Source organism: Pipistrellus hanaki, assembly GCF_964339955.1.
Source record: "Pipistrellus hanaki genome assembly, chromosome: 5".
NCBI lineage: Eukaryota > Metazoa > Chordata > Mammalia > Chiroptera > Vespertilionidae > Pipistrellus > Pipistrellus hanaki.
The window spans coordinates 26,812,999-26,864,769 of record NC_140507.1 but is presented as its reverse complement, the minus strand read 5'-3'; the positions used below and the strand labels follow the sequence as shown (position 1 = coordinate 26,864,769).

The following is a 51,771-nucleotide window of genomic DNA, read 5'->3' as shown; positions in this document are numbered from 1 at the left end:
TTCATTGTTTTCCAGTTCTGAGAATCCTCTCTTCAGAAGACACTTGCTGAACACCTGTTCTGAAACAAGGGCCAGGTGCCTGAGACACAAAATTAATAAGACATGGTTCTTGTCCTCAGAGACCCACAGTCCAGCATGGAGACATGTGCCTACGGGACACTAACACTATGAGAGCAGTACTCTGTTGACAGGCTGGGCAAAGTGCTTTAAGAACACACAGGAAGGAGAGATTAACATGGGGGTGGGGCTGGGATGCATGATGGGTCAGCAAGGGCTTAGCAGCACTGTGACTGAAGAGCTAATTTTATCAGACACTTTTAGATGTTTAATAATACCCAGTACACGTTTTTAAAAATGAGAGCTTGTTTTTAAAAAATTAACCAAAGCCAAGTTTTATAATAAATAGTTATTAATGGTATAATAGTTATTAATGGTACTTGTGCATGTGTGTGTGAATTTGTGTGTATGTAGAATTCAAGTGGGATGAAAAGTGAACTTGGCTGAGAGACAGAGCTACTCTAGCTACCAGCACTCCCCATTAATACTCACTGAAATTAAAAAGCCAAGTGACAGACACTGTTACCCAAACTGTCTTCTCGAGGGAAACGGAGAGAAGGCCTTCTCAGACTCACCCATACTGACGGGGCAGACCCAGGGAGGGTCCCTTTTGTTCTCTGTAGCCTAAGCCGACACGAGGGGAAGGGAGGGGGCATGTGACTCAATGCCAACAGCCTGCAAACCTTTGATTTGGCTCAAAAAGTAGGCTGGACCTGGCCGAAGTTGTTAGGCATTGTCCCAGGCGCCAGGGGGTTTCAGATTCAAGGGCGCATGGCTGGGTTGTGGGCTCTATCTCTGGGGCATGCAGGAGACAGCCGATGGATGTTGCATTCTCACATAGATTCCCCCCCCCCCCCACCCCTTCCTTCCTCTCTCTTGAAAAATCAATAAACTATTCTTTAAAAAGAAAAATAAAGTTAGACTGGATCAGACAGATTTCCCTATAGGGATTGGGAATTAGGAAAGTGGACCAAACCAGGTAGCCAGGAGAACTTCCAGAGGAAGCTTGTGATGTAGAAAGGGGCCAATAACTGGGGTGGCTAGAGGAGTTGGAAGACTGACCATGGCAAGATAAGGTTATGAAGGAGGAGAGCTTGAGGAAGCAAAAGAGGGCAGTTGGTAGAGAGGAGAGAGGGGCAGATGGGCAGAGAGAAGTAGAGACTCGGAGGCAGAAAGACAAAAAAGCGACTAAGATTTCCAAGTCCTGGCTACATGTGTCCTGTCAATAAACTTCCCTTTTTTAGAGTATCCTGAATGGGCCTCTGTCCTCTCTCTGTTCATATAAGTATGTGCGACCCAAACAAGGAGAGGAGGGGTCAGGAAGCTGGGGATGCCTTTTGGAAGCATGGCCACCAGCTAAAGCTCCTTTTAGAGTCTCTTACTTTGTTGTTTCTCCTTCCAGCAGCTCGTCTGGATGTAATCGATGTAATCCTTCTCTATCGTCTTCTCCAGCTCACGCAGAGATGCTCCCCTGTAGACCTTATCAAAGTTTTTATCCACAAAGTAAGGCACCTGCAGGTTCTGGGTTTCTCTAGAAATGGTGTAGCCCATGGTCCTGAAACATGGAGAGAGGGGCTCAGGGAAGCTTGTTATGTTTGGCAATGTTACTCAGCACCGGCCGCACAGATCTCATGGTCACAGTTACCGCTTCAAAGGGCAGATGTGGATGTTGTTGTCTAATGCACCTAACATTTGTAACTTCCCTAGCACAGAAGTGATTGTAATGTTGTCATTATTGCTGTTCTATGAACATGTTCATACTGTGGATTCACTTCAGCATAGTTACTTTATTCTCTTAAAGAAGCCACCCCGCTTATATTGCTTTCGATGCTAAAAGTAGAATGCTAATGCTTAAAAAACAATTTGGATATTGTGTAGGATTAGCATGGTACCTGGCACAGAATAGGCTATTGGTAAATGTTGGTCGAATAAACTGATTGTTACAATACACTGTTTATAAATAGCCAGATAGCTTACACCTAGCATCAATCTTTAGGACAAAATAAAACCTACAAACATAGCTGCTCAGTGATAACTGCAAAAAATTAAGAAAAAAAAATTGAATGATGCTTCTGGGTTAACTCTCTGTGGTCTAAGATATCCAATGGTATGTCCGGTGAGAAACATTGGCAGGTCTGGGTTAACTAAATTCTAACCATAGAGTAGTTTAGAAGGGAACTCAAATTCCAGTGAAAACAATGTGACAGCAATGTGCACAATGCAAGGTGATTTTACTCAAACTGGACAAATTCTATCTCAAACGAGTTATAGTTGACCTTTTCCCAGCCTTCTCCTTTGCCCTCTCTACTTAAGGATCTTGCCGAATGTCTCAGAGCTCAGGCCATGACTGCTCTCACCTCCCTTTGGGAAGCTGTTAGCAGGTTTCTGACTGCCCCACTACCTGACAAGAAAGGAGGTAGCAGTAGCATATGGAAAAACTTGGGAAGTCAGGAAATGGAGGGAATCAGGCCAATGTAATCTAATAGTAATGACCTATCTCTGAGTCTCAGATTTCTTCTTTGTAAATGAAGATATTGACTTAAAATGATAGTTTTCAGCCTATAGTGATCATCAACAAAGACTGTTCCTATTGCCCTGGCTGGGCAGCTCAGTTGGTTGGAGTGTTGCCCCATACACCACAAGGTTACCGGTTAGATTTCTGGTCAGGCAAATACTTAGGTTTCGGATTTGATTCTGGGTCAGGGTGTGTACAGTAGGCAACCGATCAATTTTTCTCTCTCATATCGACGTTTCTCTCCCTCTCTCTCAAATCAATAAAAAACATATCATTGGGTGAGGACAAAAAAAAAGTCTTAAAAAAAAGATTCTTCCTATTATGTATTGCCTCACCGACTGCATTTTGTAAGGTTTTTGTCTGCTAAACTATAATAATAAATAATGACTAATTTATCATGATTAATTTTTTAAAATAATGATTCTTGAACCTTCATTTGGACCAGGATAATCTGGAAGGCTCATTGAAACTTAGGTCACTGCTCTGGCCAGTTTTGCTTAGTGGTTAGATTAGAATATCAGGATGCAGACTGAAAGGTTGCAAGTTTGATTTCTGGTCAAGGGCATGTGCTTCAGTTGCAGATTCCCCAGCCCCAGTAGGGGCTCGTGCGGGAGGCAACTAATCTATGTGTCTCTCTCACAATGGTGTTTCTCTCTCTCCCTCTCTTCTCCCCTCCTCGCCCCCCCCCCCCCCTTCCTCCTTTCTACTCTCTAGAAATCAATAGAAAAAATACCCAAATATCCTTGGGTGAGGATTAAAAGAAACGACACTGAGGTTCTCATCCTCAGAGTTTCTGATTCCATAGATAAGGAGTAAAACCTAAGAGTATGCATTTCTAATATATTTGTGTGTTTTTTAAAAATATATTTTTATTGATTTCAGACAGGAAAGAAGAAGGAGAGAGAGAAACATCCATGATGAGAGAGAATCATGGATCGCTGCCTCCTGCAAGACCCTCACTTGGGATCGAGCCCACAACATGGGCATGTGCCCTTGACTGGAATCGAGCCTGGGACCTTTCAGTTTGCAGGCCGATGCTCTATCCACTGAGCCAAACCAGCTAGGGCAAGAGTATGCATTTCTAACATGTTGCCAGTTGATGCTGATTATGCTCTGGGGACTAACTTTGAAAAATGAATTAATTGAAATAATGAATGGAAGAAATTAAAATATTCCTATGAGAGCTCATAATCTGCATGCAATACAAAATTACAATGGTTTTCTATATTTTCAGCAAAAGAATGTGATCCTATGGTTTTCTATGGAGCCTTATTATGAATAAATATACTATGTTTGTAATTTCTTAAATTTAAAATCACTGGATCTCAGTTACTGTGTTCCCAGACCCAGGAGGGAGAGGGCGGGGGAGTCCAGCAATCCTATCACAAGCTCAGTAGGCCCTTTCTAACATGGTGTAATAAGGATTTAATCTGAACTTGGAGTTATTTTATTAATCCTTCAGAAGCCAGTTGTTGCTGTCTTGCAACTGACCAGATGATGTCGCTGTACAACAAAACAATCCATATCCTGAGCACACTGGAAACTGCCTGCAGTATTTTTGGTAATCTTTGCACTATTACTATCCAACTGTTCCTTTAAGTTACAAAATCTGTGCTTTTATAACAAAAGGTGAAATGAAATGTTAGTTATGTATAGGAAAAACCTTCAAATCTTTTACCATTCAGATTGTTGTTAAGATTCATAAATATTTGACTTACGATTTGTAGAATAGACTGTATGGTGGATTAGTAGCTAGCAGCTGAGTAATTACAGATATAATCACAATCACAAGAACTGGAAGTAATTGAATAAATGCAGAATACGTATTCTGGAAAAGAAAATATATTTGGTGTAAGTGTTCTTCATCAATATAAAGCTTATAGAAAATAAGATTCTTTTCCCAAAGAAAATGCAAATTAGCTGAAACCGGTTTGGCTCAGTGGATAGAGCGTCAGCCTATGGACTGAGAGGTCCCAGGTTCAATTCCTGTCAAGGGCATGTACATTGGTTGCGGGCACATCCCTGGTGGGGCATGTACAGGAGGTGGCTGGTCGATGTTTCTCTCTCATCGATGTTTCTAGCTCTCTATCCCTCTCCCTTCCTCTCTGTAAAATATCAATAATATATATATATATATATATATATATATATATATATATAGAAGAAAATACAAATTACCAGTGCACCGCCCAAAGCGCAAGGCTTTTTTGGGAAGGCTATTCTTTGCAGAGAAGTATCAAACAACTCTGTTCTTTCTGCTGAGAAATTTGAAGGAGGCCCACCTACAACCTGATTGACACCCAGTAATTCTCCTGTATTCCCCTTTTCTAAAAAATATATTTTATTGATTTTGTACAGAGAGGAAGGGAGAGAGAGAGTTAGAAACATCGATGAGAGAGCGTCATCGATCAGCTGCCTCTTGCACACCCCATACTGGGGATATGCCCGCAACCAAGGTACATGCCCTTGACCGGAATCGAACCCGGGACCCTTCAGTCTCCAAGCCGACGCTCTATCCATTGAGCCAAACCGGTCTGGGAAGCAGACACTCTGGGTGAGTCTGCCCAGACTGTAACTCTCTGGGGTCATGTTAGTATTATATAACCTCGTTATCGGTCACAGCTGAACAGACTGGGGGACATCTAACCTGGCAAGGATAATCACCTTCCCCACCCTACAGGAGTCTGAGATTGAGATCTATCACCAGTGACTGCTAGATAGTCACTCTTAGGCACTGGGGATTGGCCATTTGCAAAGGGAATTATGACAAACCAGGCTGATTACAGAGAACAAAGCAGATGAAAAGAGGTGGGAAAACTGGAAATAATATGGCCCCAACTAGTCACGGAGAGCACAGTTGTGTGGGTGCCTGACAGCACCCTAGGGCCTGGTTTTCATCTATCATGAGACACAGCTGCACTTTCTGCCCTTGAGCTTCATGAGACCTCCTAGATCTCTTACCTTAAATTGGTAATTTGTATTTTCTGCATTCAGGAAAACCTCCATTGAAGCATCCCACAAGGGAAATAGTTTCCTGGGACAGCCACCAAAGATGGCTAGGTAAGAGAGTTACTATTCTGGCCTATTTGAGTCAGTTACCCAGTTCTTCTTACCATTCATTGCCTCTGCTTTTCTGAAGCACATTTCAGTAACATATTTTCAAGTTAAATTTCTAACACATGATCAGATACCATAAAGGCAGCTTAGTACAGTGTTTATGAGCAGCAGTTCTGTCCTCCCGACGTACCTGAGGCTTATCTTCTTCCTCCTCCTTCCGTGTCTGCATCCTCTCATGTCGGTGGCGCCGGCGGTAATAGTGGGTATCATCTGTCACGTTTGAAAACATATGAATGTTTCCTGGAAAAGAAAGAAAAACCTTTAGTATGTGATATGGCAAACCCTTCTTCCGCCTTTCCAAGGTCCTTCCTCCAATTAGGTTCTCTGTGGTTAGAATATTGTCCCATTTTACCCAGTAGAAAAATAGGGCAGTAGGTGAGCCAGGTGAACCAGCTGGAGATGGAAGGCGCTTAGCTCTCCTGCCTTTATTTAAATAGTCCTTTATAACCAGTGAGTGAGGAACCCCAAAAGGTGAGTAAAGAAAGAGCATCTGGGCCATGAGTCTTGTCTGCTTCCTTGCCCAGTATCAGAATCTTTAATAGCAACTCAAAAAATTCATCTTACTTCCTGGGCATTTAATTATCCCAATTTTCAACTCTCTGGTGGTGCTTTTCTAACTTTTATCTTTATATAGCTACTATTTTGCAACAACAACAATAATAATAACAACAAATGGAATTTGGTACTTATTTATAAAGCACTTAAAAATATCTAATCCTCACAGCAGCCCTGTGAGGTAGGTATGAATAACTCCATTTTTTCAGGTGATGAAACAGGATAAGAGAGACTGTGTGATTTGGTCAAAATCATGCACAGTTGGAGGCTAGAGACTTGCTTCAAATCCCAGTTCACCTGATTCCAAATTCCTGCTGTTTTCATCATACCATGTCCCTCTGTTCAGATCTTCAAACAAGAGCTTGCGGATACATAAATTTTTTCATGATAATTTTGGGATACTGACCTGTAGGAAATTGCCCTCCAAAGAAGACATTGAATAACTCTTCTGGAGTGATGTCAGCTTCAAAGTCTCTGTAATAATGATAAGGTCTGGCTCGAGGGGCAGTGAAAGTCACCTGTTGTTCATCTCCATATTCATCATAGCGGAGTCTCTTGTCCGGATTGCTAAGTACTGCAAAGGCATTTCCTATTGCTGCAACCAAAACAAAAGAGTTCCTGAGTACATAGTCTTTGCTATAGCTGAAATAGCTAAACTATTTCCCTTGTGGGATGCTGAGGGTGATCACAGTAGCCACAATGAAAAGCCCAGAGTTGATTGGTGCTGAATAACTTCACAGGGACCTAAGGGAAGTGTTTGGCCTAGAAAGTTCACCAAAGTGCTTGCCCTTAAAATTTTCCATGATCTAGTTTGAAAAGCCAGAAACAACATTGCACTCATGATGAACTAAGAACTATTGCTTTCATTCATCAAAAATGTTCTTATTTCATTTGAGAGCTATAGCTTATTATTGGAAACTAGAGGCCCAGTGCATGAAATTTGTGCATAGAAGAGGGGGGATGGTCCCTCAGCCCAGCCTGTACCCTCTCGCAATCCAGGACCCCTGGGGGGATGTCCCCCTACCCTGGGGATCAGGCCTAAACTGGCAGTAGGACATCCCTCTTGCAATCCAGAACTGCTGACTCCTAACAACTCACCTGCCTGCCTGATTGCCCCTAACCACTTTCCTGCCTGCATGATTGCCCCTAACTGTTCTCCTGCTTGCCTAATCACGCCTAACCATTCTACTGCCTGCCTGATTGTCCCTAACCAGTCTCCTGCCTGCCTGATAGCCCCTAACCACTCCTACGCCTGCCTGATCACCTCCAATTGCCTCTGCTTCGGCCTCTGTCATCAGGGCTTTTATCTGGAATGACATCCAGAAGGTTGTTCAGTTGTCTGGTCTAATTAGCATATTATGCTTTTATTATTACAGGTAGTTCATACATAAGTAGTAGTGTTCTACTTTAAGTATAGAAACAATCTCCTGAATGAAATAATCAGTAAAATTATTGTTTGGCTAAAAGCAAACTCCTTACTCTTATAATCTTATTCAGCTTCCTTTACAAAATGGTCTTTAGAAATTAATGAGAGATCAAAGACTGAATAAATTACATATGCTTATCATCACCTCTCCTCCCCATTTGTCCAATTTCATTTAAATAAATAATCCATACCTCTAATTAAAGAATGCCCCCAGAAAAGCCTTTTTGTTTGTTTGTTTTTGTTAATTCTCACCAGAGGATATTTTTCCATTGATTTTTATTTTTTTATTATTATTATTATTTTAAAAATATATTTTATTGATTTTCCAAAGAGAGGAAGGGAGAGGGATAGAAAGCTAGAAACATCGATGAGAGAGTAACATTGATCAGCTGCCTCCTGCACACCCCCTACTGGGGAGGCGCCCGCAACCCAGGTACATGCCCTCGACCGGAATCGAACCTGGGACCCTTGAGTCTGCAGGCCGATGCTCTATCTATTGAGCCAAACCGGTTTTGGCTTTCCATTGATTTTTAGAAGAGAGAAGGAAAGACAGAAACATCAGTGTAAGAGAGACACATCAACTGGTTGCCCCCTGCATGAGCCCCACCAGGGCCCAGGCTGGGGAGAAGTCAGCGACCAAGGTACGAGTCCCTGACTGGAGTCACACCTGGGTCCCTCTGGTCCACGAGCTAACGCTCTATTCACTGAGCCAAACTGGTTAGAGCAGGAGAACCTTTTAAAGCCTCCCTACCCCCTGCCTACCTCCGAGTCGGTTAACTCTATCAGAACACAGTCAGAAAGAGCATTTCTTTATGATTCTTTTACCTATGTGATTATTAAAAATTTACAGCAATAAAACAGCTAAATAGAAAAAAAAACACACACAAAAAAACCTAAATAAAGTTGCTTAAACATTAACATTTCTTGAAATGTGGCAGGTTTTTCAAAGACACAGCATTGGTCTGTGAGGCGCCTTACATGGAGGTGTAAAGAGAAGGTTGGTCACCTATTTGTTTCCTTGTGGAAACTGTGGGGAGAACTAGATTCACAATGGCACATAGTCTGAGGCAAATGGTGACTTAAATTTCTCTAGTCTATAATTTTTTAATTTTTCTTTTGAAAAATTTCAAATCTATAAACAAGTTGAAGAAGAGTACAATAAATACCTGTATACCCTTAACCTAAATTAATCAATTTTGCCACATTGCTTTCCTTAACTCTCTATCTATACGTACATACGTATTACATATACATTTCTTTTGCTGAGCCATGGGAAGTAGGCCACATTATAACACTTCACCCTAAATATTTCAACATATGTCTCCTAAAAAGAAAGACCTTCTCCTACATGATCACAATACCATTATCACAGCTAAGAAAGTAACATTATTACCCAATAAATCCATGCAAGGTTTATGTACTGCATTTGGCTTTACATCTCTTTAGTTTATTTTAATCCAGAACAGTCTCTCCAAATTACTTGCTTTTCATTATATTGAGCTTTTTGAAGAGTAGCTCAGTGTTCTTTGTAGAATGTCTCATATTTTGATTGTTTTCTCAATATTAAATTCAGGTTAAACATTTTGGCAAGAATACCACATAGGTGCTATACTACATAATGTTAGGTTGTTTTAGTACTAGTAATATTTGGTTAAAGTGGTGACAGTTAGATATCTCCATTATAAAGTAATTTCCCCCTTTTGTAATCAATATTCTGTGGGGTGATACTTTGACATCATATGAATATCCTATTCAACAACCACTTATCATCCATTGGTTTTAACATCCATTGATAATCCTTGCCTGAGTCAATGACTTCACTGCCAGTGAAGTAAGATTTTTATTTATGTATTGGGTCAAAAATATTTTTAAGAATGTTTCTTAAAGTATCATGGAAATCAATGGGGAAAAGTTTACACAGATTTTTCATATGAACATGTTAATAACAGGTTTCATGAACAAAGAGCTCCATGGCCAGAGAAGTTTAGGAATGCTGTCTGGGCCCTACTAGCAACCGGCCACCAGCCTATAAGTTCCACGAGAGGAATCATGTTTGTTTTATTCACCATGACATCTGGTACATATATATTCAATAAATATTGTGTAATCAATGGATATACAGTTCCAAAAAGTATTTAACAAAGAAACCAAATATTTTTCCAAAAGAAATTAAGGTGAAGTGAATGAAGACAGGAGGAAGCTATTTTGATAATCACTGTTTAAGAGGTGTGGCAGGGGGAAAGAACTCTGCTGTGGCTTTGTAAAGGAATTACAGGAAAGTCTGAAAACAACCTGTTATGAGAGAACATCACAGGAAGGGCAGAAGTAAGCCCTCATTCAGGACCAGACCTTTGAAAGCATCTGTTGCTCCAGGAGCACAGTTCTTGTCAGGGTGAAATTTCAGGGCAAGTTTTCGGTAAGCTTTCTTAAGCTCTTCATCATTGGCATCTCGAGAAACTCCCAGAATTTCATAGTAATTTCTGCATTTCTTGATCCTAAAAACACACATCAGAAACATATATGTCTACAAAGGCCTCTTTTTTTTTTTTTTTTAACAAGTAATTGCAAAATAATACACTGATCCTCCCTCCAACTGGTGAGCCCTAAAACAAATTTAAAAGAAAATTGCTGAACACATTAATGAAACATTCAAAGTCATTAACAATGTCCTCCCACTGAGAACTCAGTGCCTTTCATAGTATTTTTACATATAACATTTTATTCTTTCTATATTCCTGCAAGTGAATAGAACAACTGTGCTAACTCTTACTATCAAGGTGCAGGCTAGGGTCCTGAGAGTTGAGCCACAAGAGAAATGCTAGAAGAAACACCTAACCACCCTAATTTTTATGCATTTCTCTCTCTCTCCCTCTCTTTTTCTTATGGCTGTCTTTTTGAAAATATATATTTTATTGATTTTTTTACAGAGAGGAAGGGAGAGAAATAGAGTTAGAAACATCAATGAGAGAGAAAAATCGATCAGCTGCCTCCTGCACACCCCCTACTGGGGATGTGCCCACAACCAAGGTACATGCCCTTGACCAGAATTAAACCTGGGACCATTCAGTCCCCAAGCCGACGCTCTAAACATTGAGCCAAACCGGTTTCGGCAGTTTTTATTTAAAAAAATTTTTTAAAATATATATTTCAAAGAGAGATAGAAACATCAATGATTAGAGAGAATCATCAATCGGCTATCTTTTCCAGGCCCCCGATTGGGGATTGAGCCTGCAATCTAGGCATGTGCCCTGACCATGAATCGAACTGTAACCTCCTGGTTTATAGGTTGAAACTCAATCTCTGAGCCACACTGGCCAAGCAGGCCACTGTATGATTTTAATAATTTTAAATTTACTGAAGCTTGTTTTATGACTTAACATATTATCTATCCTGGAGAATATTCTAAATATATTTGGGAAGAATGTGTATTTTGCTGTTTTGGGGTAGAATGTTATATAGATGTCTGTTATATCTATCAATAGTTGATTTTTCCTGCCTCTCTTATAGAAGCAGGAAAGATACCTCAAATTACACTCCACTACTCCATTTCTACCTAGTTCTGCCCAAGGCCAAGAAGCTATTATGCTTCAATAATAATAATAATCTATAATAATAAAAGCATAATATGCTAATTAGACCGGACATCCTTCTGGACAAAGCCAAAGCTGCAAGGGAAGCCCAGGTCCCGGGTGCCAGAGGGAAGCCAGTGCCAGCAGTGAGGGGAAGGAAGGCCTACTCTAGCATGAATTTCATGCATCGGGCCTCTAGTAATAATAATAAATAATAAGCCGAAACCGGTTTGGCTCAGTGGTAGAGCGTCGGTCTGCGGACTGAAAGGTCCCGGGTTCGATTCCGGTCAAGGGCATGTACGTTGGCTGCGGGCACATCCCCGGGTAGGAGATGTGCAGGAGGTGGCTGATCGATGTTTCTCTCTCATCAACGTTTCTGGCTCTCTATCTCCCTCCCTTCCTCTCTGTAAAAAATAAAATATATTAAAAAAATAATAATAAATAATAACAATAGCAGTCAATACTAATAGTATAGCACATTGTGCCAGGCATTCTATGTAATAAAGATATTATGCAAATTGACCCTCACACCCTCAAACAAAGATGGCCACTCCCATGTGGTCAAAGATGGCTGCCACAAGATGGCCGGCAGGGGAGGGTAGTTGTGGGTAATCAGGGCAGTTGGGGGTTACCAGGCCAGCAGGGGAGGGCAGTTGGGGCAATCGGGCTGACAGGGGAGCATCCCCCCAGGGGTCTCTGATTGGAGAGGATGCAGGCTGGGCTGAGGGACACCCACATCCCTAGTGCACGAATGTTCTACAAAAAATCACTAAATTAATCCCATCACAGGCTCACCTTTGTACCCCAAGCAGCTGCTCCTTAGTATAAGTGGCACTCCCCTCACTCTGCCAGGTCTGATTCCACTCGTTCTCGGACTTCTTTTCCTTTTCCGCCTTCATGCAGTTACAGCAACCACAGGGATCATGACTTTCAGGAGGTCTGTCTTCTGGGTATTTGTTTCTTCTAACTGCATCAATGTAAGCTGCAAAGCAACAGCCCCTCCATTAGGTCTCAGTCTGACCTCCAAATCAACTTTGCTACCTGCCTTAGTCACCCAGGAGGCTGTTTGTAGGTATGAGCAGATGAGGGCTAGGCTACTGACATCGTGCTGACTTTTAAGCATCCATATAAAAACAAACATTTTCCTTGAGAAAACAATACAGAGAATATGGAGGCAACCATGAAAAAGTTATAGTAACAGAAACATAGAGCATAATAATGTCCACCATAACTACAGTGGTCAGTCAGCAAATAATTTTGACTCAGAACCAGAAAAGGTGCTCAAGAGTTGTCTGCCCAATACCTTGCCTTTAGTGCAATGCTGTGGGAAGCCGAATTCTCTGTGGTCCATGGTCAGAAGTGACATTGCTTATAAAAGAATAGTTTTTGTTGCAATTCCCCCCACCACTTTTAAAATAGAGATGAATTCAATTATTTTAAATTAATGTTTAAGACACTGTTTAAATAGATCAAGGATATGTACAGGTAAGATCTACTCCTGATCATAAAGACATCATAAAGGGAGAGAATTCAATTAATCATAACACCTGCAGAATGTAAAGAGAACCAGAGTAATCCAGTCAAAGAAGGCAAGTACTCACGTTCCATCTGGAGGATATGGGGAAGGTTTTAAAAACATCCTTCTGCTTAGCACCCCCTCGTGACTATGCACTGCTCCTTACCCAACTTTCTTATCCTGGGCTCAGGTGTCTCTCTAGCTTCATCTCTCACCACATGCTCGTTGCCAGTCTGTGTTCTAGCCACACCAAACTCCTTTCAGATCAGCAGTGCTTTCTCTCTTCTCTGTTCCTTCTGCCTGCAACTTTCTTCCACTAGGTCAGCCTGACTAACTCCAACCACTCGGGATGTCATCACATGTAACACTTTCTCCATAAGGCCCCCTCTGACACCAGGCCATGTTTGGTTCCTTGTCAGTGTGCTTCCCAGGACTGTGGATAGCCCAGGACTTACTGGCCCTGCTTTGTAATTGGCTGTGTACCTGTCATACTCCCTTAGTGAACTAAGAGTTCTGTGATCTCAGGGGCCCATGCCTGTCAAGTACCTGCTGCGGGATCAGCAAGCATAATGCAGGATTCAAAATAGGTATTGGATCAATACTCTTTGCTTGACTGTGGGATAGAAAAAGCCGGCCTGTCGGCCTTAATGCGGGCTGCAGAGACAAGAGCAAACTGAGACCAAGGATCCAGCAGCCCAGTTTGGTAGCGAGGATGAGGGCCGGGAAAGAAAGCTGCGGGAGACCTCATAGCCTGCGGGGCCTCCGGACACCCAGGTGCAGGCCGTCTGACCGCCGCGGGGCCTGGGCGGGGCCTGGCGGGGCGGGGCTGGGGGCTGGAGGCAACCAGTCCTCACGGATGACTCAGGCTGCGGGTCGGTTCCTCAGCCTGAGCCAGCGCTCTTGGTTTCTGCATCCTACCCTGGGCGGTCCACCACCTTATCCGGAACCCTATAGGCCTCCATTCTTCATCTCAGGCCCCAAATCACAGCCCTCGGACACCTTCAAGGTCCCCATCCCTGATCTCTGCCGAACCCTGCCCTGTCCCGCCCTAAGACAGTGTACCTTCCGTCCAGCGCTCCCCGCTGCCCAGAGTAGCTGCCATTTCTGGTTCCCAGTCAGCAGGTCAACCGAACCTCCCCGGCGCCTGAGGCTGAAAAAAGGGGGCGGGACAAGAAGCGCGGGGCATGCTGGTCATTGTAGTCCAATCCATGGAAGCTGCGGGACATTGGACTACAACTTCCGGCAGGCTCCAGGCAAGGGGCAGTCGGAGACGCTGAGGAGTAAGGGGTTCTTACTTTGCGAAAGCGAGGCCTGTAGGGTGCGTGGCTAGTGGCTCACAGCAGGAAACCATGGCGCAGATTTTCCTCATCTGCAGAGTAGGGGAGTGGCTTTGGCTCTGCCTAAAACTGGGGACATTCAAGGAGGCGCGATGAGATTCTGCCTGGAAAAGGCTTTGCAAACTATGAGCTACAGCGTGACAGTATGACTATTTTTCTCCTCAAGATGTCATTTTAAAATATACATAAATGCGCCTTGGCTGGTTAGCGCAGTTGGTTAGAGCATCATCGGGATATGCCAAGGTTGCAGGTTCCATCCCAGGTCAGGGCACATAAAAGAATAAAAATAGTGAATGCATAAAAAGCAAGTTTCTCTTCCTTCCTCCCTCCCTCTCTCTCTCTCTGAGATCAATAAATAAAAATTTAAAGAAACAAATATACATCAATGCCTGTTGGAGATTCAGAGACAGGTTTTGTGGATGCTGAACCCAACCCTGGGAACTTAAGAGCCACGAAAAGTAGAAAAGTGAAGTAGATTTTTGTGGTTAGAGAGCAGACTGGGCACAAGGTCATTAGAGGAACCACTAGAGGTCAGGAGTAGAGAAAGAAAAAAAAAAAGAGCAAGTACTTATTAGAGTCGGTCTTTGCTGTTCTTTATCCTTCATCCCCTCATATTCCTGGGCCCTTCTGAGGCTTTTCTTCTCTCTTTCACCCCAGTAGTTTCCTTGGCTCATTCCCTTTTCTCTGAAAGACCAGACCCTAAAAGATTAGCAAAAAGAAAAGAAAGAAATAGTCCTGTTTTCCCTCACTCAGATTTGCATGGAGACTTTTAGCAAAGAATAAAACCAGTGCTTCATAGGTAGATGGTAGTGTCCTTACTGACTTATGCCCCCAGGTGAGTTGGGATGGCCAGAGATCAGGTGTGCAAAAGTGAAAAATTATCATGGTCTTCTCCAAACAAAAAATTACCCGGAATTCATTGAGATCTTATCCAGGAAGACCAAATCAGTTATGTCAATTATGGCAGTGTTTCCCAACCTTCTCTCATGATGAGAATCACCTGGTGGAGTTGTTAAAACACAGATTCCTGAATCCCAACTAAGAAGTGCTAAACTAGAATTTTTGGGAACATATAGGTAAAATTGCATACCTAACTTAGTGCTCTGTATATAACATCTGTCTTAGAGCACTAGTTAAGTATACAATTTTACCTATATGTTCCCAAAAATTCTAGTTTAGCACTTCTTAGTTGGGATTCAGGAATCTGTGTTTTAACAACTCCACCAGGTGATTCTCATCATGAGAGAAGGTTGGGAAACACTGAATTATGGTATCAACCAGTATCTACTTAGACAATTGGAGTGGGTTGGGGAGATCACAGCCCTAGACATAAACTGAAAGGAACAAGCCTTCAGTATTATACATCCCTCTAGCCATGGCCCTGGAATACATAAGCATCAGCACACTCAGAAGGCTGGGTTCTGAAGGAGCCATCTGTGCTCTGAAGACGAGAGACCTGATCAGAGAGACCTGATGTAGTTTTGGGAAACTAGACAGATTGCTCTAGAAGATGGACAGGGAAAGATGGGGTGTGCCTTGTAGTCCAGGGGCACAGGGCTAAGGTCTAGAGGTACTCAGAGATATCATAGTAGCATGAAGTTAGAGATATCTGGTTGAGAGTGGCAATGCTAGAGCACTGTAGTGGGTGATTGGATTGAAAAGCCATGCTATGAATTACGGGGCTACTTAGGAGTAGAGTTCAGGTTTGAGAAAGCTGGACAAGCCTTGGCAGGTGTTCTTAGTGATTAGAGCATCTGCCAGCACACTGAAGGGTCTTGGGTTTGATTCCTAGTCAATAGCATGTACCTGGGTTGCAGGTTGGATCCCTGACCCCAGTCAGAGCATGTGGAGGAGGCAACCAATTAATGTGTCTTTCTCATATTGTTCTCTCTCTCTCTCTCTCTTTTCCTCCCTCTCTCCCTCCCTTTTTCCCTTCCATTCTCTCTAAAAATCAATGGGGGAAAATATCATCCGATGAGAATTAACAAACAAAAACAAAATGCCGGGCAAGATTTGGGAAACTGGAGCCTCTTGGACATGGTTGGTATCTCTACAGCCTTTCCTATCATTCTCTGAAACCTCAGTTCCCCCTTTTTATTCTTGCAACCTTCTCAGATTACCCTTCAGCTCATTTATACCTCAACAAACAATTCTAGATGAATTTTTCTGACTCGATCACCAACAATTTTTGACTCCAAACCCCAACATTTAGAACACAGTTCTGTGCCATGTTTTGTTTAAGCAGAACAACCACTCAACAAAATAATTCCCACTGTCAAATTCAGTCTCTGTGTTTGGTAAGCGGAAGCTGTGGACTCAAAGGGTTTATAATGGTGTTGTCAGGAGAGAGTAACAGCAGGAAGAGTGAGAGAGTGACTGGGAAGGATATAAGGGAAGGGAAATTGGGATCTCTAAGGCAGTTCACAAAGATAAGAAGGTATAGAAGTTCAAAGGAGTGAGAAAGGACATCCACAAATCCAATGGGATACACTGATCAGAGACACAGTTTTCCAGCAGATCAAATAGAATTAAGTAGTACTAGCATGGCTTTGGGAAATTGTGCACAGGAACTAGGCCAAGGGGGGAGGGGCAGGGGTCTGCTGTAGTTTTGTTTTTGTACACTAAATTATTTTACCCAGAGCCAGCCTCAGATTTCTATCTGTTTTCTCTACTTACTTTTAGAAATGCTTGTTGAACTGTAGTGAATTTTTTTTTATATTTTATTGATTTTCTTTCAGAGAGGAAGGGAGAAGGATAGAGAGCCAGAAACATCGATGAGAGAGAAACATTGATCAGCTGCCTCCTGCACACCCCCCACTGGGGATGTGCCCGCAGCCAAGGTACATGTCCCTGACCAGAATCGAACCTTGGACCCTTCAGAACGCAAGCCAACACTCTATCCATTGAGCCAAACTGGTTTTGACTATAGTGAATTTTTTATGGCAATAGTGAGGTTTGCTGTGTGCCCTATATGATTGAGATGCTGCCCCATCTAGGCCTGGAAGAAAGATCCTGAGTAAATGATCCCTCTGTCTGACTGTGCACCTGAACTAGTTTGCTGGTTGCCCTCTCACAGGATGTGGGAAGAAGTGAAAGGAGGACACTTTACAGCAACCACCCTCCCCCCATCACCTGTTCCTGCTTTGGGACCATGTAGTCCTGTGTTAGAATAGGGAGGAAGTGGTCTTATAAATGGCCACCATCCTGTTGTCTAGACATTAAGGAAGAGATACGGTTTCAGGGACGCTTCAGGAGCTGCAGAAGGCTGCGCTTGGATTTCCTGTTAGGGGTGGAGTCTTGTTTTTGCATAAATAGTAGGATCCTCCAGCAGATACCCCACTCATATAGTTTGCTAGCCAGCTGAATTCAGCATTAAGTGAATTCATCCTCAATCCCTTCCAAAAGGATAGTTATTTATTTAGCAACCGGAATATCAGCGTGATTAATAGTACTATAGCGTCAGTTTCCAGGTGAAAGCCTTTCAATCTCATTAGTACCAGTTCACCCTTTATCCCCGACATATAAATAGCTTATGACTAACAGCTGGTGTTTGCAGGACATTGTCCAGGGTCAGGGGACATTGTGATCTTATAATGGAGACATCAACTGAGTGAAGCCCATGGCCTTGACATAATCGCTGTAGAATGATAAGCAGCCCATGGCAGTCAGAATAACAACTGAAACAGAATCCAGTGCTTGTAGACATTGTTATGTCACCTGGAGAGTTCTACCCCAATGATGGATTTTTGTACTGGAACTGGCTAAGAAGTCATGTGCTTTTAGCAGTGTGGCTCAAATAAAAGATATCTGAGTTATTTTTTATTTTATTTTTTTAAATGTATTTTATTGATTTTTTACAGTGAGGAAGGAAGAGGGATAGAGAGCTAGAAACATCGATGAGAGAAACATCTACCAGCCGTCTCCTGCACGCCCCCTACTGGGGATATGACCGCAACCAATGTACATGCTCTTTACGGTCCGCAGGCCGCCGCTCTATCCACTGAGCCAAACCGGTTTCGGCTACAATTGTCAACTAGTACTTTTACTTCCATTTACCATTTCATTTTACCTACTAAGTAGCCCACAAGGTAGACAGGTCCAGGAGGGATCATTCTTTCCTTTATACATGTGAATACACAGGGAAATCTAAGCACAGAGAATGTGAAAGACTTATCCAGAGTCACCTAAGGCTTGTCTCTGGTTCCCATCTGGAGCAATATGTACTCAAAAGATTAATTTTTTCCTAGACTGAGAGTGTATAGAATGTTAGAATATAAGAACCAGAAAATTCAGGAAAGGCAAGTAGTCTAGCTACCTTGCTTGAAAAGAAAATAGGCTCAGAAATGACAGGTGATTTCATCAAAGTCAAGCTGTGAGTCTGTGGCCTTGTGATTAGATTTCCTGCACCCAAGAGCCAGTGTTCATGACCTCTCATATGCTGGGCACAGTGTACCACCTAAGAGCTACAGACACGAGCAGGCTACAGGCCCTGCCTGAGAGGGTTTTAGAATCTACTAAGTCTTTTTTGTCCACTTGAATTGTTTCAATGACACAGAGAAGGTAAAACTTGTTGTTCTTGGCTTTCTCATATCACCTTTCAGAGTCTAAACCCAGAAGAAAATAGCTTATTGTGGCTTCAGCATGGGTAATCTGTGTTCTCCCTGCTTATAAAGTTAAGCACTGCATGTAAACATACACAGATGGCTCTTCCATTGACTCTCTCCAAGATTTATTTTCAAACACAGATTACCTAGAAAACAGATAGCTGCTTTCTTTTCCTCCTCTTTAAATGACTTTACCTTATTTATGATCTTTTATTTTTAGGACACACAGATAAAGCTATATGGGAAAAAGTGGGTGGGTATTTGCTTTTTGCTTTATAAAGTCATAGACCTACCCTCACCGCTGTAGCTCAGTTGGTTGAGCATTGTTCCATGCACCAAAAGGTCACTGGTTCGATTCCTTGTCAGGGTACATGCTCTGGTTGCAGGTTCAATCCCCAGTTAGGGTGTGTACAGGAGACAATCTCTCTCTCTCTCTCTCTCTCTCTCTCTCTCTCTCTCTCTCTCTCTCTCTCTCTTTCTCTCTCTCTCTCTCTCTCACACACACACACACACACACACACACATCAATGCTTCTCTCAAATCAATAAAAACATATTTAAAGTCATAGACCTATCTTTGCTTCACGCCTTCCCAGTGTTATTCTTACAGATGGAACCACAGTGAGACATGTCTACTTACCCTGGGACATGCAGAGGACATTTGCCCTTATAGTATTTAGCTCTCACCCCTGGAGTTTCCTAATTAGAATGCATTGTGCCTCCCATGTTCTCACCTCCAGATTTAGTATTTCTTTTAAAAAATATATATTTTATTTAATTTTTTACAGAGAGGAAGGGAGAGGGATAGAGAGATAGAAACATCGATGAGAGAGAAACATCGATCAGCTGCCTCCTGTTCACCCCCTACTGGGGATGTGCCCGTAACCATGACCAGAATCGAACCTGGGACCTTTCAGTCCGCTGGCTGACGCTCTATCCACTGAGCCAAACCAGTTTCGGCAAGATTTAGTATTTCTTTACTGGTGATAATTGGCCACTGTTTATAGCTTTTTTTCTCTTCCCTCTTTTAGAGCAGTTAGGTTAGTCAGTCACTTCATCCTACTTAGTTAAATGGACAGAAGCAGACCTGACGAAAGTTCTCTCCACCTCCCGAATCTCTCTGAGAACTCCTCACAGGGGCAGAAACTGGCATACATGCTTTACCTAGAAAAGGAGACCCCAGAGCTGCTAGAATGTTCTGTTAAGAATGTGCATGGGGACATAGACCTTTAAAGAAATGAGACTGCAGGCCAGAAAATAATTTTAATGCCAAGTAGAAAGGACCAATTCACTTTGTGTCATTTTTATTGCTTTTGCTCTACCAATTTCTCCTTCCTATGACTTTGAGAAGGTGTGAGGAGCTGTCCATATTTCTGGAATGGCGGTCCACCTGGGAAAGAGTCTCTCATATTGGTAGCTTGCTCCCAGATCTGGAGTAATGTTAGTATCCTTTAGAGCTGGGAGTAGATGTGAAACAATGAAATAATTTATATGTGGCTTACTGCCTCTACTGATAATATCACCTTCCTTCTTTTTTAAAATATATTTTATTAATTTTATACAGAGAGGAAGGGAGAGGGGCAGAGAGCTAGAAACATCAATGAGAGAGAAACATCAATCAGCTGCCCCCTACACATCCCCTACTGGGGATGTGCCCACAACCAAGGTACATGCCCTTGACCGGAATCGAACCTGGGACCTTTCAGTCTGCAGGCCGATGCTCTATCCACTGAGCCAATCCGGTTAGGGCATCACCTTCCTTCTTTCAGGCACAGGGCAGCTTCATCATCCTCGTACTCATAGGGACCCACGGTTGCTTTTAAAGAACCTGCAAAACAAATAGTTAATGAAGGAAGGCTGAACTTCTTGGAAGTAGTAATATAATAGGCAAGAGAAGAGCTTGGGTCTTTGAAAGTATCTCCTTTCTGGTTAAAAGTACAAGAGCCTTGAGGAAGCAGGAGGAGGGAGAAGGGAGGAGGGAACCAGAGAAAACGTACCTTCTCTGCTGAGCGGCATCCTTTGCTGTTGTTCATGTTTATGTTCTTCATGGAGATGAGGGTGATGCTGTCTTTTTCTCCATTGGCTGTGGAGCAGCTAGGAGTAGGAAGGGAATATGGGTTATGGATAGGAGGAGTGAGAGGGCAATGGGGGGGGGGGTGTGCGCATGTACAGGATTTGTTAAAACTTAGACCTTTGTTTTGGTGTTGGATCATAATGAAATGAGAGTGTGTTTTGAAGCTCAAAATACTTGTATTTAAATCTCTGTTTTACTACCTACTGCTTGTGTGATCTTGACTGAGTTATGACTCTCAAGTCTCAATTTTTTAATGTATAAAATGCAGTAATATCTGACTGGAAGAATTGCTCTAAGAACTTGAGCTAATTTTTTTTTTCATTTTTTATTAAGGTATTATATGTGTAAATATCTTACCATTGCCCAATTTGAGATAATATTAACAAATATCTACCAAAGGGCTTGGCACACAGAAGGTAATCAATAAATGGTTCCTTAAATAAATATCTTCTTATTAAAGGGGTATATTAGAATCTGAATTCCTACACTTTTCTTTTTTTTAAATATACTTTATTGATTTTTTTTTACAGAGAGGAAGAGAGAGGGATAGAGTCAGAAACATTGATGAGAGAGAAGCATAGATCAGCTGCCTCCTGCACACCCCCTACTGGGGATGTGCATGCAACCAAGGTACATGCCCTTGACCAGAATTGAACCTGGGACCCTTCAGTCTCCAGGCCAACGCTCTATCCAATGAGCCAACCGGCTAGGGCTAAATTTCTACACTTTTCATGAAGGGGTAAAAGGTGCTCAGCCCTGGAGCTAAAGGGGTCCAGTCCATCTCCAGTCACCTGATTTCTTCCTTTCAAGTCTGCTCTTGTCCTGCTTGCCCCTAGCTCTGGTCTCAGTGGAGGCTGTCAGGATTCCATGTGTGTGTGTGTGTGTGTGTGTGTGTGTGTGTGTGTGTGTGTGAAGAAAGCAGGAAGCTCTGGTTCCCTCTTGGAGGGAAGACTGAGAAGTCAGATAGATAATGCCTGCTTACACCTCTGACAGTCTTACCTTTCAGATACCCCTGAACTCCCAGGTTTCTGGGGATCTGTAAAAATCCAAAGGCACAGATTGGGGGTCACATGTTGTTACTCAGAAGCCCAACCTGCCCCTCAAAGTTCACCCAAGTGGACCCTCCCATTTCATCTTATGGTGCTGCTGTTCCCATTCCTTCCCTCAACTCTAGGCTGGGTGTCAGTCCCAGAATCTAGCTCTGGGTCCCTCGGCAAAGGGACACACACACACACACACACACACACACACACACCCAAGGCTCAGGCATGTACCTTCAGATTCCTTGTTCTTCTGACACTTAAACCTTAGACTGACCACACTGACCAGGATGATCACCACAACCACGAGGATGACAATGAAGCTGATGACACCTGAACAGGGAAAGGGTGGGGTGAAGAGGAGGGAGAGGAGGGGACAAGAGGGGATAACACAAGTTCAAATTCTCTTCCCAGCTAAGTGCTCTGTAGACAGGTATCAGAGCAAAGTGAATTTTGAATTCCCCTTCTCTGCGAATTAATGAACTCTCAGCTTGCTGCCCTGGCCAGAGTGGGTTCCACAGCCCTTCTCCCACCTTCCCAGAAGAACAGGAAACATAGCAGAACCCAGAAGAGCTGACTAGAGTCAGTGGATGCTCTTTCCCACCAAAGCCTTCGTTGTCAGCCAAACCCTCTAGCACAAATGGGTGAAATTTGAACCTGTGTTTCCTGACCAGTGTCCAAGTCAGTTCAAAGGTGGGGTCCCCTGCCACATCCCACCTTCTCCTTCCTCTCACCAAATGCAGCCACAGTGAGCACTTGCTCTGACATAGGGGTGGGCAGAATGGTGGGGTCTTCTCTTGTCTTCGGGCTCGTGGTGGCCAATTTGGAAGTAACATTTTGAGAGGTGTCTAAAACGAAATGGTGATGGGTGCTTCAGTAAAAGGACTTATTCAGCTTACTAGAGAAAACTAGTGTTTCCACACACACACACACACACACACACACACACACACCCATACACACACACACACATTTCCTCCAGGTAAAGGTCTGCAGGGAGAGCTCAAGCCCTACAGAAAAACTTCCTCCCTGCCCCTCTGACCAGGTCCCCTGAGGATGAAGGTCAGAATTGGGTGCTGTTGGATCACATGACTAGATTGCTGGTTGCTTGTGTTACTAGTTCTAAAGGACTCCAGAAAGTCCAGGATGCTTCCCTCATTATGCTCTTCCCACCATCCCCTTGGAGCCCAGCGGAAAGGGATTTACGCTGCAGACATAGGGAGACATGCTGGGCAAGGCTGAGCCATGTGTGTTTTGCCAAGAGTTGGAGAGGGAGGAAAGGAGGGCACCGGATGTTTGTCTCCAGGCACTGATCTAACAAGCCAGCCTGCCAGTGAAAGGGCGTATGTTTCTGGCCCTCTTAAAAAGTGGTATGGTCCTCCATCTCATCGCCTCTGAGACTCATGGTACTCCAGGCCTGATCGCTGTTCCATTTCTTTGTCCTCACCCCCCTCCTAAAAATGTCTGGGACTATAAAAAACACACACACCGCCGAAACCGGTTTGGCTCAGTGGATAGAGCGTCGGTCTGCGGACTGAAAGGTCCCAGGTTCAATTCCGGTCAAGGGCATGTACATTGGTTGCGGGCACATCTCCGGTAGGAGGTGTGCAGAAGGCAGCTGGTCAATGATTCTTTCTCATCGATGTTTCTAGCTATCCCTCTCCCTTCCTCTCTGTGAAAAATCAATAAAATATATTTAAAACACACACACACACACACACACACACACACACACACACACACACACAAAATAAAATAAAATAACACACACACACCCAGAGCCAAGGGGTAGGATGAGAGAAAGGATCAGGGTTTCTTTGTTGTGAGCACAGACAGGACATGCCTCTGCTTCTGCGCCAGCCACCGCTGCTACTGCTGCTGCTGCTTGGGACCCCTGTGCCTGTGCCAGGAACAGCAGGCCAAGGTGGAGGGTAACCACCCTGCCCCGCTCTTCTCCTATGCTGCTTGAGAAGCAGGTAACTCTTTCCCAACCTTTTCTGCCTTCCTTTCCATTATTTTGGGTTCTCCTAACCCTTCCTTTCCTTCTCTATGCCTTTATCAATCCTGAATCAACTCTTTCTACCTTCACTGTGACCAGGTCCAAGTCCTTGTCTCTCTCATTCTCTCCAGGGTGCCACTGATGTGGATCCTGAGACCTCTCACTGGGGGGCAGGACCTGGGCCCCCTCCAGAGGAGAGGAAGGAACCCAGCTTGATACTTACCAAATCCTGATGTGTGCTCCTGTGGCTGGGGTGGGGAGTGACCATCCATGGTGCTTGACCTTGACATCACAGGTTTACTGGGACCTGTGGGGACCTGTGAGGCCTTCTCTGGAGCAGCTGTGGATTAGGAAGCATTTGTGGGCCATGCTTCAGCCAGCATGTACCCAGGGAAGGCTCTTTAGTCCGAAATTGTTCTTTTTATTACTGCTTTCACTTCCAGAAGGAGCCATCCTCCTTTTCACCTGTTTCCTCTGCCTGGAATACACCCTATCCCCCTTCACCCCACAGTCTTCATTTGGTCAACCCCTTCTCCGGCCTTAGCTTTAGAAGCAATCTGGGATGTACCCCAAGTTGGAAGTGGCTGACATTTGTCTGGATTCCAATAGCACCTTCATCTTATGCCTACACAGTCCTTCTACCCTATCTGTAATTGTCAGGGTAAGATCTTGTTTACTTGTCTGTTTTTCCAGGGTATTCTCCTTTAGAACTGACACTGTGTCTGCTTCCTCTTTGGGCCCTCCCTGGATGGAGTTTATAGTTTCAGTGGCAGAGTACCTGGGGTACTGGTACTGGTACTGGACAGAGGGCTTGGGCTGTTGGGCTCTGAGGACGGGCGGTCCCTCCCAAGGACTGAGGCATAGGGGGAGCTGGAGGTGGGGCAGGTTTGATGACACACTTCCAATCCATATGAGAACTCTTGGGCTGCAAGCAAGTCTGAAGGGCTGGGCAAGGGGCTGGGCAGGGGGCAGGGATCGGCCCCTCAGCAACCACACTCCCTCACCTGTGTTGGGAGAAGGTGGCTGTACAGTCAGACTTAGACTGCTGCTGCTGCTTGGGACCCCTGTGCCTGTGCAGGGGTCCCAAGGCTGACGGTCTATTGCCTGTTATTGCTCTGAGTTCCTCTCTTCTTCCCATAACTGGTGTTTTCTAGTCTTTCTTCTTATCCCACCCCTCACCTGCAACAGTTCACCTCTCTCTTTCAAAGCAAGTTAGACTGGGCCAAGCTGAAAAAAGTCCCTAGATGAGCTCAGCTTTGGATGTCCTGAGAGCACTGGCCCCACCCCTAATCAGCTAAGATCTGTGTAAAACACTGCCTAGAGCTCTCCTCGGCTTTATTAAGCTCCCAGACCTAAATGCTAGAGGAGTCCCTGTGTGTGTTTGCTCTTACCCTGATGCCTAGGGGGCTGCATTGTCGTGGGCTGGGAGTTGTGGCCTGCAAGAGAAAGCAAAAGGCATAGACTAGCTTTGTGAGTCTCCCACCCAGCACAGAGCCCCCAGAAAAGCCAAGGCCTTTTGGCTTCCAAGCCTCCCATGCTGACAGACGCTAAAGGATGTGGCTCCAGCTTACGGGGCTGGCTTCCTCTGAGATCATGACTGAATAGCATCATCACCACCACCACCACCTCATGATTCAGTTCCCAGAGTCCTTTCCGGTCTCTTCAATCCCACATGGGTTTTATAGCAACCTGACACAATGTCAGGGGAAGGTTATTTTAAAATAGTGATATGTCTGAGGACAGAGGGCCAGACGCCTGCCAAGTCTAGACAAAGGCTCCAGGTCTCCAAACGAATGCTGACATCGGCCTACCACAGTGCCATCCATTCTACCCTGCAAACAGTGTCCGTCACACTAGTCCTGCCCAAGGGGAGGGGATGGAAAGATGTGATGAGTAAGATGGAGTTAGGGATTGGGGTTGGTATCTGGGCTATCTCTGTGCCCTCCTCCAGCCAGAGGTAGGGGCCAGGAGCAGGGAAGCTCTTAGATGAGTGGTTAACTTAACTCTCACAGATAGAGGCTTCTCAATAATGGTTGTTGTTGGCCAAACCCAGGGAGAAGGTTATTAGGATGCCCCAGTAAGAAGCTCTCTCTAGATTATTTCATGACTACATGTGTATGCCTGCCAACCTCTAGGCAGATGTGTGTGTGTGTGTGTGTGTGTGCCTGTGTGACATATATGTGTCCCCTGTGTCTGCGGGACCTCAAAGGTCAGGTTGTGTTTGCTCATTTTCCACAATGAAATCATTCTTGAAACCTGTGAACAATGTGAAAGGAAAACGTAGGGAAGTGGAGCCGCCCAGCTGGGTTCCCGTCCCTCCACGCAGGCTGGGACGGCAGCCGCTGGCCTGGCCCTCTGCTCCCTCAGCGCCCATAATCAGGGAAGTGCCAAGCTGGGCCCGGGTGAACCGAAGCAGCTGGGGGCCAGGGGCCCGCCCAACCAGCGCAGCCCGCTGGTCTGTTTATTTTCCTTAGCCGCTGCCTTCCTCCACGGGGCTGTCACTTGGATGGTGTGGAATTAATTGTTTCCAAGCCCACCCGTTCCCAAACCCGAGGCCGTGCCGAGGCTGTTTTTCCAGGTCACCATCTCTGACACTTCATCCCCGGATTGGGTCGGGGGTTGAGAGGGGAGTTAAAACTTGTAGGTGGCTGAAGCCGGTTTGGCTCAGTGGTAAAGCGTCGGTCTGTGGACTGAAAGGTCCCAGGTTCGATTCCGATCAAGGGCATGTACCCTGGTTGCGGGCACATCCCCGGTGGGGTGTGTGCAAGAGGCAGCTGGTCGATGTTTCTCTCTCATCGATGTTTCTAGCTCTCTATCTCTCCCCCTTTCTCTCTGTTAAAAATCAATAAAATATATTTTAAAAAAAAACCACACACACACACACAAAAAAAAACTTGTAGGTGTCCCACGCTAGGGAGAACTTTTCCCAGCTGGGGAATGACCCTTTTAATCCAAAGCATGTTCTGAAAGCACCCATCAGAAGGTACCTTAGATACCATCTAAGCTCTATACAGTTATAACTTTAGTTTTCAGCGGGAGGGCACAGTGCCTGCCTTCCCACATTTATCTAAAAACAAAACTTATGTCTTGGAATGAGTTCCAAAGTCACAAGCTCCAATTCTCGGCAGACTGCTCTTTGTCACCTGCTCTCCACCCCCTTTTACTGGAACTTTTTGTCATCGGGAGATTCCTCTGTGGGAAGAGAAGGGATTAAAGGAGCATCTGTTTTTACAGGCCAGGGTGCCTCTGACCACTGGACACGCAGACAACCGAAGGCCATTGGCCACTGGGATTTCTTCTTTTCCGGTCTCCCCTCCCTAATCGCTACCTGCCCCTCTCTCCTCCCCCTCCACCACCACCATCCTGTTTTTCTCAGCAGCATACCTTAGTGGTTGAAAGAATAGATTTTGGAATTTGACAGGCTGGAGAGTAAGTCCTGACTCTGTCACTTCCTGGCTTGGGCTTTAGTTTTTCTCTTTGTTAAAGTGCAAGTGATTTTAGTACTTCCTAAGTGGATGTGAAGATAAGAAGGTGCATATAAAGTACTTAACATAGTGCCTCCAGACAGAGACCATGCTCAATAAGTGCTAAACATTTTTAATTTTTGCCTCATTCTCTCAAATCCTCCAAGTCTCCAGTCTGCCCTGCCCTGATTTGTGTGTATTGAGAGTCCAGTCCCTTTGCCTATCCCCAGAAGGATTCCTCAGCCCTCCAAAATGGAGACAGTGAGTGCTCTGAGATATTAGATAAGGGGCTAGGAAACTCCAGCGGTGAGCATGGCTCACGGGGAGTTTACACAGGGCTTTCCCAGCCCTGGCACTCGTCCAGGGCAGGGCAATGGGTAGGGACGCTGAGAGAAGCCTGGGCCTATGAAAACGCCACCCCACGAGCCACACCTTTTCATCTTCTCTGCCATTTCTGCCGTTTGGACAACAGCCTCGTCCCCCAGGCCCAGATCAAATGCGTGACTCTATCCTCTGGGAAGTAAAAATCAGAGTTTCACTTCCAGCCCGGGGACTTGTAAAGAAATGCCGGCCCACTCCATGAGGCAGGCTCCTGTGCTCAGGCCTCCCACCGCCTCCGGGAGAGGCACCCTCCCTCTCCCCCCCAAGCACTCGTGCGTGGGTTCCCTTCGGCTATTTGAGCCCAGGTTTGTGAATCTTCCACCGGGGACTCATGGACGGTGAGGCGTGGGTGGGGAGGGAAGGACCGAAGGGAAGTTGCTGCCCGGTGAGTCAGAATCTCCTGGATTTCTCATGGTTCCCAGCAACTGCTCCCTAGTGAGAGGACCCCCGATGAGCTGCCCCGTCTAAGAGGAGTTTTCAAGTTATCTCCTCTGAAGACCATCTCATCTAAACCCCTGGCTGAGGGTGTGGAGTACATCCTCTTTGGCGAACAGTTCTTTGTACTGAACTTGAATCCCTCGTGCTGGGTGTGAACTTAGAGTCGGTATCTGTTACTCCCCATTCGAAAGAAAAAAATAAAAATAAAGAAGAGAGATCGCTGTAAAGCCCAAGGCGCAGACAGTTTTGTGCTAGAACATCCCAGAAGGAGCTTTCAGACCTCAGTCTTACACCAAGACAGCCAGCCACATCCCACACTTGAGGAGGCCAGCCTTCATGGGATCCCCAGTTCACCCTGGAAATTTTCCCACAAAAGGGTTTAACCGTGCGCTATTTCACCCGTGCCCGGTAATGACCACCTCCCCATCCAACCGATCTCCTCCATGAAAGGCTCTGGAATTTCCCCTGGGCACAGCCCTGGATGGAGAGCCGTGTATGTGGTGTGTGTCCCGAAGGAGGGGCAGGCGCTCAGGACTGCCAGCCCCCGGAGGGGACCTGCTGACAGAGCGGCAGTGCCTCTTACCTTGGAGGAGGAGGCAGCTCAGGATCACCCAGCACAGCTGCGTGGTTCCAGCGGTCCCCATGTCAGCGGGGTCTGTGGCGGGCAGGCAGCTGCTCCGTGGAGGCTCTGTCCATAGTGGAGAAGAGAGAGGGAGTGCTGGGAGGGGGAGGGGCTGGGGGCTGGCTCTCCAGGAGCTTCCTGTCAAAGAATAGAAGGAAACAGATTGGGACTAACTCCAGGGCCCTGCTCAGCCTGACAGCCCAGACAAGGATGTGATGCTGAAACATCAACGACCGGATTGCGCCCTGGGTTCCAGGACTCTGCGTGGCCTGGGCTGGGGCCACTGTGTTCCCCTCCAGGGCCTGTCCTCAGGCAGTGATGGCAACCTGCCCCTCCCTGGCCCCTGGCCCTCTCTTCTTCTCCAAGGGGTCCATCAGGTCCCTCCACACACCACCCAGTGGTTTTCCTGGAATGTAACTCCAGTTCCTCCCCATGCTGTCTCAGACCGTGAGGAGCTCTAAAACAGCCCACCAGCCGCCCATGCTCTGTAGACTCTGAATGCTCCCATTCTCCTCCCTCCTCAGGGCTACGGATGCAGACGGGACTCCCAATATCTTTCAGTATTGTTATTCTTAAAAGAAAAACAAGAGAACCACATTCCAAGCATCCCTCCCGCAGGCCCCTCCCCTCATCTTGGCGGCAGGCCTTCCCTGTGCTCCAGCAGCATCCTTGTCCTTAGCATCCAGCCAGCACACATCCCACCGCCCTCTCTTCTATGGACACATTGTCACTTTTCCCAGCATCCCTTGGACCTAGCACAATGCCTGACAGAGAGTAGGCATAAATGTCTCAGCACATATTTATTAAACTAAACTCTAAATATTTAGAGCAAAGAAATGTTACACATTATATATATATATATATATATATATATATATATATATATATATATATATATAAAGAGCCAGGGTTCGTAACATCCAAAATGACTGAAGGCTTGACTGAGGGGGCTGCGATCAGGCCCAGACAGAGGCCGGAGAGAAAAGCAGGGTCTGATCACTGACCCCGTGGCAGTCTGTGCTGGGTCAGTGTGGCGGATGTCAGTCCTGCAGTCAGTGAAATAAGGTCAATTAATATTAAGTGAACATAGGGTCAATTAATATCTCTTTGAGAAGAGTTGGGAATATAAAGTACAATGTAGAGCAATTACTTATATTGTTTCACATAAAACTCTTTTCAACTAAGATATTTTCCTTTATCTAAAATATATCTATATTGTTGAAAGTATTAGAGATGTCCTTTTGTTACAGGGTTTTTTTCCTCCCCATTGATCTCCTCCACCCTGCACCCACCCCTTCCAGGCCTTTGCCAGACTATTGTCTGTGTCCATGGGCTATTCCTATCTAAGACATAAAAATCTAGAAATGTTTAGAGAAAATACAATAAAAGATATGCCAGATAAATATTGAACCAGAAGAGCTGAAGTTGCTGCATGAATACTGGATATAGGCTTGCAGCCAAAACACAGCTCATGAGATAAAGTTAGTCATTGTAACATAACAAAAGGTTCCTTTCATTAAAGAGATAAGATGGTTCCCAATACTTATACACATAAAAGAACAGTGTGGGGGTTCAGAATGAGCCTCACCAACATGTGTCTCAGTGGTATGAGATTTTTGAACTAAGGGCAATTTTAGCTTCAGGCTCAAGTGAAAATTCTGCCCCTCCCTTTAACTACCTAAAAAAAAAAAAAAAAAAAAAAAATTGAATTAGAGGCCTTGCCCATAATAAGACATTATCCTATATAATAGAAAGCTAATATGCAAATCGGCCGAATAGCAGATCAACTGGTCGCTATGACACATACTGACCACCAGGGGGCAGATGCTCAATGCAGGAGCTGTTCCCTGGTGGTCATTGCGCTCCCACAGGGGAAGTGCCACTCAGCCAGAAGCTAGGCTCATGGCTGGCTAACGCAGCAGTGGTGGTGGGAGCCTCTCTTCCCTCCTCAGTAGCATTAAGGATGTCTGACTGATGGCTTAGGATGTGCTCCCCATATCCTCTGAGGGCTCCCAGACTATGAGAGGCTGCAATTCGGGCTGAGGAACCCCCAACTCGAGTGCATGAATTTTGTGCACTGGGCCTCTAGTATAATTATACACTGAGTGGCCTGATTATTATGACCACCCCATCAGTACTTCGTTGGGCCACCTTTTGCCTTCAATACTGCAGCAATTCTTCTTGGCATTGACTCCACGAGATGCTGAAAGGTGATGCGAGGAATCTGACACCATGCCTGATGAATAGCACTGTCCAGTTCTGTGAGATTTGATGGTTGTGGGACCAGCTGCCTGATGGCTCTTTTAACTTTGTCCCACAAATCCTCAATTAGATTGAGATCTGGTCATTGTAGGGGCCACCTAAGCAAGGTAAAGTCTCCCTCATGTTCTTGAAATCACTCCTGCACAATATGAGCACCGTGGCATGGCGCATTGTCTTGTTGGAAGAAGCCATCTCCATTGGGATACACCATCAACAAGATAGGATGAACTTGATCAGCAACAATACTTAGGTATGTTGTGCTATTTAGTTGTTGTTCCACACAAATTAAAGGGCCCAAATCATGTCAGGAAAACATGCCCCAAATGATAATACTGCCCCCACCAGCTTGAAGGGTTGTACTCGTGCCTGTGGGGTGCATGCTTTCATGCTGTTTCCACGAAATTCTCACTCTGCTATCTGCATGATGCAACTGGAAACATGACACATCGGACCACATGACTTTTTTCCAATGCTCCACTGTCCAATCCTTGTGTTCCTGTGCGAATTGGAGATGTTTTATCTTGGTAACTGCAGACAGCAAAGGTGTTCAAACAGGTGTTCCGTATCCATATCCCATAGGATGCAGTGTATGGCTAATTTGCCTACAAACGTCAGGTGGTCATAATAATCTGGCCACTCAGTGTATCTTTAATGTAATTATCATTGTTGTGGATTTTCTTCCAGCTTGTGATGATAAGCATATCTATCATTTTATTTATTTACTTATTTACTTTTACTTTGGTTAACCCTCACCTGAGGATGTTTTTTTGTTTGTTTGTTTTTTGTTTGTTTTTTTAGAGAGAGAGAGAGAGTGGAAGGGAGGGAGGAGAATAGAGGGGAGAAAGCGAGAGAGAAATATCAATGTGAGAGAGACACATGCATCCTGATCAGGCTGGGGATCGAAACTGCAATCTAGGCACATGCCCTTGACTGAGACTAGGACCGGAGACCCTTCAGTGCATGGGTCGAAGCTCTAACCACTGAATAACACCATGCCAGGACATAATCGTCTTATGAATCTGTCTTTTTGTTCCTCATTTTTTTATTTTTTAATAAATATTTTATGTTGAAGCAATCACAAATGTACAGAAAGTACATTACACAGAACTTTTTTCCTTAAATCATTTGAGAGTAAATTGCCAACAGAATGACTCATCACCCCTGAAGTGTTTGTAGTGTGTATTTCCTACAAACAAGGTCAGTCTCTTATATATTCACAATACAGCCATCAGAGTTAGGAAATTAATATTAATATATTAATACCACCTAGTCCTCAGATTCCATTCAATTTTGACAATTGTCTCAAGAATGGCCTTCATTTTTATTAGTTTTTAATCCTCACCTGAGGATATGTTTTTATTGATTTTACAGAGAAAGAAAGGAAGCAGGTGAGAGAGAAAGAGAAAGATAGATGTAAGGGACATGTCGATTGGGATCGGTTGCCACCCATATACACTCCAACCAGGAATCAAACTCAAGATCTTTTTGTGTACAGAGCAATCCTCCAACCAACTGAGCTACACCAGCCAGGGCCCAAGAATGTGCTTTATAACAAAAGGGTCCACCCTGGAATTACTCATTGCATATCTCTTTTGTCTCCTTCGATCTGGAACATTTATTCAGTCTTTTCTTGACTTTCATGACATTGAAATTTTTAAAGATTACAATCCAGTAATTTTGTAGAGTCTCCCTCATGTGGTTTGTCAGACATTTCCTTATGATTATACTACAGGCCAGGTGCATGAAATTCATGCACTGGGGGAGGGGTGTCCCTCAGCTCAGCCTGCACCCTCTCCAATCTGGGACCCCTCAGGGGATGTCCGACTGTTGGTTTAGGCCTGATCCTATGGGACATCTCTCTCACAATCCAGGACTGCTGGCTCCTAACCACTGGCCTGCCTGCCTGCCAACATGAGCACCCCCTAACTGCTCCCCTGCTGGCCTGATTGACACCTACCTGTTCCCCTGCCAACCTGATCACCTATAATTGCCCTCCCCTGCTGGCCTGATGGCCCACACTTTTTTTTAAAGGCCCCAAAGACCTACCTGCTGGCCATCTTGTGATAACATGGGGGTGGCCATCTTGTGATGACATGAGGGTGCAAGGGCCACCTAGGCTTTTATTAATATGGATGGTCATGCACCTTTGATGGGAATGTCACAGAAGTAATGCCGTGTTCCTCTCTTTGCATTCTATCAACTGCTCATGGTTTTAATTTGTTCCATTACTGAGGCTGTCCACTCGATCACTTGCTTAAGGTGGTGTCTGCTAGTGTCTTAGTTTCCTGTGGCTGCATACAAATTACCATAAACTGGCGACTTAAAACAAAAGATATGTACTCTTTCACAATTCTGGAGGCAGGAATCAAAATTAAGGCATTGGCAGAACTACACTCCTGAAGACTCAAGGGGGAAATTCATTCCTTGCCTCTTCCAGCTGCTATTGGCTGTTGGGCATTCTTTGGCATTCCTTGGTTTGTAGCTGCATCACTTCAATCTCTGTCTCGGTTTTCACATCATCTTCTCCTCTGTGTGTCTCTTCCAAGGACACTTGTCATTAAGTCTAGTGGCCGTCTAGATAGTTATTAACTTATTCACATCTGCAAAGACTCTTTTTTCAAGTAAGGTAGCAGTCATAGGTTCTCACGATTAAAATATCAACATATCTTTTTGGAGACCACCATTCAGCCACTATAGTCAGTTTTATCCACTTCAAAGTTACCCTTTTCCCCTTTGTAATTAATAAGTATTTTGTAGGGAAGTACATTGAAACTATGTGAATATTACATATTATAATCATTTATTATTTTGATGCTCAAGTTATCCCCATTTTAATCAGTGGGAACCCCTTCAGGCTGGTTTCTGTATCCTTTTACCATATCTCCATCATTCTCTGAACACTTCTTTACATTCTGACACAATAAGATGTTCCAGGTTCATCTCATGCTTTGCCAGCCCCAGCCCTGTAACCAGTTATCTCTCCAAAGAGCCCTCTGTAGCTGCGATCTATCATAGATATAAAGAACAAACTGATGGCTGCCAGATGGGAGGGTTTGGTGGGGAGTCTGAGTGAAAAGGGTGAAGGGATTAAGAAGTACAAATGGGACCCTGGGCAGGTGGCTGAGTTGGTTGGCGCATTATCCCATACACCAAAAGGTTGCAGGTTCAATTCTCAGCCAGGGTACATACCTAGGTTTTGGGTTCAGTCCCCAGTCTGGGCACATTCAGGAGGCAACTGATTGAAATGTCTCTCTCACATTGATGCACTTTCTTTCTCTCTCTCTCTCTCTCTCTCTCTCTCTCTCTCTCTCTCTCTCTCTCTCTCTCTCTCCCCCCCCTCCTTTCTCCCTCTCCCTCTCCCTCTTCTTCTCCCTCTCTCCTTTCCCTCTCCTTCTCCCCCCCACCCTTCCTCTCTCAAAAGCAAGAAAAACATATCCTCTGGTGAGGATTTTTTTTTAAAGGCCCCAAAGACCTATCTTGCTGTTCTGTGTGCTATGCGGACACAGCAAGAAGGCACTATCTGTGAACCAAGAAGTAAGCTCTCATCAGATTCAAAATCTGTTGGCATCTTGATCTTGGACTTCCCAGCCTCCAGAACTGTGAGAGAAAAAAATTATGTTGTTTATAGACCACCCAGTTCATGGTATTTTGGTAAAGCAGTTTGAGCAGACTAAGACACATACCGTATACTATATCCATTAAAGGTGAACACTTTTTAGTGGCTTTTAGTATATTCAGAGACTTGTGTAACCTTCCCCGCAAACAATTTTATTATCCCACAAATCCCACATTGCTTACAGATCTATAACTTGTAATAAGAAGGCTGGAAGTGGGATGTGGCTAAAATGGGCATCCTTTGCTCCTGGCTTACTCCAGTGACCCAGAGCTTAAGATGAGCCTTGAAATCAGCCAGCTCTCAATGGCTCCCTATCATGGCAGCCTCCCGTGGGCCTGCTCAGAATGTCCCCAAAGCCCTTCTCCTTCGGTTTCCTGGCCAGAATCCTAACCCTGGTTGCTTTCAGTGTGGACAGAGGGAGGGAAGAAGGGCTGGTCTTTGCCTTACTTAGGTTGACAGGGCCACTTCTACCTCCCCGGGGGAGCTGGAAAAGAGATGTGACCCCCGTGTACAGAACTGAGTCAGGGGACTCCAGCCTGGAGGGGTGGTGGTGGGGAGGACCCCAGAGTCTTTTCCTATTTGTTCTCAGGACTCACACCTTGAAAGCCAGGACTTTTCTTCTCTGTACAGCAAGAGCAGATTCTTAATTATTTTAGCCCCTTAGACCCATTTAAGAGGCTCCATGACAGCAAAATCCAAGAAGAGACAGAGGGAGTGAAACAGTGAATTTGTCGAGGCTCAGAAGTACCTTTCCACAGGTGAAGGAAGCTCCTCACAAGCCGCTAGTGCTAAGGGCAGGACAGGGGAGGGAGTTCATCCACATTCTGGTTCTACTCAGCAAACTTGTCTAGCACCTGTGTAAGTACCAGTTAATGTAATGGATTCTGGGACACAGACAGGAATGCCTGATGGGGGTTCACAGGTAGGAAGAAAAATGAGCCCCACACACTTGTAGGATAAGACAAAGTGAGACAAATGTCAAGAGCAAGGCAAGAAACATACTGCAAGGTAAGAAACAAAAGGAAAAGAAATCTACTTCAGTATAATGGGCTGAAGAATACATTCCTAGAGGAGATGACACTTGAACTAATCCATAAGGGATAATTAATATTATCCTGGCCAGTATTGCTAAGTGGTTAGAACACCAGCACATACACCGAAGAGTCACAAATTAGATTTCAGGTCAGGGAAAATACCTAGGTTGCAAGTTCCATCCCCAGTCCCAGTTGGGGTCAGGGTACATGCAGGTGTGTGTGTGTGTGTGTGTGTGTGTGACCCCCTCCCTTCCACTCTGTTTTCAGTGGGGGGAAAAAATATTCTCCGGTGAGGATTAACAACAAAAGATGGTTAATATTTAGATGATAGGAATGGGGGAAGGGTAGCTCACAAGAATAGCATGGAGATGGAAAAGTGAGAGAAGGCTGGGACAATTCTGGTCCCTGCCCTGGCTGGTATGACTCGGTTGGAGCATTATCCTGTACACCAAAAGGTTGGAGGTTGCATTCCATTTCAGGATACATATCCAGGTTACCAGTTCGATCCCTGTTTGGGGTGCATAATAGAGACAACTGTTTCTCTCTCCCTCTCTCTCTCTCTCTCTCTCTCTCTCTCTCTCTCTCTCTCTCTCTCTCCCCTTCCCTTCCTCTCTCCCTCTTCTTCTCTCTCAAAAACCAATGAACACATATCCTTGAGTGAGAATTTAAAATAATAATAATCCTATATAATAAAAGGCTAATATGCAAATCAACCAAATGGTGGAATGACTGGTCACTGTGATGTGCACTGGCCACCAGGGGGCAGACGCTCAATGCAGGAGCTGCCCTCTGGTGGTCAATGCGCTCAGCCAGAAGCCCTGAGCTGAGCAGAAGGCTGGCGAGCACAGCTGCCATGGAGGGAGCTTCTCCCACCTCCACGACTGATGGCTTCGGAGGGCTCCTGGACTGTGAGAGGACACAGGCTGTGCTGACCTCCCCCCCTCCCCCCCACCCGTGCACAAATGTTGGGCCTCTGGTAATAATAACAACAACAACAACAACAATAATAATCTGGTCCCTGAAGTGCCACCCTCTAATCCTTTCTCAAACCCTTTAGGAGATAAATCCAGGACTGGTGAGGGTGGGGAAGGAAAAATTAGCCATTAGAAGGACCAAAAATTGGCTTTTTAGATTCGAGGACTAGAGCCCCAGTGGTGGTGCCTGTGAGAGCAATGGGACTTGGGTCTTGAGGAGGCAGGCAGCAAAAAGCAGTGGCTGACGCTCTGGACTGTGGCAGGAGCCAGATTCCCTCTGGCTGATGTGTAAGTGGTTCGAGGTGGAGGTGAGAATGCCGCAGCCTTTGAGATCGTTGGGAGGGGACCAGCCTGCTGCTGGCCTCACTCACCTAGCAGGTGAGGTCAGCAGCCCCATGACCTGGGCTCAAGTGCGTTTGGAGGTCCGAGTGGAGTTCCTGAATGTCAGAGCACAGAGCAGCTTGGCTGAGCGCCAAGAAATTGGGATCAAGCCACTGGGTGAGGGGAGTTGCTGGAGGTCTCTGGTATCTGCACTGGAATGGAGAGTGATGCATGCACAAGGACAGAATGAGGGACAGCTGGTTCCACGGAGTTAGTTGGGACAAAAAGATTATCCTTTATACACTGTCTCAGGACAGAGGAGAGACTGGTGAGCACTTTTTGTAACTTGGACACAGCAAAGCACACACATGCTCAAATGAAGTTGCATTCTAACAAATACAGAGGCATTCAGAATTCATAGTTGTGAAAAACTAAAGAAGAAAAACCCCAAAGAGAAAATAATGCCTTGCAAGGGAATGATAAACATCAAATTCAACAAGATGGTTACCCCGGGGGTGAGAAAGAAGGGGAGATCAGGGAGTGGGGCTTCTATTTTATTTGTAGCACTTTAGTTCTTTAAAATATTTGAAATAAATGTGACAAACAATTGAGATGGACAGAGCTGGTAGTTGGGGCCAGAGAAATTTAGAATATTATAGTCTATGATTTCCAATACTTTTGAGATACTGCATAAAAAAAAAAAATCAATCAGCCGAAGCCGGTTTGGCTCAGTGGTAGAGCATCGGTCTGCGGACTGAAAGGTCCCAGGTTCGATTCCCGTCAAGGGCATGTACATTGGTTGCAGGCACATCCCCAGTAGGGGGTGTGCAAGAGGCAGCTGGTCGATGTTTCTCTCTCATCGACGTTTCTGGCTCTCTATCTCTCTCCCTTCCTCTCTGTAAAAAATCAATAAAATATTTTTTTTTAATTAAAAAAAATCAATCACAGGATAATCGGTGGGGGTGGGGAAGTCCGTATGTACTTTTGGGTGGCAGGCGGCTGGGAAGGGACAATGGCTAAGTGTCTGGGATCGGGTGGGGGATGGGCAGGCAGACCCAGGCTCCTGAAGCTGTCGGGGGCATGAAAAGAGGTCCAAGGAGTGCGATCAAGGTGCTCTCCGAGTTGCCAGAGCTGGTCAGGGTTTGTCCCTATGTTCAAGGAAGTGAAAGCGCAGAAGAGAGCGTTGACGGTTTGTGTGCAGAGGGTGTGTGCCCGTGAGCCCCGTAGGACGTGGCAGGTCCGGGTAGGGGCCCAGCTGGGGTGGCAGGCTCTCCTTTGCCCAGCTGGTCACCAGTCTTGAGGGAGTCTTGCGCCCACTGCCCACCGCCCACCGCCCACCGCGGGAGAATGCACCAGGTACACGCTCCCCTCACCCGGTCCGGCCAGGCTGGCGTGACTCCCCGCGGGGGCCCCTTGCTTTTCACCAGCCTGCGCTTCCTTTTTCCCCTGCACATCCGGAGCTGCTTCCCCACCCCCTGCCAGAGCTCTGTGGCCCCGGCCCCAGGGAGCCTCAGCCTCTCACAGGGAGGGCTGGGTATTAGACCTTCCACATTCTTAAAGGGACACGTGTTGGGGTGGGCAGTGTGACTGAGAGGCTAAAGGAAGTGTGTTTGTCCTGGACCCCAAATGCCTACCCACAGGAAAAGCCAGGCTGCGGGCTCAGAGTTTGGGGAGGGGCTCCACACCCCAGGGCCTGCTTCTGAGGGTCCAGCTGGGGACAATGAGGTGAGCGAGAAAAGGTTTCTTGAGCCTGTGATGACCTTACCAGCTCTGGGGTTTAGAGTTTGGAGGTTTGCTATCTTTCTGGCAAATCCCCCCCCACCATTACCCCACACTTAAGGGGGGGGGTGACAGAGAGAGGTAGGGGTCATGACCTTCAGCTTTCGGTGGAAGAACTCTGGGACCTGGCATGGCATCTCCTCAGTCTGTCCAGGAATCCACACTGGCACCCCCTCCCTTCCAGGCCCTGGAACCTGATCCTAAGATCTGGGGTGTGGGGTGTGGGGGGTATTATGGATGAGGTATCTCGCTTGCCAAGTTTCTGGGGTTCCTGCCTCCTCTTCCTCTTTCCATTACCCCCAGCCCCCTCGGCCTTCTTTGTGCAGAGTGGGCACCTAAGATGCTGAACACAGCGGCTCCCTTTCCCTGGACTTGAAGGAGCAGTGGGTCACTGCCCGTTGCCCAGGCTGTGGGACAGCAGCCCATAGTGTGCTAAGATTCCTGACCCAGGACACAGGCCTATTTAGGAATTAGGAGGTCTGGGAAGAGAGGGCAGTGAGAGGGGACTTGCAGGACCAAACTCTGTATGCCAGACCGTAATGAAGTCCCTGTTTGTCCCTTTCTGTACAACTTTGTCTCCGTCTCTGTCTCTGTGTCTATCTCACTGATTTCTTTTTAACTGTTTTTTTTTTTCTTGTATCTTTCTTCCCATGTTCCCCTCTGTCTGTCCTCTTCTTCATTCATTCTCTCAGTTGCTATGTGTATCTCTATCTTCCTGTCTCTCTCTCTGTATCTATTCCTCTCTCTCTCCCCCTGAGGATCTCCCCCGCCTCTCTCAGTTCCCTTTGGTTGCCTGTCTCTCGCTATTTTGGTCTTTTCCTGTGTGTACATGCCCATGTCACCTTCTCTCTCTCACTCCCCTCCTAGGCTGACCGTAATCCCTGGCTCTCTTCAGCGGCAAATGGCTCAGCGGGGCCGGAGACGCAGAGGCAGCTTCCAGAGGTGCTGAGTGGGGCCTGGGAGCCACCTCGAGAGGACGGGCTGCCTCTGGTCACTGTGATCATCGCTGTCTTCGTCCTGCTGGCCGTCTGTATCGTGGTGGCAGTCCACTTTGGGCCAAGTCTACACCAGGGCCGTGCCACTCTCCCCACAGAGCCGCCAGCCCCAAAGCCAGAGGGTGGCATCTCCCTCGTCCACTGGCGAGTGCTGGGCTCCCAGGACATTCATGGAGACACCCAGCAGGACCCTCCTGTCTCTGGCTCCTGCCTTGTGCCTGATGGGCCCAGGCTCAGCATCGACGAAGTCACGTATCTGTAGGAGGAAGACCTTGGAAAGTAGGCCAGACCCGGTCAGAACAAGGAACTGGACGGAGAATTGGAGCATAGACAAACTGGGGCCTGGCGTCTGATCTCTGGAAGCGCACACATGGACTAAGCCGGAGCTGCCCTGCGGGCAGAATGCAGAGAGAGCCTCGATGTGGACAGGGGAAATAAAGGAGCTTGAGGGCCCTGCCCAGACACACGGTGCTGTGAGCATTCCAAGTGCCCAAGGCTGCCCTCACAAAGCTACTCCATCCTCCTCAGGGACCACCAGACCCCTGAGCCTCCTTCTCCGAGTCCCTCCCTCCTCCCACCCCTAAGCTCCTCTCCTTTGGGTGTCAAGGTAAGTCTGGCTTGGAAGATACCCCGCCCTATCCCTGTGAAGGGATGTTAGAGGCTCCCTGCAGAGGCTCTGCTGCCCCAGCCCCCAGGGCCTGTGCGAGCCAGCCAGAGAGTAACCAAGGCAAAGAACCCAGGGCTCTGCCTTCCCTGGGACTCAGGGGAGAGAAGGAAAAGCTGTTGCCTTCACTGTTTGAGGGACATCCCTTTGGCTGTCAGGGCCCAGGACTTGATAACAACATTCAAGGCCCTTGTAAAGCCCCAAGCACCAATGATAGCTCCCGAATTGTTTTTGGGTGCCCTCCACTATCTTGGGGTGCGACTCTCTGTCTTGCCTTCCCATGATGCAATGGGGGAAATCTGGGAGTTCTCATTACCTCCTACTTTCTGTGAGCATGGGCCTGTTGAAACTAGCCTAGAATTTACCCCAGGAAATTCCCCAGGTCCATCTGATAAGAAAACAGGGCAGGACAGGAGCTTCGTGGAGCTTTTATAGAGGAAGAAAGGAGTGAGGAGAAGGCCTACGGGGGGAGAGACGTGGAGGTTGGGAAAACGCAAGAGGCCAGGAAGGCAGCACTGAGTCTCCCAGAGGCTCCCTGGAAAGGTACCTCTTTCTCTGGCACCTGTGGCTTCATTTATGTGCAGTCAGTGAGCTGCAGACAGACATTTATGGAGGGACCTCTGGGTGCTTTACCCTGGGGAACAAGTCAGCGCTGGGGTTGCCCACTGTCAGTAAGGCTGGGAAAGAACAGGAGACAGAGGAACAGAGTTGGAGATTATGTGCGCAGAGGACTGGCTTGCCACCTTTGGGTTAATGAGAGGCAGTTATCATCCTAATAGCTCTTCCTCCACGGGCCTGCAGGCATGCCATTCACTCCTCATAACAACCTTGAGAAGAGAACCATTGTTATTCCCTTTTACAGTTGGGAATATTAAGACGTCCAGGTGGACACGGGCTAAGTGGTGGACCAGGATTTGAACCTGAGGCCGTTTGCACCATGTTGGGGGCTGGAGGGTGGGGAAAGAAATGTTGGGGCGGTCTTTGATTCTGGTCTGGCTTGTAGGTATAGGTGTGATGTTGGAAGATCTCCAGGCCTTGAGGACAGAGTGGCTGGGACAGCTGGGGAGAAGAAGGACTGTTTCTCCTCACGCTTTTGGCTCTGTCATCCTTAGGGGCAGTCGGTTGGTTCCTTCTGGCAAATGTGTGTCTATGTGTGGAGCCTTTCTCCACAGCATGCTGTCCTCAGATATGCGTATTGAACAGTTGCAACAAAACAAAGGAAGGAGGGAGAAAGGAAACAATTTCTGGGTGGAATGAATGGAACTGGTAGAAATGGGCCATCTCTGCTCCCAGATGGGGGCAATTTTGCCACCACAGTGTCGTTGCAGTGGCTGAGTTCTAACAGCAATGGTGAAAGGTGTGGCAGGTGACTGGCTGTGCTGCCCAAGGTCCCCCATAGGATGTCCCACCTCCTCACACAAACCCTCTCCCCACTTTATCCCTCATGCAGGCTCTCTCATCAGGGGATGTTTATTTAGTGGCCCCTGCTGCTTTGAGCAACCCCTGCCCAGGGCACAGCTCATGGTATCTGTGTTCTCCCTACCCCCCAAACCTCCCACTGGAGACAAGGGCACTGAAAGGACAGGTGGAGTGGGGGTGCTTCCCAACCCTCTGCCCTCAGCCTGCCTGTGGGTTCTGTCCAAATTGAAATGAGACCCACCACCTCACGGCCATGGATGAGGAGGGGGGTGAGGAAGCACGTCTGTACAAGCCGATTGGGACATTGCAGATAATAAATGCCAATAGTGTGTATTAGTCAGAGTCTAGCCAGAGAAAGATGCACACTGAAGTGTGTAATCTGAGGAGTTTAAAGGGGGGACCATTTGGAAAAGGCAGGTATAAGGAAACCAAAAGCAGAGAGTGAGTGTTACGGGATGAGCCGATACTCTGCTAGGCCTAAAGGGGTGAGAGGAGGAAGCAGTTCATGGACAGAGACAGGGTTCCTGAGCTATTGTAGTTTGGTCAAGAGATACAGTGAGTTCACAATGACCTTGACACCGCAGGGGAGTGCTAGGGGAATGAATACTTTAACCTCCTTCTCCTCCATTCTCCCATTGACCAAACATAAACAGAAGCCAAGAGGCAAGGGAGCCTGATGATGCTAACCCAGGGCAAAAGGAAGCAGAAAAAGGTGAAGAAGTGGGTCCAGAGGGTCCAATGGAAGACACCTGGCAATTAGAGTTTACCAGAAACATCTATGCAGTCATTGTCCTCACAACAACCCTGTGAGGTAGGCAGGGCAATCATTACGATCCCATTTCATAGGTGAGGACACTGAGGCTCATGTAAAAAAACTTGCCCAAGGTCTTAGGACTGATCTTGAGATGTCACGCCCCTGTGACTTTAAGAGGGCCTCCCTGTGGGAGGAAACAGCTTTGCTGGGCATCTAGCCCCTAAAGAAAGCCAGCGTGCTGGAGATCGCTGGGGGACCAGGCAAGGTGACAGTGGCCCTCAGAAGACATCCGTGCGGAGTGGGAGAGGCTGATCCATGTCACTGATGAGGAGCTCAGGCTCTTGGGTCAGTGTGGAGGAGTCAGGCACCGCCGCCAAGGCCCCCACATCACCCACAGTGACCTCCTCCCTCTCCTCCTGCTGCAGGTGCCTGAGAATCTCCTGTGACAGGGAGAAGCTGCTCTCCTCTTCGGGTTCTGGAATGGGGGTGGAGAAGGCGGTGGGGAGTGGAGTGAGAAACCCACACATTCCCACTCCAACACACCCCAGAGGATTTGCTGGGCAGATCCTTCAACCCACTTCTCTATGCCCCCTCCCCATCCCAGCCATTGTGGGTAGAGCTTCGTGGAATCCCAGAGCTAGAAATGGCTTTAGAGACAGTGAAATTCTGCCCTCTTGCTTTTAGAGATGATGCTTAGAGAAGGGCAGAGACCTGCCCAAGATCATACAGTGAAGGAGTGGCAGAGCTGAGGGTTCAGCCCCTGTCAGTCCCTTAATTCCTGGCCTGGGGCCTAGGACATTTTGCTTCCTTTGACAGATGAAGTGAGGAGACCCAATAGCTCACCTCTTCATGCTCCACCCAAGACCCATAGCCAAAGACTTCAGAGCAACAAAGTGTCCCCACCTGGGGAGGTGGACCTCTCTCATGGGAGGACGGGGCAGGGGTTGAATGCCCTGCCCCCCCGGGAAGGCCCAGGGCATGATGCTTTCGTATCTCCTTCTGCCCCCCTGGGAGACCCCTGGGTCCCCTGACTCCTCCTGTCCCCCAGACTATCAATCCCTTACCCTCGTAGACAATGAAGCGCCAGTTGTTCTGACACTCAGGGGCATCTGCCAGGATGTCCTCAAGCGTCCGGCAGAAGAGTTTGGCCTGCTCAAGCCGATCTTCCCGACTGAAGCCAGCTCGGCTGTCCTGTGACATGGCAAACAGGGTCTGCAAGGGGGTGGCATACTCCAGAACGCAGGTGCCCACCTGGAGGAAATGAGAGGAGGATCAAACTAAACCCGGGCAGACAGACTCTGGACCTCAGTACCACTGCAAGGACCCCCCTCCCTCAGTCTGTAGAGATGGAGTCCTGGCAGGTGCCGCCCTAATAGGGTTATGCTGTCCGGTTATCTTTTGCCTCTCGCATCCCACTCCTAAGGATCAGGGCCCGGGCTGAGCTAAATTTACCCTTCACTGATGCTCCCCCTAGGATCCCAGGGCAAGGCCACCACGCTAGGCTGTCAACTGCTCCTGTTTGAAATCAAGTCTGACAGCTAGGCTCCGAGGTTCGACCGTGGTCTGGGTCTCCCCACCCACCCATGTGAAACCCACCAGATGTTCTCACAGCCTTCATCTAGGGCAGCTTTATGGCCAAAGCATGGTGCCCTAGCCGGTTCAGCTCAGTGGATAGAGCATTGGCCTGAGAACTGAGGGGCCGTAGGTTCGATTCCAGTCAAGGGCATGTACCTCAGTTGCAGGCTCGGTCCCTGGCCCTGATTGGGGCAATAGGGAGACAACCAACCAATGTGTCTCTCTCACATAGATGTTTCTCCTTCTCTGACTCTTCCCCCTTCCTTTCACTTTCTTTAAAAAAATCCATGGAAAATATCCTCGGTTGAGGATTAACAACAACAAAAATAGGTGTTTTTTTCCCCCAAAAAAAGCATCGCATATTCAAGTTGAAATTGTCCGCTTTCTCCCTGGTTCTCTGGGTCCGTTTCGTCATCTGTAGAATAGGGGTTGTGACAGTCCCTACCCCACGGGGTGGTGTGAGGATTCGTTGAGGTGGTTAGATAAGCATCTAGAATAGCATCTGGCATGCAAAAGTGTTCAGTAAATGTTACGCATTATCCTCGTTCAGTGTTGAATCTTGTCCAGCTCTGGGACTCACTGGGGAAACTGAGGCTCAGAGGAGGGCAGTAAATTTTAACCAGCGGTTGGCCAGCGCCCGGAGTTCTGGGGCTCCTCACCACCACTCTGTGGTACATGCCCCACCTTCCGGCACACTCACCTGCCTCCCGTTCTCCAGAAGCTCATAGACGCTGTTGGTGTAAACCCGGCCCTTGATGCCGGCACGGTCGGAGAGTTGCGGGGGCAGCTTATGCAGGAAGCGAATGTTGGGGTCAACTGCACTCAGGTCGTCAGGCACCCCACAGTCCAGTGGGAAGAGGATGTATAGCCGATGGCTTCCTGCGCCTCGGAGCGTATTGTTGTGGAGCTGATTGTAACTACGGACCCTGGCCGGAAGCCCTGTGGTGGAGAGGCCCAAGAAGTCATTCCCACTGATCTGGTCTCCCCCTGGGTCATTGGTCCCCCTCGATGTGCACATGCAAAGACCCGAGGGGCCAGTCCCCTAGTACTGTCTAGGAGGCCAGGAATAGCACATCCAAGGACACTTCCCTCCCCTCCACCTCCTCCCACCACTGCTTTCCCCCTTCACTGTTCTTTATCCAGATTTCTGCCAGCCCCACTCCTTCCCACCACAGCCTTCAGGCCTTTGAGGGGCAGGCAGAGGCAAGGTGACACTGTCAGCACCCGCAGGCGCACTGAGTCCAGCCTTTAGCATGAGCCATTTCCTAGCAGAAGCCCTGGTGCCAAGGGAAGGCAGCAACAAGACATGGGAGAACTGCAGCCTTGGTTGGCCACTCAGAAGAATGAGACAACACATACATTCACAGTAGGGTCAAAGGGTCAAGCCCTGGGCAGACCTGGATTCAAATGCTGTCTCCTCTCACTAAGCTACGTGACTTGGGATACGTCACTTTGTTTCTCAGAACCACAATTTTCCTTTTCTTTTCTTTTTTTATAATATATATTTTATTGATTTTTTACAGATGAAGAGAGAGGGATAGAGAGCTAGAAACATCAATGAGAGAGAAACATTGATCAGGTGCCTCTTGCACACCCCCTACTGGGGATGAACCCACAACCAAGGTACATGCCCTTGACAGGAATGGAACCTAGGAACCGTCAGTCTGCAGGCCGACGCTCCATTCACCGAGTCAAACCGGTTAGGGCAATTTTCTTATCTTTTAAGCAGGAAAATGACTATATCTTGCTCATAGGTTGTGAATTAAAAGAGAAAATGCACACGAAAGGCACACGGCATGCAGTGAATAGTTAGTGAAAGAATTCAGAGGTGACCTTGGACAAGTCACTTAATATTTCTTCCTCTAAACCAGGCATAACAACATTCTTCATGCCTAGAGGGTTGTTTTGGGAATCAAATGTTGGACATGAAAATACTTGGAAAAAATATGACGAGTTGTGGAAATGATGTGTCTTACTGTTTGTGTGCCGTGTAGATCTACAATAGAATGGGGACATAGAGGACAGCCTACCTGGTAGGACCAGTCGCAGGTACCCGATATAAAATGACCATGCCAGCCCATGGGCCACGTTGAAGTTTCTTTGTTCACAGACTGTAGAGACCTCAGCTGGGGCCAGCCCCTGTGGACAGAAGAGTGGGGTGGGGAGACGGGGGAGACCTCCATGAAGGACAACTAGAACCCTCCTCCTCCAAGATTTCTCAGCCTGCTGCTGCTTTTCTGCCATTGCTGACCCCGCTGTTCCAGGACATTAGAGGTCCCCCTCCAAAAACCAGCCTCTAAGCTAGTCCCACTCCTTGTACTGAGCTCAGAGCAGGTCACGCTAGCCACAGCCTCCTCTGAACCATGCCCTCCTCTTCCCACTGTGTCTTACCTGGAGGTCCAGGAGGGTGCTCAGTGCCTCTGAGAGGCCCAGGAGGGAAAGCATCCACGCTTTGTTCGGCAGGGAGGCGTAGAAATAGCAGGACACCAGCAGGAGGGCCCCATAGCGGATAGGGCAGCCCAGACAGGCCTGCACGGCCCTGGAGTAGCTGCCCTGGTACCTGCAGATGACAGCTCAGCTAGAGAGATTCAAGGAGGGGCAGGGGTGGGGGTCCAGGGAGTGAGGCATGGTGTGTGCCCAGTCCCATGGGGGCCGCAGGGCGTCACCTGGAATGGACGTGGCAGAGTTCCTCGGCCAGGCTGCAGACTCGCTTGAACAGCAGTTGCAGCTGCTGGGAGATCAGGTGGAGCGCCAGCCACCAGAGAATGTGTGTTGGCGGCTCCTCCAAGCCCCAAAAGGCTGCCAGACAGGCAATCAGCAGGGCAAAGGCTGCCTTCTTGGCCTTGTGACTCCTGGGCCGAGGGATGGAGGGGTGCAAGCTGGAGTGGGGCATCTGTAGGTACCAAGAAATGCATGGCCATGCTCCTCTCACTCTCCTGTCATTCCAGCTCTCCCCTCTCAAACCCAGGGACCCCCCACACCATGCCCAGCCATATCCAGGGGCTGCTCTTGGAGATACCTCTGGGGGGCAGGCTGGGCATACAGCATCCCAGAGTTCCAGTCCAGGGAGGATTTGTTGCAAACAGAACAGGTGGAAAAGAGCATGGGCTTATACACACACATCCCATCCAACCCCCGGGAGACTGCGGGGCAGTGAAGAAATGAGGCAGCAACTCTCCCAGACCCAGCCCTTTGGGGATCTGGGCTTTCCTCTCCCCAGGAAGGATGTTAGCCAGAAAGGACCCCGAGGGGCCTCAGCCTTGGAGCGTTGGCTGGGCCGCTCCTGATCCTACCTTCCGCCGCCAGGCACAAAGCTGTTTCTGGGAGACAACGGGAAGAGAAGGAGGCTCAGCAATAGCTCCCAGGGGCTGAAAGCAGCCTCTCCGGGTGCAGCCTGAGGATGGAAAGTTTAAGACAATCGGAAGCTTTCTCCACAGCACTCCAGCCCTGACATCTCAGACCGCAGCTCCGCGTACATTGGAGAGGAGGGTATTTCCTGCCCCCGGGCTCTAATGAGTCACACCCTGTCCCGAGAGTGCCATAGGCTCCCATTCCTGCAGTTTGCTACCCCAGAGTCCAGGGTGTTCAGAGATTCTCTGACACTCCCCTGAACCACAATCTGAACACCAGATTCCCCTCAAGCCCCCACAATTAAACAAACTCTGTCAACACCTACGCGGGACTCCGCACACCAGCCCACGCTACACCGAGCTCCCTGCCTGACTGCTTATTTTCTGCTTTCTGGACGAGATCCTCTTTTTCTGAAGACTGTGATATGGAGGAGGGAGGGAGGGAGGCGGGGAAAACGAACAGTTATTTCCTGTAATAACAGCCTTTCGGAGTAAAGGGCTTGGTAGGAGCAGAAAGCCAGCAGGGGAGGGTAAGGTTTGGGCTCTTTACAGGAAGTGGCCACGCCTGAGACTTCTCAGAGAAATTGTGGTGGTTGCAGCCAAAAAAAAAAAAGGCAGCCTCATGCATATTAATAATATAGTATGACAAGTGTTGTGTATATTTACTAGTATTCGCTTAATCCAGTCAGCCACCCTGTCAGTGAGGTATAATACCGTTCCCGCTTACAGGTGGGTAACCTGAGGCTTAGTGAGGTGAGTTAATGTTCCCAGGCCCACAGACAGCAGACGAGGGAGGCAGGACCAGAAGCCAGGTGGGCTGCTCCAAAAGGCGCCTTGCTCTGTGCCCTGATTTCCTGGGAAAAGTGCAAAGTGACAAGATCCTGTTTCATGCTTATATGGAGTAGGAAGTGTCTCTGGCCACTTCCTGGCAACCTGATAAGCTGATCTGGCTTGAGGATGGGCAGGTCCGGAGAGTGGGATTAGAGTGCCACCCACAGAGCAGCAGCAGTTCATTTCTGCCCTGGTCAGAGGGTCCTGGCCTTGGCCCACCCCACAGCACAACCAGACTCAGAAGGACACAGCACATTCATGGATGCAGGGGCCTCCCAGGGGCAACGAAGCTTCCCGAAAACTCTCTTGGTTTTGAAAATCATTTCCTAAGAATAGAGGTAAATCCCTACAGAGTCTCTCCCCTAAAATTGGCTCACAAAGGGGTCCACTAACATGGACAAGGTCTCAGCTGTCTCAAACCAAAGAAAGCCAACCCTGCCCAAGAGGCGGCCTGAGCAGAGTCCGGCAGGAGTGCGCCCCCAGGCCCAGCAGAGCCACGCAGCCTCCGGCCTCCAGGATCGTGCCTGCTGTCTAGCACCAACTCCTCTAGGTGGCACTGCTGCTGCCAACTCCACACCAGCCGTCATTTCCTCTGAAACCTGCTTTTCCTTCAAAACCTGTTATCCCCTTCCTCCTAGAGGAAGACCCTTTATTTTCTAGGCCAGGTTGTCACTATGCTTCAGAAGGAGCAAGTGTGGAGGGTGGTGGGGAAGATACTGGTGTAGAACCTTGTGGAAGAGCAGCACCTATAGAGGCCCTGGGGTGGTGAGAAGGAACGTGGCCTGTGGAGGAGCAGAGAAATGGGTGGTATGGCTGGGGCATGTAAGCATGTTGGGGGCCCGTGTTAGTTTCATAGGGCTACTGTAACGAAGTGCCATAAATATGGAGGCTTTAAACAATGGAAGTTTATTCTCTCATCGTTCTGGAGGCCAGGAGTCTGAAATCAAGGTGTTGGCAGGGCCCTACTTCCTTGGGGGCCTCTATGTGAGGCCCTCTCCTTGCCTCTTTCAGCTTCTGGTAGCCCCAGGCATTCCTTGGTTTGCAGACATAGCACTCCAGTCTCTATTTCCACCACAGGATGTTCTCCAACTCTGTCTTCACGGTGTTTACTCTTCTCATTAGCATATCAGTCATATTGGATTGGGGCCTACCTTAATGACTTCATCTTTTTAAAAAAATATATGTTTTATTGTTTTTTTACAGAGAGGAAGAGAGAGGGATAGATAGAGACATCGATGAGAGAGAATCATCTACCAGTTGCCTCTTGCACACCCCCTACTGGGGATGTGTCCGACACCAAGGTACATGCCCTTGACCGGAATCAAACCCGGGACCTTTCAGTCCGAAGGCTGACGCTCTATCCACTGAGCCAAACCGATTTCAGCTTAATGACTTCATTTTAATCCAATTACATCTGCAAGGACACTATTTCCAAATTAGGACACATTCAAAGGTGCTGGGTGTTAGGATGTCAACATCTTTTTTTTTTTTTAATATATATATATATATTATTGATTTTTTTACAGAGAGCAAGAGAGAGGGACAGAGAATTAGAAATATCAACGAGAGAGAGAATCATCGATCAGCTGCCTCTTGCACACCTCCTACTGGGGATGTGCAAGCAACCAAGGTACATGCCCTTGACCGGAATTGAACCTGGGACCTTTCAGTCCGCAGGCCGACGCTCTATTCTCTGAGCCAAATCGGCTTCAGCCCAACATATCTTTTTAAGGGACACAATTCAACTTATGACAAGTTCAGTGGTATAAAAAGGGGTCCTGAGAGTGGGTCAGAGCCCCACGCTGTGACCAATGCCTCAGATCCTGGAGAGCATCGAGACAGTTGCGTGCATGGGATTGTCCTCAACACCCAGACAGACCAGCTCTTCCGGACAGCTGAGGAGGAAGCTAAGGGCCACAGAGGGAAGTTAGGTCCGAGTTAGGCCCTGCTCACATGCTGCTGAGTGTCACTGCGTGATAGTTGCTTCTTCCCTCCAGATACCTGGAAGTGCTGATCTGGGTCAACTCTCATTTCTGCATCTGGCTCCGTTACAGCGTCCATCTTTGTCCTCTGTGTGCCTGGGAGAGAAATAAACCTCTAAGCACTAGGTCAGCAGATGCTGGGCCTGGGACAGATTGTGTGTGAGGGAGGGAGGCCTGTGGCCTCCAAGGAGGCACCCTTTTGCCTACACAACCTCTTTCATGTTTAAAGGTTCCTGAAATTAATCTGCAAAGGTCCCTGAGATCTGTTAGGACAAGGGACATTGGGAGAATTTTAATATCGTTGACAGTGGTTCACCTAAGATCCAATTTGACCTTTGCCCAGTTATTTAACTTTTCTGAGCCTCAGTTTCCCCATCCCTAAACTAGGCATGGCAATAACTTTTATCTCAGAAGATTGTTATGAGGATGGAAAGAACTAATGTCATTGTAGGCCTGATTTCTTTCTTTCTTTTTCTTTTTTTTTTTAATATATATTTTATTGATTTTTTACAGAGAGGAAGGGAGAGAAATAGAGAGCTAGAAACGTCGATGAGAGAGAAAAATCGACCAGCTGCCTCTTGCACACCCCCTACTGGGGATGTGCCCGCAACCAACGTACATGCCCTTGACCAGAATCGAACCCGGGACCTTTCAGTCAGCAGACCGACGCTCTACCACTGAGCCAAACCGGTTTCGGCGCCTGATTTCTTGTAAATGCTCAGTTACTGCTAACTGTAATCACCACCACCACAACCATCATCATCCTCACCTTTAACAATCACTCCTGGATTTGCTAGCCGTTGTCACATTGACTTCTACCGTGGGCTCCAGTCACCTTTGCAGCAGGCACAGATATTTGATGTCTCATCCATCAGTGGCTCTGAGTCTGACCCTAGCCACCTCCTTGTGATAATGTCATTGCACCATCATGGAGTCAACTGGTGTGTCCTGGTCTTTCCTGGACAGGATGATGTCTTAGTAGATGTGATAGAGAAAAGGGTCTTAATGATCATGGCTGGGGGTGAAGAAGCACATCTGGCTTAGCTACTACAGCTTCAGGGAGTAAATAATAAACCTACTTACTCCTGGAAAGAGATCTTCAGCAGGGTGGAGTTGTTTTTTGTTTGTTTGTTTTTGGTAACAGCTTTACTGAGATATAATTCACATACCATACAACTCACTTATTTAAAATGCACAATTAATTGGCTTTTAGTATATTCACACAGTTGTGCACTATCACCACTATCAACTTTAGAACATTTTTACCACCCCCAAAAAAACCCTGTAGCCATCACATCTCAACCACCCTCACCCACCCCCACCTCCAAGCAACTACCAATCTGCTTTCTTTTTCTATAGATATGCCTATTCTGGACATTCATATAATGGAATCATGCACTATGTGATTGTTTCTGTCTTCTTATAATATTATGACAAAATGACAGTACATGGTGAGCAACCACAAAAATGATAATGTAGCACTAGATTTACTGATAAAGACA

The 51,771-nt window shown here is 47.0% G+C and overlaps 4 protein-coding genes across 16 annotated transcripts in view; 1 reads left to right on the top strand and 3 right to left on the bottom strand.

Moving 5' to 3' along the window:
• DNAJC18 (DnaJ heat shock protein family (Hsp40) member C18) overlaps positions 1-13,923 on the bottom strand; it is a 21,014-nt gene extending 7,091 nt beyond the window's left edge. For 10 of the 11 annotated variants that reach the window (XR_014795116.1, XR_014795117.1, XR_014795118.1 and 7 more), the window contains exons 1-7: positions 13,818-13,923; positions 12,035-12,221; positions 10,020-10,165; positions 6,651-6,839; positions 5,820-5,929; positions 4,291-4,400; positions 1,440-1,612 (exon numbers count right to left, since the gene is read on the bottom strand). Coding sequence is in view for 4 of the 11 variants with exons in the window: in XM_084885101.1 (XP_084741227.1) it covers positions 1,440-1,612; positions 4,291-4,400; positions 5,820-5,929; positions 6,651-6,839; positions 10,020-10,165; positions 12,035-12,221; positions 13,818-13,857 (955 nt within the window). In the remaining 7 variants the exon portion in view is untranslated. Of the gene's footprint in view, positions 682-1,439; positions 1,613-4,290; positions 4,401-5,819; positions 5,930-6,650; positions 6,840-10,019; positions 10,166-12,034; positions 12,222-13,817 lie in introns of all 11 variants that reach the window. The other variant, XM_084885102.1, reaches the window with a different exon arrangement.
• Positions 13,924-19,498: 5,575 nt separating this feature from the next.
• Positions 19,499-29,019, bottom strand: ECSCR (endothelial cell surface expressed chemotaxis and apoptosis regulator). The gene is made up of 8 exons (XM_084885117.1): positions 28,675-29,019; positions 25,200-25,244; positions 24,032-24,148; positions 22,544-22,657; positions 22,044-22,142; positions 21,769-21,805; positions 20,693-20,789; positions 19,499-20,523 (listed from the first exon to the last, which is right to left on the bottom strand). The coding sequence occupies exons 1-8, from the start codon at positions 28,733-28,735 to the stop codon at positions 20,515-20,517; spliced, it is 579 nt and encodes a 192-aa protein (XP_084741243.1). The 5' UTR covers positions 28,736-29,019; the 3' UTR covers positions 19,499-20,514.
• A 7,975-nt stretch (positions 29,020-36,994) lies between these two features.
• Positions 36,995-39,956, top strand: SMIM33 (small integral membrane protein 33; the record flags this gene model as incomplete). Its single annotated transcript, XM_084883893.1, has 2 exons — positions 36,995-37,097; positions 39,595-39,956. 2 exons carry the CDS (start codon positions 36,995-36,997, stop codon positions 39,954-39,956), a joined length of 465 nt encoding a protein of 154 aa, XP_084740019.1.
• Positions 39,957-42,268: 2,312 nt separating this feature from the next.
• STING1 (stimulator of interferon response cGAMP interactor 1) lies at positions 42,269-47,881 on the bottom strand. Of its 3 annotated transcripts, none has more exons than XM_084885099.1 (8): positions 47,783-47,881; positions 47,400-47,500; positions 46,773-46,999; positions 46,498-46,666; positions 46,137-46,245; positions 44,807-45,045; positions 43,596-43,782; positions 42,269-43,006 (listed from the first exon to the last, which is right to left on the bottom strand). In XM_084885099.1, the coding sequence occupies exons 3-8, from the start codon at positions 46,997-46,999 to the stop codon at positions 42,810-42,812; spliced, it is 1,128 nt and encodes a 375-aa protein (XP_084741225.1). In that variant the 5' UTR covers positions 47,400-47,500; positions 47,783-47,881; the 3' UTR covers positions 42,269-42,809. The 3 variants fall into 3 exon arrangements, with proteins under 3 accessions (XP_084741225.1, XP_084741226.1, XP_084741224.1); XM_084885100.1 differs by having other exon boundaries at positions 47,797-47,881; XM_084885098.1 differs by having other exon boundaries at positions 47,400-47,877.
• Between the last annotated feature and the right edge of the window lie 3,890 nt (positions 47,882-51,771).

Excerpts from the sequence above, each read along its gene's own strand:
- ECSCR (XM_084885117.1), bottom strand. The coding sequence starts at position 28,735 with ATGGGGACCGCTGGAACCACGCAGCTGTGCTGGGTGATCCTGAGCTGC. Across the intron at positions 25,245-28,674 it reads GAGCTGCCTCCTCCTCCAAG|GCCACAACTCCCAGCCCACG; the intron begins GTAAGAGGCACT and ends TTTCTCTTGCAG. Across the intron at positions 20,790-21,768 it reads AGTTCAGGGGTATCTGAAAG|CTGCTCCACAGCCAATGGAG; the intron begins GTAAGACTGTCA and ends TCCTACTCCTAG.
- STING1 (XM_084885099.1), bottom strand. The coding sequence starts at position 46,999 with ATGCCCCACTCCAGCTTGCACCCCTCCATCCCTCGGCCCAGGAGTCAC. Across the intron at positions 46,667-46,772 it reads CTCTGCCACGTCCATTCCAG|GTACCAGGGCAGCTACTCCA; the intron begins GTGACGCCCTGC and ends TGTCATCTGCAG. Across the intron at positions 43,783-44,806 it reads TTCTGGAGAACGGGAGGCAG|GTGGGCACCTGCGTTCTGGA; the intron begins GTGAGTGTGCCG and ends CATTTCCTCCAG.